Source organism: Sceloporus occidentalis, unplaced genomic scaffold (genome assembly GCF_023333645.1).
Source record: "Sceloporus occidentalis isolate IW3139 unplaced genomic scaffold, rSceOcc1.0.p SCAF_3, whole genome shotgun sequence".
Lineage (NCBI taxonomy): Eukaryota > Metazoa > Chordata > Lepidosauria > Squamata > Phrynosomatidae > Sceloporus > Sceloporus occidentalis.
The window spans coordinates 209,037,463-209,109,551 of NW_028316983.1; the positions used below are offsets into that span (position 1 = coordinate 209,037,463).

The 72,089-nt window shown below is 40.9% G+C and overlaps 1 protein-coding gene across 1 annotated transcript; it reads left to right on the forward strand.

The window, feature by feature from the left end:
* Positions 1-13,594: 13,594 nt before the first annotated feature.
* CRISPLD1 (cysteine rich secretory protein LCCL domain containing 1) lies at positions 13,595-55,905 on the forward strand. The gene is made up of 15 exons (XM_089517487.1): positions 13,595-13,636; positions 16,307-16,628; positions 32,736-32,854; positions 32,970-33,102; positions 34,112-34,227; positions 36,690-36,790; positions 38,669-38,824; positions 38,918-38,978; positions 39,099-39,165; positions 40,033-40,163; positions 42,178-42,221; positions 42,319-42,391; positions 43,343-43,418; positions 50,500-50,630; positions 52,190-55,905. Exons 2-15 carry the CDS (start codon positions 16,371-16,373, stop codon positions 52,239-52,241), a joined length of 1,518 nt encoding a protein of 505 aa, XP_089373613.1. The 5' UTR covers positions 13,595-13,636; positions 16,307-16,370; the 3' UTR covers positions 52,242-55,905.
* The last annotated feature ends 16,184 nt before the right edge of the window (positions 55,906-72,089 follow it).

A 72,089-nucleotide genomic window follows, 5' to 3' on the forward strand; every position in this document is an offset into this window, starting at 1 on the left:
TAGATACAATGAATGGTGTGCATTGCTATGTCACTGCGCCTAAGCCCCATTATAATGATGGCACTTAGTCTGGACCCCCCTTCCCAAAATCCTGGCTATGTCCCTGGTGCCATTCTATCAAGAATAGTGATGAGGGTCTCCAGGGTTGTGAGTGAGGGTGGCCCTTGTGTGAGCAGTATGAGGATGACCTACAGGACAAATTTACAATCCACATGCTCCCTAGAGAAGTGTTGAGAAGTTTAATAATACTAATAATACTAATAATAATAAATTTTATTTCTACCCCGCCCTTCCATAGGTATGATCAGGGCGGCTTACAAAATTATTAAGACATTCCAATACAAGATAAAAATACAATATAACAGTTAAAAACATTAGTACAAAAACGGGAACAGGAAGACAATAAAATATACATGTCAGGGGCAAGGAGAAGAGAGAAGGGGTTTACAACGGTCCGGGGTCGAAAGAGAAAAGGAGAGCAGGAAAATAAACAGACAGTCTAAGGTGGGAAGGCCAGCCAGAATAGATATGTTTTCAGCTGTGTCTTAAAGACAGCTAATGAGGCGGCGGAGCGAAGCTCTGCAGGGAGCTTATTCCAGAGAGAAGGGGCAGCAGTAGTAAAAGCCCTCTGTGAGGTCCGCATCAAGTTGGACCTAGGGACCTCCAACAATTTGGTCCCGGAAGTTCTGAGCGTGCAAGGCGGATTATGTGGGGAGAGGCGGTCCTCCAAGTACCCTGTGCCCAAGCCATTTAGGACTTTATAGGTCAAAACCAACACCTTGTATTGAGCTCAGAAGCAAATAGGCAGCCAATGAAGATCTTTTAAAATAGGTGTTATATGGTCCGACCTGGAATTACCAGCGACCAGGCTGGCTGCCATGTTCTGCACCAATTGCAGCTTCCGGGTTTGGTACAAGGGTTGCCCCATGTAGAGCGCATTGCAGAAGTCTAATCGAGAGGTTACCAAAGCATGTACAACAGATTCATGGTCCTTTCGGTCCAGGTAGGGACCCAGCTGGCGTATCAGCCGTAGCTGATAACAAGCACTCCTGACCGTCGCATCCACCTGAGAAGTTAGGTGGAGCGACGAATCAAGGAGTACTCCCAAGCTGCGCACCGAGTCCTTCAGGGGGAGCGTGACCCCATTCAGGACCGGGTGACAGATCTCACCACCTGAAACCGGGGAACCTATCACCAGTACTTCCGTTTTCCCTGGATTCACACTGAGTTTGTTCTCCCTCATCCAGCCCATTACCGACGCCAAGCAGGCATCTAGAGGAGAGATGCCATCCTTAGTTACTGCATCAATCGGAGACATAGAGAAAATTATCTGGGTGTCATCAGCGTACTGATAACACCGCGCCCCATGTCTCCGGATTATCTCTCCCAGCGGCTTCATGTAAATGTTGAATAGCATAGGGGACAAAATCGCTCCCTGAGGGACACCAGATGTCAGGGCCCTCCTATCGGAGCGACAGTCCCCCAGCTCCACCATCTGGGATCTACCTGAGAGGTAGGAACGGAACCACTGCAAAGCAGTGCCCCCAATTCCCAACTCCCTCAGGCGTCCCAGAAGAATACCGTGGTCGATGGTATCGAAGGCCGCTGAGATGTCCAGAAGCACTAACAGGGACATGCTCCCCCTGTCCATGCCCAGACGGAGGTCATCAACTAAGGCGACCATGGCAGTCTCAACTCCATAGCCCGCCCGGACGCCGGTTTGAAATGGGTCCAGAAAATCGGTGTCATCCAAGATCGACTGAAGCTGGAAGGCGACTGCTCTCTCGATCACCTTCCCCAAAAAAGGCAGCAGCGAGATGGGTCTATAGTTATTATGAAGCAGGGGGTCTAAGGAGGGCTTCTTTAGCAGGGGTTTAACCACTGCTAATTTTAATTTAGCTGGAAACTGACCCTCACTTAGAGATGTGTTGATTATGCGGTGTAACATAAGTTGTACCACATATCCCCCCTGAGCTTCCAGCCATGAGGGACAGGGATCAAGAGAGCAAGTCGTCCTCCTAACACTTCGGAGGATCTTGTCCACTTCATCGGTACTAACAAACTCAAAGTGATCCAGTATAACAGGGACCACGGACGCTTCGGACACCTCTCCTGTATGATCTGCATAAGTACTGGCGTCGAGATCAGCCCTTATCCGAGAGATTTTATCCGCAAAGAAGTTGTTAAAATCGTTGCAGCAGGCTTTAGATGACTCCAAAATAGGGCTCAGGGTGGGAGGAAGCCGAGTTAGCTCCCTCACAACCCTGAACAGCTCTGCCGGACGCAACTCTGCGGACGCAATACGTGCAGCATAGAAAGAATTCTTTGCTGCACGTATTGCCACTCCATAGGCTCTTAAATGAGAGCGAAGGAGTGTCCTGTCAGACAAGCGCTGATGTCTTCGCCATTTGTGCTCTAGTCGTTGCGCGACCCGCTTCCTTTCCCTGAGATCTTCCGTATACCAGGGTTGTTTATTGGAAGCAGGCCGGAAAGGACGCTTGGGAGCGATACTGTGTATAGCCCTAGAGAGATTAGTATCCCAGATGTCAGTTAGGGCATCAACAGAGTCGCCGTCAGAACCAGTCGTATATCCCTCTAGGGCTTCTTGGAACCTTATGGGTTCCATCAGCCTTCGAGGGTGGACCATCCTAATAGGTCCGCCACCCCCAGGGGGGTTAATGGTAGAAGCCTTGATTCTAGCCTCAACCAGGAAATGATCCGTCCATGACAAGGGAGAGACACTAGAGATCTCAACCCACGGAACCTCCATATCCGTACTAAAGATCACATCAAGAGTATTACCAGCACAATGTGTTGGCCCTGAAACTAATTGAGACAGGCCCATGGCTGTCATGGTAGTCATGAACTCCCGAGCTGCACCTGTTGGAATATCACTGGCCTCGAAAGGGATGTTGAGGTCCCCCAGGACAAGAAGCCTAGGGGACTCCAACACAAGCTCCGAGACCAGCTGTGTCAGCTCGGCCAGGGAGTCTGTTAGCGCACGGGGTGGCCGGTAGACCAACAGAATCCCTAGACTGTCTCTAGCCTTCAGGGACAGGTAAATACATTCGATGTGATCTGTTTTCCGGACTGGGATCCTGGTTAAGGAGAGGGTGTTTTTATGGACCAAGGCAATACCACCCCCCCGCCCACCTAACCTGATCTGGTCCTTAACTGAGTACCCGGCTGGAAGGGCCTGGGCCCACACTGCCTCGCTCTCAGGCCCCAGCCAGGTCTCAGTGATGCACGCCAGGTCACAGTTTTTATCCTGCAAAACGTCATACACAATGTGGGTCTTATTTTTTATAGACCTGGCGTTGCATAGGAGCAGAAACAGGGTTTGTGGTACGACTGGGCTGACCCTCAGGCCTCTTTGGTTAGGAAAGTGGAAGGAAGGAGAGATAGGTATCACACATCGATCTCTCCTTCCATTTATACACCTATCCACATTCCTACCGCCATACCTCCCCATGCCCCGCACAATCTCAATTGGGGCTCCCATCACATATGCATCCGCCACCATAGCTGGCCACCCATATCCCATTCCCACGCCCAACTCTAATAATAACAAAAAAAAACCGTAACAGCAAGGGAAGACAGCAAAAGATGTCATTCCTAAAAATACAGACTAATCCAGAAAAATTACCCCAATTACAGAAACCCCAGCTCAAGCCGTATAGCAATCTGGTGAGCTGATAGAATTCCTGTTCCTCCTATGGAAGGAACGCCAGTAGTTCGCCAAAAAAAAAATAAAAAATCCCTAGGCGAATACGTAGGCGTGCTCAGCTGGTCTGTGGCTGGCATCCTCAGTCGGGGGCCGGCGGGCCGGCTTTTAAAGAGGGAGCTGCTCCCACCGGCTTGCTCCTCCCATCCCTTGAACGCCGCTGAAGCGGCGAAAGTCCTCCCGGCGCGGGGGCACGCTCAGCTGGTCTGTGGCTGGCGTCCTCAGTCGGGGGCCGGCGGGCCGGCTTTTAAAGAGGGAGCCGCTCCCACCGGCTCGCTCCTCCCCTCCCTTGAACGCCGCCGAGGAGGCGAAAGTCCTCCCGGCGCGGGGGCGCGCTCAGCTGGTGTGAAGTCGAAGGCTTTCATGGCTGGCATCCATAGTTTTTTGTGGGTTTGTTGGGCTATGCAGCCATTTTCTACAAGAGTTTATTCCTGACATTTCGCCAGCATCTGTGGCTGGCATCTTTAATAATACTATTGGTGTTAGTAACGAAGGACTGCTTTACGTATGTCTAGGCTGATCCGCAGCATCAGTTTACTGCACAGTGTGACTTTATTCTTGTTTCCAGTTCAGCTATTGTATTTATTTTTAGTGCAGTTCATCCATATGATGTAAGTTGCTGTATGTGGTCTGATTAATTGTTCTTCTATGGAACCGCAGAGCAGTGATGTTTATGTGTTCTTCCTATTTACCACACAAAATCCCACAGGAATCATGCGTGAAAATGTGACAGCAGTGTGGTCTCTCCTAACCATGTAATTATGCTTGTACATAATTACAGAAAATTGTACTAGTGCCCCACAATGCTATGCTTCATGTTATTCTCTGAGGTCACCACTGCCACCAGTGGTATAAAAACCTATGCCAGCTGACAGTAATTTAGGAAAGAACAAAATTCTGATTGTAAAGACCAATCTTGAAGAAGTAGTTGTGCATTGTGAGGCCATTCTGAACAGACCGCCTCTTTCAGCACTGGATTGGAGCCACAGCAACTATATGCTACAGCCCTAATCTGGCCTTTCCACAGCGTAAAAAGGAGCTGAAAAAAGTGGCTCCTTTGTGCACTGTGGAAAGGACACCATTGCCGCCAGCACCATGGCTTTTCTGTGCTCCTTTGGCACTGTGTCATCTGGATGCAGCACCAGAGGAGCACCGTGATGTTGCTTGCTGTGTGGTGGACTGCGCGGTGCCATGCCAGCATGGGGGCGGAGTCGGGGCATGTGTTGTGTAGACACCTCACCCCTACTCTGCCCTGATGCTGGCCTTTATGGCTGGTCTGTCAAGGCCCTCAGTCATCTTCCACAGAAGGTAGAATGTTTGTTACATATGATATAGGATGTTAAGATTATATGCTGGATGATAGCTATATTTACTTGCTAGTAAAAATGGGTCCTTGGGCAGATAGACAGAAATATCCCTGGAAATGAAGATGATCAAATTGAGGCGTTCATACTTTGGCAACATCATGAGAAAGCATGATTCACTGGAAAAGACAATAATGCTAGGAAAGGTATAAGGAAGTAGAAATAGAGGAAGACCACATGCCAGATGGATAGACTCAACTAGGGAGGTCAGGGGCATGAAATTACAGCAACTGAATAGAGCAGTGGAAGACAGACGGTCTCAGAGATGTCTCATATACAGGGTTGCGATGAGTCAGGGATGACTTGAGGGCAGTTAACAACAACAAATTAAGGTGACATTGTCGAAATGAGACTCACTCAACCTCAAAGAAAGGCAATGGCAAACCTCCTCGGAACAAATCTTGCCAGGGAAACACCAGGATAGGTTTGCATTAGAGTTGCCATATGTCAGAATCAGAAATGGCCTGAAGACACAGAACAACAATGTGGTGAATTTAGGTGTGGATCTCAGGATTAAAGCCCGGGGTACTGCTGCCTAGTATTGCTACCTGCACTGGCATGGGAAGGGTTATACAGCACTCCTTAGTATCCTTCTTTGTTCATATATTATATATTTGAACATATATTATAGCCAGGAAGTAGTACATAGTTACAAATGATTATTTTATTATTTTTACATAAAAATCAATTGCCCTTTTCTTCAAAATAAATAAAAATAATAAATAAATTGGCACTTAATCCTTGTAAATGTGTGCATTACAGCTCCATTTCTATTCTATTAGTTATTATAGTTACTAGGATTTAAGTAAATTTAAAAGGTGAAATTGTACACTGAGAATATTTTTTCTTGTTTCCAGTATGTTCTGTATTCATTTTTTTTAATATTATGTTTGGATTGATGTAACCTGCTAGAAATTTGGAAGCAGTTGTAAAGCATAGCGTGGTGGTGGAAGGATATTATATAAATGTGTTTTTCACTACTGAAGTGATACACTCAGCCTTCTGAATTATCCCTTTCCCTTAATATCAAGGTTGAAAATTACCCAATTACACTGCTGCTCCCTGGTGACTATTGTTTCTTACCATTTGACAAAGGAATATGGCTCTTGGTAGACCTTGAAGTTACAGTTAATATCATTACCTTTGACTGGTTTCTTTCTTTTTTCTCTTCTTCTTCTTTGTAATATATATTACAAAGTTGCAACATCATTTATTTTTTGGTGTCTGTCTTTGTAATTATTTTTGTGACTTTTTAATGTGACATCTGAGAACATTTTTTCAGGTTCTATGCTTTTCTTTTAATAATCATACAGGATTTTTAAAATTAAACAAACTGAATAAAAAAGAAGTGAGCAATGTAAATGACTACTATTTTTTCTGCAACATTGATGGAAATGAATTATTGTAAGGATTAAAATAAACTGAAAAATATCTTCATTTTAAACAGTAATTTTTCGAGCATGGCATGGCTACTCCCCCCAAATATTATGTATACAGTTAAAAGGTGGAAGTTTGGTAGTAATAGTGGTAAAATCACTGCTTCTTTGCATGTAACCAGGGCATGTGCCTGGTTTTTAAGTAGATATTTTAAGGTTTTAAGTACATATTTCAAATTAACTATTTTGCTACCTCTGTAACTTGAGTGGTGGCACCTTGCAGAAGGAGGCAGACAAGTGGACCATAGTTAGGGTTGGCAGTTTGGGACAATCCCAGGCTCCAAGGTTTATGAACCAAGACTTAGGGACAGCCCAGGGTACTGTCATTAAGCATTATCTGCTCTAAAGGCACTAGATCCTGTCTGATCACTGAAACTAAATAGGGTCAGCCATGGTGAGTACTTGGATGGGCTATATTTCAGAGGAAATTAAGACAGAAACTTTAGCTAAAGTGGCTATTCTCAGATCCAGATAATATGAGAGGATTATTCCTTTTCACTCACTCAGGAAGATAGGATGAGGATTCAGGCTAGAGGGTCCATTTCTAGTGGATACAAAGCAATGTGGTGAGCCATGGAGCCTAGTAACAGAAGAGAAGGAGGAAGCTAAATACATAGACCTCCTGAAACTAAGACCTTGCTTAATTTCTGGACTTTCTGAAACTAAGACCTTCCTTAGTTTGCAGTGACAATCAATTAAGTGTTTTTTTTAAATTGTAGCAAGCTGCTGCTGTACCAACAGAGTTGGAGATCTTCATACAGACTTTTACCCTTGCTTATAGCCAAAGCCCCCCAAAAACAGAAGAATTTGCACCTTTCTTTCTTGCCTGGAGATGAATACTGGAGATTTAGGGCCAGGCCCTAACATCTGGCAAGTCTAACAATATACTGTCCATGCTCCTTTAAACAATTTGATTTATTACAAACTATTTAGAATTTATTATCACAGTCAGGGAGGGAGGGAGAAAGGCATGTAGGAACATTAAAAACTTGTTAACCCATTTGAAATTAAAGTCAAACCTACATTTGGGGCATTACCATTTAACCCCAGACTTCCCAGAAACACAAACTTGAGTTGGTGACTCTGACTGGCAACAGTTGTTAATATAGGGCTCCTCCAGACTTAGCTTTGGCAAGTATTATAGGTTTATAGACCTGGAACAATTACTGAGGAAAGTGCCAAGGTTGGATTAATGCTGAATAATAATAATAATAATAATAATAATAATAATAATAATTCTACAATAATTCACCGTAGACAATGAATGAGACAGTTGAAATGGAGTTCCCTATTTTGGTCAAATATTAACCAGAACAGGCACTGCAGTCAAGAAATCAGAAGAAGACTAGGACTGGGAAGGGCAGCTATGAAAGCAATGGACAGGATCATAAAGTGTAAAGACATAACTCTGAACACTAAAGTGAGGATAGTCCAAGTCATTGTTTTCCTCATCACAATGTATAGCTTCAAGAACTGGACAGTGAAAAAAAGCAGCTAAAAAGAGAATTAACCCATTTGAGATGTGGTGCTGGAAAAGAATACTAAGGATATCATGGACAGTCAATAAGACCAACAAATAGGTGCTAGAACAGATCAAGACCAAAATACCACTAGAAGCCAAAATTGTTAATTTGAGGCTGTCATACCTTTCTCTGCCCCCCATCTTTTAAAAGTGCTACATACTTACTCTTTCTATCAAATATGTACTAAAGTATATGTACTTTAAATATTTTTAGAGTCATAGTGCTATACAGTGCTATATATCATGTTAGCACTAAGACTACAATTTTTTAAAAAAAAAAATTAAATAAAGATTATAATTAACAATAACATGTGAGAGAACATGGATATTGGAGGAAGAGAATGAGGGGAGATATGTTGATGGCAGAATAATAATAATAATAATAATAATAATAAATTATATATTTATAGCCCGCCCAATCACGAAGAATCTGGGCGAGTTACAGCAGTAAGAAAAATACATTGCAATAACAATAGAATAAAAATAACATAGCAATTTACAATAATAATAAATAGCAAGAAGAATGCATAGCAAATAACAACAATAATAGTAATAAAACTGTGTAACAATTAACATATCAGATCAATACAACTTAAAATTAATCCTTAGAATACATAGCAAATAACAATAACAAAAATAACAACAAATCATAATAGCAATAAATAACAAAAACTGACAATGTCTAACTCTCCTGGCAGCAGGAATACAATACAGTGCAAAATGCAAGATGACAATAACAACAAAAGACTGGTCCCTTATACTCTCTCAAGCATTAACTAATAATAACTATAATAATAATAACATTCCTCTCATGCTAGAGCAGTCTTCTGGAGGGCTGGGGAGCCGGCGTTAAGTTGCTGGCTAGGTGTATCTTATGCCTCAGTTGCTGGACACACCATTGCTCAGGGGAGAGAAAAACAAAACAAACCAGGGAGTGCCTGTACTGGATGGGGTTATGCCCCCCTGATATCTCAGGCCTGCAACTTGGGTGTTCTCAATTCTGAGCCTGGATACCCAGGTTTCAGCAGTGGCCAGGAGTGCATTTGCAAAGTTAAAACCAGTGCACCAGCTGCATCCATTCCTTAAGACATCAGATCAGGCTATGGTGACACATGCCATGGGTACATCCAGTTTAGTTTACCATAACACACTCTACATGGGGCTGCGTTTGAAAAGTGTTTAGAAACTTCAGTGGGTCCAGAATGCTGTGACCAGAATGCTGATTGGGGGCAGTTATAGGGAGCATATAACCCCCTTGTTAAAATAGCTTCACTGGCTACTGATCAGTTTCCAGGTACAATGAAGTGCTGGCCACGACCTATAAAGCCCTACATAGCTTAGATTCAGACTATCTGAAAGACTCTATAATCCCATATGAACTTCTAACGATCCTAAGATCTACAGGAGAAGGCTTTCTCTTGGTTCTGCTATGTTCATAGGCTCACTTAGTGAGAACACAAGAGAAATATTTCTTGGTGGCCGCTCCCACCCTCTGGAATGCCCCTCCCTGCTTTCCTTTAACTGGAAGGCAGAGACGTTTTTATCCAAGCAGGCTTTTAATGTATAATAATACAAAGGAGGCTTTGTATTTTTTTGTATTTTAATTCTGTTTTTGTAATGGTACACTTTTTAAAGTTAGCTGATTTTAATTGTCTTTTACATTTTTATTATAAACTTTTAAAATGGCTTTATTTGTGAGCTACTTAGGTCTTTCTGGGAGAAGAAACAGTATAGAAAATTAATTGATTGATTAATTAATTAATTAATTAATTAATTAATATAGACTGTAGTAGCAAAACAACCAGCAGCATATCAGGGACAAACCCCCAATATATGTAGGGGACTGGATATGAGGATGGAAACAACCATTAATAAAATATGAAATCCTGGAAAAGAATGCCCAAATTTCACAGAGCTAAGCAGTCAGCTGGTGCCAATAACTGGCTGCAAAAGAGCTAAGTTTGCTATGGACACATCATCCTACTTATTACACTCCTCTGGTTCATATGATAAGTGATGCTAAATATTTCATCAACTGTTATCTTTGTAATTGGATTGAACTGGAACTTTCTGCTTTGAGACACATGAGTGTTCTTTAAATATTAAGGAAAAGATGTGGCCAGATTTCAGTGAGACCATTTTTAATGTGATCTGTGAATTTTAATGTGATCCAAGCATTAGACTAATCTTAAAAAAAAAAAAAAAAAAGGAACCAAAATAAAATATCAGTGACCTCTTATTTGTCACACTAACAGCCTCAACAGACCAGCAATAAAGGCTGGCACTGGGGTGGAGTGGAGGCGGACACATGCCCCAACTTCGCCTCCATGCCAGCATGACACCATGTGTCCCACTGCATGACGGGTGGCATCACGGCACTCCTCAGGTGCTGCATCCAGATGATGAAGTGCCAAAGGAGCACTGAAAAGCTATGGTGCCAGTGGCTTTGGTGCCTTTTCCATGACACAAAAAGGAACTGCTTTTTGTGGCTTCTTCTTGCACCATGGAAAGGCCAGATCGGTTGCCCAAAATTCTTTTCTTCTGACCTTCTCAATAATCTAACTCACAAATGCATAGTAGATTTTTTAAAATCCATTTTCTATATATGCAATTCACTTTTATTTCTATTGCCTGCATGGAGACTCGCTCTAGTTTTGGCAAAACCCATATTTGTCAAGGTTGCAAAGATGTTATGTCCCTACAAATCAAGTAAATGCCTTTAGAACACAGTCATAAAGTTTAAGTGCTTATTTACTTTGTGATTTTTAAAACCCAAAGTGAAACTCTAAGCATGTTAAGATCTATCATTTCCATTATATTTGCCTGATTATAAAAGTTGTAATAAAATTTTATAAGATTCAGAGTCAGTATGAAGGGACCTAAGGAGAGTGAAGCTGTATCAGATTGGAATAAAGCAAAATACATTATCTCCTTTAGGAGCTCCGAAATTTGTATCACTCAAAATAAACATATCTGAAATTTATACACAGAACACTATTGGCTATATATAAACAGCGAGCATTGTTATGACCATATTACCTTAGTCATTGCAGTACTTAGGTACATATGATTTACAAAAGTAGTGCTGAGTTCTTCAAGATAATAAATGGGGCTGCCCGCCTTGGCGGGCCGGCCCGGTTGCTGTGCGGGGGAGCCCTGCGGCACGCTGCCTGGTTCTTCTGGCTTGGGCAGCCCCATCAACCTCGGCGCGGGGCGGCTCGAGCCGTGATTGGCATCAGAACCAACCCTACGTTTCTGGTTGTTGTTCTGTTTTGCTGTGTTAATAAAGTTGTGGCCTTTTACTTCCAATTGCTGTGTATGGTATTTCTTCCGTGGCGGCTTTCCTCTTAGGCAAAATTAATTTCCCCAAGAGAAATGTTACATTGTGCTGCTGGTACTTCTCTTGTACAGCTGTATTGTGCCATAAATGTGTTTTGCCAGGAGTAGGGATTTTTGGATTTTTACACACTCCTTGTATATCAGGGTGACCTTTCATGGGACATTAACTGATCCAGACATGGTTAAGGCTTGGAAGTAACAAGTTACACATAACATAGCTACTGGTAACAAGCTGCTTTTCTTGCTAATAAGATTGCAACAAAAGTTTCATTTCAAAAGGAATGTAATGAGTAGGGACATTTCTAATGTTTTAGAAATATTTTAGAAACATTTTGACAGGATTTTTGCCCAGGCTTGAAGTCATTGTCATTTCAATACAGTATTAAGGTTTTGTTTTTTAAATATAACAACATAAAGGTGTAAATACAATAAGTTACTTTTTAACCTGTATAAGGAATCACAGCAAAGGACTACTTTCCAAACACTGTAACAAGTAATGAAACCAAGTTATTTTTTAAAATCTAATTTCCTAAGCTCTACACCAATGTGAGGTAAGTGATATAAACATATTTCAAATGTTATATGTTTCACCTGGAGGCCGTTCTGTGGTTCTATGGTTATAATTTACTCTTTGTACTTCATCAGCCATGATCCAGCCAGCACTGGCCATGTTGAGTGGAGTGTTATGGGAAGCGTATTCAAAAAGATAACATTTGAAGGGCTCACAATAATGGTTTCAGAAATGACTGTACACTTTTTAAAAGGGGGTGAAAATCATAGAATCAATGCAGTTGGATGGTGACTCTGACCACTCCTAGCCAGCATAGTCAATGGAGTTTATCACACGGGAGGAATTTCTCTTAATTTCGAATGAAAAGAAAGTGGGGCCAGAACGCATTCACATGAATTCGCTAGTTCAGCAAATTTACGTGAATTTGAATTGCGTTCGGACTGACTTCCCATTGCCCGAAATTGTCTGTGGTAGTCTATCATGCAATAACATTAAACCCCATGATTGCATTCGGATTGCCATCGGATTATACTTCCAATTTCCTTTGTCTGATAAACTCAAATGGTGAGCCATGCTAGGCACTGCAGTCCAATAACAATGAGAGGGCTGCATAATTCTCACCCTTCTTTTAAAGCAAAAGAAATATATATATTTATTTTTTCCCTTCGGGAGCAGGAATGTTTGTTAGCGCAGGGGAGTAGAGTTCACAGCTCCAACCCAACCATGAGGCAAAGTGAGACAGCTTGCTTCAGAGACCAGATTTTGTATACTCTGAAAGAGCAGCAATTTAAATATTTACTTATTTAATTTACTGTCCTTGCCTTTTTTTTACTGCCTAGAAGGGGAAGAAGTACGTGTGGAATTTTATGTCTTGTGTACCAGAATACTTCAGTCTGTAGAGGGATCTTGTAGTATCTTTGAGATTAACTGAAAGAGAAAAAATTGGTAGCATGAGCTTCCATAGACTTGAGCCTACTTCCTCAGATGCATTTGGTGGCTCTCTAACTGCCGTGGCTTCCTGCTCTGGGACTCTGGGAATGGTCCTTGGTTGTGGCACCAGAGCATTTGCTGTGAGGACGAAGTGAACAGACAGGACCTGGTTTCCATTACAGCCTCTTTCTGTCCAGGTGGCATTCCCAAAGGTCTTCCATTTTGAGCCTCACTACTTGGAGGATTTGTATTTCTAGGAATGTTTTATAAAACTTTTTATTGGGTCACATCTTCCCCTTTTTTCTTCTTCTTTGCAGTGCCTTGTGCTCCTTTGCCTTGAGGACAGGGGGACCAGGCAGCCTGTCCTCCATTTCAACCTCCTTCTGGCCAGGAGGAATGCCAAAAAGGTCCTCCATTTCAAGCAGGGCTAAGCAGGATGAACTTATCCTTCTCTTCCTCTGCTTGGCAGGGGCTGCCCCAACCTTGAGCTCTGGGAGAAAAAAGGCGGGATGCTGCTGGGGACGGAGGGCTGGGCACGTCATGGTGGGTGGGTAAGTGGCTGGGGATAAAGGGGCTTCCACAGCACTGGAGGGAGAAAGAGAAGCCCTGCTCCTCCTCAGCCCAGCAGCTGGCTGCCTGCTCTCGGAGGCGGAGGGGAGCAGAGGGAGACTGAGAGGCAGCCCCTGGGACCCCCCCCCCCCGGTCGCCCCCAGCAGCGCGGGAGAACTTGGCTGCTTCTCCTCCAACTTCGGTGGGAGCTGAGGGGGGTCCTCCTCCTCCTCCTCCTCCTCTTTGCCAAGGAGGCCCCAGGTAAGGAGAGCTCCCCTCCAAGGGGAACAAACACGTCCTCCTTTTTATACCCCCTCTTCCCCCCCCCCCTTCCAGGACTTTTCTGCCCGACATTTCTACCTCCTTCTGTCCAGGAGGGATTTCCAAAAAGTCCTCCCTTTTCAGCATCACTGAGAAGCATGGGGAGTTCCTATTCCTAGGAGGGGTTTGAGCTTTTGTTGCTTCATGTCCTCCTTTCCCTCCCCCGCCCCAGGACCTGACCTACACTTCTACCTACATTTCACCCTGTCCTCCATTTTGAGCAGGACAGCCTGGGTTTTTTTAATAGTTAGGTGAGTGGTTTTAGCTCTTCTTGGGCCATGGCCAGGGGGACCAGACGTCCTCCTTTTTCTCCCTCTCTCTCCCAGGACCTGCCCTGCATTTCTGCCTATGGACTGAAGTCTACAAAGGGTCCTGCTGGCCATTTCTTTCTTTCATTTAGTCTCCAAGGTGCTCCAAGACCTCTACGTATATTTCAACATGACCTCCATTTTGAGCAGGACTAAGAAGCATGATTTTTATAGTTAAATGAGTGGTTTTAGCTTTCCTCGGGTCATGGTGACCAGATGGCCGCCTCCTTTACATTTCTGCCCTACTTCTTTCTGTCCAGGAGGAATTTCCAACACGTCCTCCATTATGAGCATCACTGAGAAGCATGCATTCATATTCATATGAATGGCTTTTAGCTTTTCTTGGGTCATGGTCGGGTTGTCTAGATGTCCTTCTTTCCCCCCAGGACCTGCCCTACATTTCTACTTACATTTGAACATGTCCTCCATTTTGAGCAAGACTAAGAAACATGATTTTTATAGTTACATGAGTGGTTTTTAGCTTTTCTTGTGTTGTGGCCCAAGTCCTACATTTCAGCCTTCTGTCCAGGAAGAATTTCCAAAAGGTCCTCCTTTTTGAGAAAGAGTAAGAAGTAGGTGTTTATATATCATGTCTCCCATTTTTTCTTGAATGTCCTACATTTTGCAGGGCCTTGTGCTCCTTTGCTGTGAGGACAGAGTGACCATACAGCTTCCTTTTCTAGGACCTGTCGTACATTTCAGCCTTCTGTCCAGGAGGAATTTCAAAAGGTCCTCCATTTTGAACAGGACTAAATAGCATGAAAATATATATTTTATATGGTGTATGTTTACTTTTTATTTGATCTTGACCTCCATTTTTTCTTGAATGACCATCATTTTGTGGTGCCTTGTTCTCTTTTTAAGGTTAGGGCCTCTGGTCACCCTGCTACCCTTCCCACCAAGTGGAGCCAAAGGCTCAGAGCCCAGAGGTTCTCCTTCCCTAGTCCCAGTTTAGCATCTTTCTGTGGAAGAAAAAAGTGCTTCCCAAATTAGGATGTGGGACATGTGACCCTTCTGACCCTCATTCTCTGAGGAAGCTGACCAGGAAGGCAGAGAAGTCACTGCACCTTTCTGGGTGGGATGGGGTGGGGTGGAAGCACAGTTCACAAACAGGTGAACTTTTTAAAGCATTAAAATAATGTATCTTGCTCTGGACCAATCTGCTTAATTTGCTTAATATAAGGGAAAACATTTTATATATACATATACAGTGGACCCCTGGTATCCGCTGGGGTTTGGTTCCAGAACCCCCTTGGATGACATCTGTGGATGCTCAAGACCCATTAAATACAATGGATTAGTGAAATGATGTTTTACCTAAGATGGCAAAATGAAGGTTACATAAATAAATAAATAATTATTATTATTATTATATTGACTATTTTCAAAGATACAGCCATGTTAGTAGAATCAGTATGTAAAGAGATCTTGTAGCACCTTTTGAGACTAAATGAAAGAAAGAAGTTGGCAGCATGAGCTTTTGTAGACTTCACTCTGCTTCCTCAGATGCTTTGCAAAAATCTATGAAAGATTAAAGTCTATGAAACATTAAAAAAAATGAACCTTGAATTGTATTATGCACACAATGCAAAATACTGTCAACATATATTGCAATATATTTCTCAGAAGAAAGACTTCTGAGTGGCTATTCAGCCACTTACAGAATTACTCAGTATATTTGTATCTCATTGATTTCAGTGGAAGAGTTGAGCATGTGCTTAAGTTATCTGCCACTTAAAATCAGTGAGATGTAAAGCACAGTTGGATGCATGTTTATTGTGATGTTAAACCCTACTGTGCTTAACAGAGCTTACACCACAGTAAATGTGATGAAGATTACAGCCTTAAAGTATTTACATTTGGCTAGATTTTGATTCTCAACAAATTTCCCAGATTTATTCCTTGCTTTAGATTCATCATGCATCTTGCAATTGCAAAGGCATTTTTAGAAGAGCTCCATTGCAAGAGGCCAGAATTAATCAGTCATTCAGTGTGATCGCCTGATTTTAAGTACCTTCACAGGGAAAATGAAGTTCTTTCATACAGGCTCTCAAATGTGCATTCACATAGTTTTGTAGAGCACACTTTTACAGTCTTCAGTTCATGAGGAGGAAGATAAGTTATCATTCATACCCACAGTGTAAATGTTGAGTGTTTGCATTAGCTGGCTCTTAGTCAGTCTCCCTAGATCCCAGACTGTAATACTGCTCTTTCAAGTACAGTTTGACTTTTGTTATTTAATAAATCAATTCATATCAGTAACTCAACCTCAAAACCACTTCACCCTTTTTTGCTGTTGCAGCCAACAGACCTGGAAGAAGTCTTTGTCTTGGAGTTAACTGAGTGGAGTTTTGAGACCATTCATCATGAAGAGCATAGCAGAAGGAGGGTTCAGAGTAACTGCTTTCTTATTCATAGTTCAAGCAGTTTCTGCTATGGTACTTCCCAATGTAACAGACTTTGAGGAGCTGCTGGAAAAATACATGGATGAAGATGGTGAATGGTGGGTTGCCAAGCAAAGAGGAAAAAGAGCTATCACTGACAGTGACATGCAGAGTATCTTGGATCTTCATAATAAATTACGGGGTCAGGTTTATCCACAAGCTTCCAATATGGAATATATGGTAAGAATGTTTTGTATCTAGTCTCTGGAAGGGAAGACTAATAATGGTGTAATATTTCAGTCATTGAATAACATAGAAATATTCTCTGCTTTATATCTGTATGTTTACACTTGCCTTCTCATAAAGGCATAGGACCCACAAAGCTGCACATAATTTAATGTGAGTTCAGTACTGATTCTGGAACATTGAAACATTTTCTCAGTTGTTAATAATATTATAGTGATTTTTAAGATCTACTCAAAATGATATTAAACAAGAAAAAATGGATATACGATATGTATTTTGGGTGTGATACAACCAAAAGATAAACACTTTAAAGTCTTACTGAGTGGGAAAGACTTTAACATGTGTTTCTGTCATTAAAGTTTAAGTATCTTAAAACTGTTTATTTCTGACTGAGCCAGTGCACTGCTTTGTATGGTTCTATGTTAGTCAGTTCCTACAAATTATTTTAAGACATTTGTAATTCATATACGGTATTCTGTTTGTAGCATCTGCAAATATTTTACTTTTCAGAATGTCCATCCACTTGGAAGTAAGTAGTACTGTGTTCAAGGGGACTTGCATATATTGGATTGCAGCCCTAGGCTACTGTTGCCTAGTGATGGACACATTTCCCCAACTTGCTTCATAATGAGTTCAGTTTTTCTGAGAAAGCTTAAAATGTAAGCATGACAGAGCTTGCCCTAAGCCATTTCTGCCAGTCCACTGCCAAGAAAACATATTCTGCAAAAGGTAGCTGGGAAAGCATGAAATGGAAATAGGAGAGTGATCTTGTGGATGATTCCATTATGAACTTCTGCTGGTGGAACACTGGAATCAAGCAGAAATGAGATGGGACATTCCCCCCTCCCCTTTACACTTTAGACCCTCTCTCTGAACTTCAAAAACCTGTTCCACAAGACTATGGAACCTAGTAGGCAGCTGTGGAGGCAGGGAAGTTCTTATATTTAAGATTGAGCACCCCTAAGTATGTTGAAAAGCATTATTTTCTACCAGAAATCTTGGGAACTTTAATTTGTTATTCCTTGCAGGCCAATTCATGAAATTGAAAACCTTAAAAAAAAAAAAAAAGCAAATCACATGCACCCAGCAGGCAATCTTGCTTTTGAGCATGCTCAGAAATGCCCAAACCTTAAGCATGTCTGCAAGTTGTCTTCCTTTCTACCAGTTTTTCCTCTTTGCCACTTTGTTGGAGCTGAGGACTGATGTTGTCAACAAATGCATTATGAACTCTTTACTTGGTAAGACTTTGGGTGCAGTTCATTATGGGACATGAATTTCTCAGCTTCTGTAGCATACATTCTAAAGCCCCCATTTCAAAAATGTGTTGTCATAATTGTTTCCTTCCCCAATCCCCCCCCCCCCAATTTTTTTCTGGAAATGGTTAAGGTAAATACGTGAAGCATTCTGTCACTATATATTTCAACCTCCCTCGTAAGTGTTAAAGTGAGGCAGCATCACAGAGCTGGTATATCCATTATATTCAATGATATGTGAACCAGTGTAATATGGTAAAATTTCATGCTGCTGCAAATAATTTTTGAAATGTAACAATCACATACTATAGATTCATTCAGCCTCGTCTTCCTTCAGATTCAGTTAGCATTCAAAAGGTCAGAGAGGATGCAGTTGTATTTTGGACAATGTAGGAAATATATTCTAATGCTGAATGTAGAGTGACCTTGTAGCACTTTTGAGACTAACTAAAAGAAAGAAGTTGGCAGCACAAGCTTTAATACACTTCAGTCTACTTCTTCAGCTGCTTTTGGTAATGCTGACACTGGAAGTGAAAACATATCTGATCCTTGTGCTTGCTGTCATCTAAATATTTCCAGCAGTGGTGTGGATACATGTAGACTACATTTTGTTTTGTGGTAATTGCACTGTTTATAAGTGTGCCCTTGGGCCTAGATCAAAGTGCTAGTTTTAGCTTTGTAATTCTAAGATACCACAAAGTAACTCAAGAGAAGATGCTTTCTTGATTAGTCTTCTTCCTTATTCTTCTTCTGGACCCCTGCTCCCTGCATTTTTCCAGTTTTCCAGTTTCCCCCAGGTCTTCATATCTCTAGGCAGTTGTAACTCCAGAAGGAAAAACAAACTGTAGATGGTTTCAATGTACTGACATTCCTTGGGACTGATCCATAAAACTGTTCAACTTGAAATGTCATGTTCTGAATAAGACATATCTTTATTGTTATAATAGGTCTTAGGATACACTAATCATAAATGTTGGAGGATCTAGCATATCTATGCCTGTGGACATGAAATTCTCCAGTGCCAAGCTAAGGTTTTGTTTGAAGTATCTTGGACATGGTTAGCTTTTGTAAGAGTCATATGCTACCATATGAGGAGAAACTGTTTTTTTCTAGCATGGGCATGCATGGCGTTGTCTATCTTCAGTGCCCAGGTAGGATTCTTTTGGTTCTCAGGCAATCATCTTTCTTATCATCTGTTCCCTGAATCACTTTTAATTGGTCAAGTAAGGGACTGATCCTATGCCTACATACCATATACTTATGACTGACCTTGGTCTCGTCCCATGACAGCAATAATTTCAGCAACAGCTTCTTCCATAAGTTATCATGCTGTTTGTAAAAAGGTAGGTACATAGACCTGATAAAGGTACTGAAGCAGAGTAAAGAAGAAGTAGGCAGAATCAGTGACTTCTTAATTACATGGAAATTGGAAATTTTGTCTAATATTATCTAATATTTCATATCTCAGGAACCAAAATTTTTAATACAGTTCCTAAATTGCATCAGTCTGTATTATGCTACTCTGTATACAGATTTAGAAGGTAATACATCGTATTTTCCGGCGTATAAGACGACCGGGCATATAAGACGACCCTCAACTTTTAAAATAAAAATCTGGGGTTTAGCCTATACTCACTGTATAAGGCTACCCTCCTCCTAAGTAGCGCGGCAGCTAGCCGTGCACGTGCACGCCGGCTTCAAGGGGCCTCCAAAGGCCCCTTAGAAGCTGGCGCGAGGCTGCCGGCTCCCCAGGCCTCCAGAGGCCTGAGAGGCCGGCGGCCCCAAGAGCGCGCGCACCCACCCGACCGCGGGGCTGCTGGGCTCAACCCGGCGTACAAGACCCAATTTTATCGGGTCAAAATGTCGTCTTGTACGCCGGAAAATACGGTACATGTTAGTACATACAGGTTTTGTGGTGAATGATTTCACATAGCCTTTCCTTTTTGTCTGTTTCTAAAATCATTATTGCATTTTTGTAGCTGAGCTGCAGATTGTTCTGTTCCTTGAATAAATTGATAAATTGGACAAGTTTCCATAATTGCATCAAAGTGGGAAGCATACTAAATTGAAGAAGGCAGAAAATGTTTGGATAATGACCATTTTCTCCAGTGAGCATAGTGCTTTTTTAGGTGATTGGAATGCTGATTTGTTCATTTCCTAGATCTCAGAAGTGCCCCAAGTCATGCTGATCAACGCTTTTCTAAACTTAATAGCAGGAAGAATGGAAAATAGCAATTGTTCTGAAATATTGTGTCTCATCTGTTAGATAATTCCTGGTATGCTTTTGTTGGTTGTTGTTGTCCTCATCAGTGAGGAGTCTGACACCTGGGAGTACTTTCACTCAAGCAGGTACAGTTACTCTAATGTTTGGTTGAAATTTCAATCATGAAACCAAAGGCAGAGATGCCATGTCTTATTATTTGTGAACAGGCACATCTTGAGTGAGGTCCTGCTTCACCTTAAATACATACTTCAAGAGCCAGCATTTTCTCCCTTTTCCAGGCTCCCTTTTCCTTGACTAAGGAGTCCAGGGTTTGGGGTGGCTTAGTTGCCCAGCTGAGTTCCTTCTGAGACAACACATAGGGATTACATACATCAGTGTTCCCAGAAGGAAAATGATACTCGCATTGGTTTCCACTGATTTTTGCTTTTTTTGGGCTACAGTAGTAGATACAAGTAGTATCCTTCTTTCATTAGGGGCATTGGGATGCCAAAGCCAAGGTTTTGTTCCCATCTCCTATAGCTGTAGTAAGCATAGAGGAGCAAATGAAAGGAAACTGCTCTGCACAGAAAAAAATGTTCAGAATAGAGCCAGTGAAATAAGTTGATCTGTCACTGATTTCAGTAGTTCAGCTCTATGCATATTTAAACCTGCACTCAGCCCACTATCAGGTGGAGTGTACAGCACAATGAGGTTTTGGAGTTTTCTTTGCTTGTAGATATAAACTTGACTTTGAGGAAATGAAACTGAGCCTGTCCAACTTGCAACTTTCCAGGGGAATGGGTGGAGCTTGAAGATGTTATAATGCAGTTGCATTACAGCATTGAACTTTTGAACTTTTCTCTCTAAGATTAATATTCCTCGCATGTGTTTTCTAATTTGCAGCAAATTGTCATACTTTCTGGGTCAGGGATGGAGGTGGGGGAATAGAACAAGTAGATTAATTGCAACTCCTACAAGACTCTCCTTTTATTGAAGTGGCACTTCAAAAATGAAGTGAAGTTGTGTTTGTTCCCAGTTCTGTTTAATATAAATGCTTTCTTAATGCAACTAGGAATTCCCTGGCTCCTGGTTGTGTGCTGCTGAGCAGGCTATTTTGAAGGCAGCCACTGTAACTTGAGGGTAGCAATAATGCTGGATAATTTTAAAAGTTCAATAGTAGCCATGTTATCTTCAGAGAGAAAGAAGAGAAGCCACTGAAAAATAAAACTGCTACGTATTTCTTTTTGAAAGGAATGGTATACAGAATAAAAGCCTCCCAAATTTGTACATTTTGATTGTATGCAATTGTGCTTTTTAAAATATAAGATGCTCCACCATGGCATCACTCTTTTGTTGTGCTGGGATTATATACTTCTTTAAGGCAAGAAGATATGTAGCAAAGCCCACACTTGATAGAATTTGGCTAAGAAGCCAGGCACAATGTACCAAACCTCTACTAGGCAGCAGCAGTGCATGTGTGCAGGGGTGATACTGGCAGAGGATCTGTCCAAGACAATGGTGGTGGCATTTTAACCAACTCCTGTTAATATTGTGCAGAAGAAGGCACAGGTAAACCTCTTCAGAATGTCTTTTACCATGAAAACCATATGATGAGACAATCCAAAATGAAACAAAAAATAGTATCAGATGATGAGACTCCTAAGTCAAAAGGTATTCAACCAGCTACTGCAGGAGAACAGAGGACAATTACAATTAACTCTGTGTCTAATGATCTTATTGGAGAGGCAGGATAGAAATAAATTTTATCATTATTATTATTAATGTTGCAACTCGATTCAAGGCAAAAGGACATTAAGCTGTTGCTATGGTTAGATGTGAAAGGAAACTCCAATATAATAGTGACATGGATCCTGAGAAACATGAATCAGAGAGTTTTTTGTGGGTTTTTCAGGCTATGTAGCCATGTTCTAGAAGTGTTTCTTCCTGACATTTCACCAGCATCTGTGGCTGGCATCTTCAGAGAATGCTTGCCTGGAAAAAGTGTGTGTGTGTATGTATATATATATCTGGCCTTTGCAGGGCATGATAGATGCAGTGCTGTGGCTTTACGGCGCTCCTTCAGCACTGTGTGATGCAGACACAGCACCAGAAGAGCACTGTGATGCCACATGCCATGTGGAGCGGCGCACAGCATCATTGGCATTAGTAGGGAGGAAAGATGTAGCAAAAGAAATCGGGATATAATACAGAGTTTGATATAATAGAATCAAGATGATTTAATGGAAAGCCAGTATATAAGCAATATAACCACAATCCAAGCTTATGTTATAACTACAAAGTTATAAACAACAACAACATAAACAGCATGGTTTAGTAGTTTAACTGTTGGGCTAGGACTCTTAAGAAATCATGATTCAAGTCCCTGCTTATCCATGGAAACCCACTGTGTGGCTTTGGTCAAGACATATTCATTCAGCCTAAGAGGAAGGCAACGACAAACCTATGAATAACGTTTGTCAAGAAAACCCTATGATAGGGTCTTCATAAATCGGACCCAACCTGAAGGCACATAACAAAAAAATAAATAAAATACTTGTTTATTTCTTCTGAATAAATTCGGATTGGAGTCTTTGCTGTGTTCATAAGGGACACAGCATAGAACATGCTGTATCCCATCATGAAGTTCTATTCAGTGTTTAAGAAAAGATCTTTAAGCTGTGCATACATTAGTGCATGTTTAATCCTGTTTATGTAGTAGTGTTAGTAATATCAAACAAGCTTCATTTATATACCGCTTCATACTGCCTAAGCAGTTTCTAAGCGGTTTACAACTGTAAGCTAATATGCCCCAATTTTCCTGGAATGTGAAGTTTCTTATACCTTGGCAGCCATGTGTAGTAGTTTATGTGAGCATTCAGTACATAGTGCTGTTCCACTGACAAGAGGAGAGGGATTAATTTTACTTTGCTAGCTAATCTTTGTGCTTACTTGGGTGCTGGAAAATATCTTCCTTCACCATTTATGGTAAGTGTTCAGCCAGCTGACGACCATCCAGCCAGACCTGGAAAGGAATGCTGGGAGGGGGGTTGGCCTATCCCACCTACCCTTCCATCCACTCCTGCTGCCTTGCTTCACCACTCACCTGTCTGCCCGCCCACTGGCCAGCCAAACCTGGAAAGGATGGGTGGAGGGCTGGCCAGGAAAGCAAGGCAATGGGATGAGAGGGAAAGGAGGGTGAGGCTTGTAATTCAGGCTTCTCTGTAGCCATTACTCTCTTGGCTGAGGGAGCCGAAACATCAGAAAAGAAGAGGTAGGTGTTGGCAGCTGCTGTGATCTGCTGTTGTCGCCTGGCATCTGGCCGGGTGGGAGAGCCAGGCAATAACAGCAGGAAGGGGAAGAGTTTGTTGTGCCACTGCTGTCACCAATAGCAGCATCTCCCTTTCTTGACTGGCCAACAGCCCTACCAGACCAAGTGGCAGCACTGCATCTCCCCCCCCCCCCCATGGCTGAAGTGGACAAAGGGCCTGTCTAGGTGTCACCCTCTGTGGTCTGCACAACCCCATGCCCCTTAGTGTTACCTCTGCCCCAGAGAAGTGTGGGATGGAGAGAGGTGACTGACAAAAGGCATAGGAGAGATAAAGATCTAGAAAATGTGGTGGTGTGAAACCTGCTGTGGGGCCAGCAATGAGTAGGAGGCAATGGAAAGATACATTGGAGATCACAGGAACTGAAAGAAAATGGATGAGCAATGCTCTAAATACAAGAGATGGATGAGCCAAGGAAAATATTAAAGAAGAAATGAGTAAGCAGAGAGGAAGGCTAGGAAACACAGCTGCCATTGGAAATCACAAAGTAGTGCTAAAGTAACTTGAGAGTAAGCAGGGGCACTGAGCCTGGTGTCTACAAGCTCATTCAGGTATGCCTCATATTGTATATATCTATATGTTTATATTGTTTGAAAGACATAAAGAAAGTTTACAGATACTAAGAGGAACTGGAGAAGACATAAGATAAGAGCCTGATGTAAGAATGAAGAATGCAGTCCTAAATCCATTTATCTTGGAACGAGCTTAATAAAAATTAATGGGAGTAGACACACAAAGGATTGCAATATGCCTTCCACTTACTGAAAAAAACGTGGCTTTTCATATTTTTCTGCCCTGCTTTCTTTTCTTCATATCCACTTTGCTAGTGGTTTTCAAGCACATGTAATGAACACAATTCCCATTTTTTAGAGTAAAGAGTATTATAGCCTGTGGGATGTTTTAAGTGGTTGGTTTTCATAAGTGGAACACTTAACCAAGAACTTAGCTAGAGTTTTCAAAGTGAAAATGCTTCCTCTCTGGCTTTCCACTTTCCTGCTCTACTTCAAAGCTTGGCGGAAGTGCTCCAGATTCCATGCCTGCAGCTAGGAGCTATTGACATGGTATCAAAGGGCTGGTGCAATGTCAACTTGTCCTCTTACTCTTATCTGGGACTTTTCATCAATAGATTCTGCCTGGTGAAACTGGCCGAGAGTGAGTATGCAAATCCAGCTTCTCTTGGCACAGCATTTGGATTTTTAAAGTTTAGAATATATGAGCATCCATGATTATAATGCAGAGATAGTTTAGTGTGTGAAATTTACTCTGGTGAGGAACAATATTTGTACAGTGAAAAGCAAATATTATTCTGCTTTCTACTGTTTCACAAACAAGCTGAAACTTCTAGGTATGTTCATTGATATTTGGGTCATTTAATGTTTTCCATGAAAATCTGTCTTGTATTATTATATGTGGCTACACAGACATAGGTTTAATTAGTTTCAATGGGAATTGGTCCCAGATAGGTTGGTACCGAGGTTTAGCTAATCTGTGTGTGTATGCTTATTTTTTAAAGTTAATATTATCTGTGCTAAATCTGCTGCACTATAGCAAAAATTTGGTTTATACTTTTTTTAATAAGGACAATAAGGACTTTTTAACAAAGTGATTGCAACCTCGCATGTCTACAGGTCTATACCTAAGCTTGGAAAAAATAGTTTTGGGATCTTGGCTGCCACTATCCCTCCAAAAATAATTTTCCCAAGCTCTGTTCTATGTGCATCTTCACTAGCAATGGCCTACCTATTCCTTTCTTGGTGACACAAAACAGATTTATACATTTTATAGTTTTAAATTATATTAGTGATATTTATTAAATTGGAAGTATACTTTTGTGCACAGATTCTTGGTCTTGGTCTGGATATTACATACTCTCCTATGGTATATTTTACCCAGTTTTTACAAGCAAGTTTTTCTTTACGCATTGTAATTGCATACATAGTGGGTGCTATTAAAATATAAATAAGTACCATACTGTACTGTGTTATTTACTTTACCAGCCTATTCCTTATATTTAGAATGAATATAGCATTGAGGCTTTACATCATGCCACAGTAAATGTTTACTTTTTTGTGCCAATAGTATGCATTACTATCTTTACGAAGTCTGAATCTCTGCTTTTTTAATTTAATGTTACAAATTTTAACAGCTAGTGTTGATAGATTTCTCTTTTTTTCTGTAAGCCACTATATAAGGATTCTGATTCTTTGTGTGAAATGTATTGGATGCAGATTAAAAATTCTTTGTACCAGCAGCCTCACATGAAAATTAATGCAGGCTTGAGACTGTCATGTTTTTTTTCTCCTGTATGATTTTTAACATGTAAAATAGTTGATCCCTTGTTGTCTCATTCACCTTCTGGACAATGAAATGGTCTGCAACACAAGTAAGGAATTGGTTGAACATTATATTCCTGGCAAAGTTTGACTTTCAACAAAAACCAGGATAGTTGAAATCTCTCATTATTATTACATACCTCTTTTCTGGATTTTTGGTCACTTGTTCCAGGAAGTCACCATCCAAGTCCTGGCATGGGGGTCTGTAGTGGACCTCCATAATGGCGTCCTTGTTGTTTCTGGCTCCCTTAATTTTTACCCAGATGATTTCAACCTGGCTTCCAGGATTTAAGTCATGGATCTCTTCACAGGTGTAAACACCCTAGTCATATATTGTTGTTATGCCTCTTTTTCTGTTTGGTTTATTTCTCTGAAAAAGTCATACCCCTCTATTATTACAAATCTAATCATGGGACTCATCAGTGACACCTATTATATCATATATCCTTTGCTGTGTTAAGAGTTCAAGTTCATCTTGTTCATTTCCCACTAAAATGTTTATTTTAATGTAAAAATATCTCAGACCATCAGAATCCCCCTTGATGACTATTAAAGGGTGGGTTTTTTTCAGGCTGTAGTTCCTAGCAATTGATGAAATCCTGTCCTCAAGAATACTGTCTTCCACCCCGCTATAACTCAGATTAAAACCCCCCAATCATGTTTGTGAGCCTTGTAGCAAAAATATTTCTGCCAATTGCTGTGAAGTTCAACACATCCTCTGCTAGAATGCCATCTTCATGAAATCAAAGATCATGGTCCAAGATGCCAAATTGTTCTTGGTGGCACCAGTTATGGAGCCAGTTGTTCATGTCCATTATTCTCTCCCTTCCTGGGCTGTGTCCTTCAACTGGGAGGAGAAATGAAATGAAAGGACAACCTGTGCATTAAGGTCTTTCAGCTTCCTCTCCAGTCCTTCATAATTCCTTATGAAGGCTATGCCTTTCAATGTCATTGGTCCCTATATAGACCAAAAGGAGGGGATAAGAATCAGTGGGCTTGATGAGTCTTGTCAGTCTCTCTGTCAAATCATGGATTTTTATCATAGGGAGACAGCACATCCTGTCAGGTCTGCAAATGACTGCTTCTGTTCCGCTCAGCAGGGAGTCCCTATCACCACCACATATCTCCCCTGAGGGACCATTACCTATGCTGAATCTTTCATGGTCACCTACTAGTTAGATTCTTGCTCTAGATGCTGTTTCTTGCCATCAATGATAAGGGAAAGAGATTACAAACTTAATTTCCTTTTTTATTGGAATTAGTTAACTTTTGGAACATTAATTATGGACTAATGTACAAAACAATCCAGTAGAGAAGGGAAAGAAAGAACTGATGACAACCAAAGTTCCAGTTTCTATCTCCTGGTAAGGCAGAAAGAAGAAGGAAGAGTTCTTTTTTTTTTTTTTTTTTTTTTTTTTTTTTTGGCTTTTTACACACACACATCCCCGACATACAACTTTTTGTTGCTCTGAATGGATATAATTCAATTTGGAATGCATAGAATATGCTTTCATATACAGTGGACCCTTGTTATATGCTGGGGTTTGGTTCCAAGATCCCCCGTGTATAACAAAATCTGTGTATGCTCAAGTCCCATTAAATGTAATGGTATAGCAAAATGGTGTCCCTTATAAAAAATGGAATATCAAGGTAACTTTATACTTTTTTGGAACATTTTCAAACCTTGTATGCTTGAATCCGTGTATAAAAAATCCGTGTATAAGAAGGGCCGACTGTATTCAGGGGCAGCAAAGTTTCCAGCGCCCAATCTAGGGGATGTGTCCAATTAAAAAAAAGAGAAAGATTTGGATCCTGTGGAAAAGTAACGCCTCCTTTTTTGACCTCTCCACCAAAAGATTAGAGGCAGGCTAGTTAGATATTCCTGGGACTGGAGGATGTTTTGCAGGGTAGATTTTCTTCTCTGTTCACAGTAATTAATTTTACTGCCACAGCCATGCTTTCAGGATCTTATTTGGTTCTATATACTTGTTTCAGTTACTAGTTTTTTTTTGCTTGTCTGACTGTATTGTTGCTTGGAAAAATTATTGACTAATTGACTTGATACCAACTGCAGATCCGTACACTTTTGCTTAAGAGTAAGGCTTATTGAGACTCCTCAAATAATTGTAATAAATCCTCCTGATAAACTGAATAAATCATGCTGTTAAAGTAATAAGCTTTATTTCTGAGTAGATATATGTAGGATTGTGCTATAGTTCCAAATGTTAATCAAAATTCAATTTTGAAATAACAGTTAAAACAAATTGATATTTTGTAAGGGAAACATTTAAAAGAAAGTCCCCCCCCCCCCCAAAAAAAAATCATGTTGTAATGAATTTCATGATTGATTGTCAGTGAACAAAAATTAACCTGATGAATTCTCTGTGAATTGGTAGCTACTAGGACCAGGAATTGTGTAAGTAAAAGTAAGTAAGTAAATAAAATTTTATTTGTATACCGCCTTTCTAAGACCAAGGCGGTTTCCAACATTCCACATAACAATAACAATATGACAATATGTCAATATAAACAGTGTAGCATCAAATCGTGAATGTTAGGCTACACTCTTAATAGTAATAATAATAATAATAATAATAATAATATTTTATTTATATGCCACCTTTCCAAAAGATCAAGGCAGTTTACAAAATTGCAAAAGCAAATCCATAAAATGTCGTAAAATACAATACAGTAATACAACAATAAAAACCAATAGACACATAAAATACAATACAGTGGACCCTTGTTATACGCTGGGGTTTAGTTCCAAGATCCCCCGTGTATAACAAAATCCATGTATGCTCAAGTCCCATTAAATATAATGACATAGCAAAATGGTGTCCCTTATAAAAAATGGGAAATCAAGGTAAATTTATACTTTTTTGGAACATTTTCAAACCGTGTATGCTTGAATCCGTGTATAAAAAATCCGTGTATAAGAAGGGCCGACTGTACAATACAATACAAATAATTCCCCCCCTTTACATATATAACAAAATATCAAAATAAATCATAAAATATAAAATAAATCATTAAAACCATTACTTAAACAATCAAAATAGAAGGAAGCGGAGATGTTAGATATTGACCTGAAGGATAGGTGCCCCAATATCCTTGGAGGCTCAGAGTACCTTTGGTCAGTTATGGCCAGACTCAAATACCTTTAGGAGATTATCTCGTCTGCAGCCCAGACCCCAGCTGCACTTATCCATTGCCTTTTCAAAAACAGCAGGCTCCCGTTTTTGAAAAGCCACTGGATAAGCATGGCTGGTGTCCGGGCTGCAGATGGGTTGCACTCACCCAGCTGCAGCTGAGGGCGATAACACCTGCTTTTAAATTTAAATATAACTTTATCCCATTGACGATAAGTCACTTTAAAATAAATTTGATATTCTCCAAAGTGGCTCAGAGTGCTTTTGACTAGTTTTGATCAGCTCACCAGCTATGACATTTATTGAATATGTGACAACAGTAATTTATACAGTGATAACTAGACTGTTGCACTGTGTTCTGTGCAGAGCTAACCTCAAGAGTCCTATGGAAGCACATACCATAAAAGATTAGTTAAGAATGTTAGGTGTTGCAACAATTTTTTTTTTTTATTATTATTATTATTTTTGCTTTAGGACCTTCCATGTCAATCCTTTGGGAATTTTCAGGTGACTTATTGCTAGCTGGCTAATGAAGATGTAGGTGTAATTAGAGTTTTGGAGGTCGTGATGAGTGAACTGACATTATAGTAATGTGGAATCTGACAGGCAATTTTTCAATCCAGCATTATAAACTGAAAATGATTTTTTTAATGTTACATCCATTTGAAACAGCCCTTTTCTATCACCACGTGTAACAATGTTATGTGTCATAACATACTCTAAAAACACAACATTTTTACAAACATAGGTGTTTGTAAAAATTGGGCATTTTTTACATCCTTTAATAATTTAAAACTGGCAAAGATTCATAACCGCTCTGATAGCCTTTAGGGCTGAAGGGTGGGGTATAAATACCATAATAAATAAATAAATAAATAAATAAATAAATAACATCTGAGCATGTGCAAAGATGGCAGAGTTTGTCTGCTTAGTCAACCAAGTATACACTGTACAAGCACAGAGAACAGAATAACTTAGTGTGCTCAAACTTTTTACACTTGGAACCCCGTTTATATCTACCTACCTGAGTGCACCTCCACTCAGTGTGCTATATGAATAAAATATTTTGGTTATTTTCATTCACACATTCATGTATATTCATATTTAAACATTTTATAAGGAAATAACATCATTCAAATTAGAACAGTTTTACTGAATACAACACACATGTAAATTTTTCACACACAAACGTTTAGGAAGAGAAGGAGGAGGGATCAAGGCTTCAAAGTGTTGCACATCTCTTGAGTGAATCTTGCACCCCACCTGGTGGTCCCATCCCACTGTTTGAAAACCACTGGAATAAATGATAATAAATCTCTTAGATGTAATTGTGGAAATAATTGCCATAATCTCACGGATGTGTATATACAGAGTGATGCATGTACATTAATGGACTAGAATTGACATACGGACTATTGTTGTTGATGTTTATTACAATTATTTATATCCCACCTTTCTCTTGATATAGGAACTCAAGGTGGTTAACAATGCAAAGTAAAACTATTACAAAAGCATTAAAATGTAGAGATAAAGTTTAAAAACAATTTAAAAAGTTAAAAATATTACACTTTAAAAAATAAACTGCATTAAAAAACTCTGTTACAAAGCTTAAAATCTGAATTACACAGCATTTAAAAGCTCAACCCTCATTAGTTTGAAAAAGGCTGATAGGACAAGAATGTTTTTACCAGCTACCAAGAGGACAGCAGGGGTGGGGTCATCCTGGCCTCTCTAGGGGGGGAGTTCTAGAGCAGAGCCTGGGAGTAGCCACTGGGAAGGCCCAATCCCTTGTTCCCATCGAATAAGCCTTAGAAGGTGGTGGGACAAAGGCAAGGACCTCTCCAGATGATTTCAGTGTTCTAATGGGCTCGTAGAGGAGGCTATGGTCCTGCAAATAACCTGGACCTAAGCGACATTGGTCTTTATTGGTCAAAACCATCACTCTGAATTGTGCCTGGATATGGACCAGCAGCCAATGGAGCTGTTGCAACAAAAGAGTTGTATGCTCCCTCTAGCCAGCTGCAGTTAACAACCTGGCTGCTGCTCTTTGAACCAGGTGAAGTTTCTGAGCACTTTTCAAAGGCATCCCCATGTCTACAGTAATCCATATGGCGATGTAACCAAGGCATACCCACCATGGCCAGATCTGATTTTTTCAGGAATGGCACAGCAGGTGCACCAGTTTTAACTGTGCAAAAATGCTCCTGGTTACTGCTGAAACCTGGGCTTCCAGGATCAGAGCTGAATCCAGGAGGACCCTCAAACTGTGAACCTGAGTTTCCAGGAGCGTAACCCCATCCAAGACAGGCTGAATCCCTATCGCTGGGTATCATCAGCAAACTTGTGGCACCTTACTCTAAAACTCCAGACAACCTCCCCCATTCATGTAAATAGCATAGAAGACAATGCTCAACCTTGAGTGACCCCACAGGATTTTGGCCAAGGAGTCAACCCCCAGTACCACCCTCTGAGAGTGTCCCTTTAAGAAGGAACACAACTACTGTAAAACATTACCTTCAAGCCCCATCCCAGAGAGGCAACTCTGGTCTGGATATGGTCCTTGGTATTGAAAACTACTGAGCCTACAGGAACACACTCCCTCTTTCCAGTTCCTGCACAAGTCATCCAAGGTGACCAAAGCTGTTTTTGTCTTATAACCTGGCCCGAAACTAGAATGGCATGGATCTAGATAATCCATTAAATGGCTGGATGAGGAAAAACAAACTCAAGCTGAATCCAGAGAAAACAGAAGTACTTGCCATAGGTTCCTTAGGTCCGGGGAGGGAAATTTGTCCACCACTCCTTGATGGGATCACACTTCCCTTGAAGGATGAAGTTTGCAGTTTGGGAGTACTTCTGTATCCATCTTTACATTTGTCATCTCAAGTGGATGCGACGGCCAGAAGTGCGTGCTTGGTACCAACTTCCTGAAGTTTCGCCAGCATCTGTGGCTGGCATCTTCCTCTGAAGATGCCAGCCACAGATGCTGGTGAAACGTCAGAAAGAAACTCTTCTAGAACATGGCCACATAGCCCGAAAAAGCCACAAAAAACTATGGATGCCAGCCATGAAAGCCTTCGACTTCATCTTATATTAACAATTTAGATGTTTAATTGCCGGAATAGCTATCATGGCTCTGTTAAAACTAAGGATCTTTGGGAATCCAAAACTACAGGAAAAAATATTTGAAGGACAGTCTAGGGTTTTTCATTCTTGTGTGTCACTTGTGCCTTTGTTTAAATGAAAGAGTGTTCCATACCGTAGTATGAGTCCTACTTCATTAGGGGAAAAATAGGATCAAGGAGTTTTACAACTATAAAAGGGATGCTATGTGCATAGATTCCCCAAGAACAGGCTAGGAAGTGAAGAGTCCCATAGCTGGAAAAAAGACAGGATATAAATAAAGATGACTGCTGCTGCTGCTGATGGTGATGGTGATGATGATGCATGGGCACACCTCACTGAGAAGGCACACTGGGTTTTCTTTTGCAATATCAGTCTTATCTAAGTTTGGGGAGGAATGTTCCTGCTTCTAGTGTGTTCCCATTTCCCACAATATTTTTCTGGGAGTGCCATATTTTGACATTCCTGCTGTTTGTGATCCTGGATGGTATATATGGATTGACAGATTGTCCTGAAGCTGTCCTGAAGCAAACATCAGACTTAATTGCCACCTCCCCACTCAGACAGTATGAGAGAGGAACAGCAATTTTTCAAAAAATGTCAAAATGATTTCTGTTTTACACAAGAAAATAAGAGCCTTTCATAAGCTTAAAATATATTAGAACAGGAATAAATGTTTGATTGATTGTTTTTTGACTTCTCCCATTCCAGACATGGGATGTAGAGTTGGAAAGATCAGCACAATCCTGGGCGGAGACATGTCTTTGGGAACATGGTCCTGCAAGTCTTCTTCCCTCCATCGGACAGAACTTGGGAGCACATTGGGGAAGGTATATAGAAAATAATTTGAAAATATAATTGTTTAAAACACATGTAATTTGTCTTTATTGAAAATCAGAGCAGTTACTGACATGATTTTGGAATTCTTTTCACTTTTATTTGTAGATATAGACCACTAACATTTCATGTCCAAGCGTGGTATGATGAAGTGAGAGATTTTAGCTATCCTTATCCTCAAGAATGCAACCCTTACTGCCCCTATAGATGTTCTGGTCCTGTATGCACTCATTATACGCAGGTGGGTATGCACTTTTTAATAATTACTTTATGTGAATTAGTGTATTAGTTTGATACATATATTTTACAAAGATAGAAATGTGGTAACAACAACAATAACAGTATCATAATCATCATCACCCCTTCTTTTTCACCTTTCCTCCTTTTGGGGAGGAAAGCAGCTTACAAGAAATGAACAAACACAGTTAAAAATTCACAAAATACAAAACTTAAAAAGAGATTGAACAATATAAAGAAACCCATGCTGGATCACATGGGCCATAATACTCCAGGAGAAGCCTGGAATATATTGGCCCCAAAGCTGCCCTGGCTTCCCTCCATTACCTTGGCCCCTCCGTTGTGGCACTGGGTGGCTGCTTGTATGTACATCCTCCTGTTCTGGGCACCATGTCCACTGGCATGAGTTGCTCACTCTGAGATAACAGGGTGCCCAGTGTTGATCTCATGCTCTGGTTTCACTTTGGTAACTTTGCCACATTCTGCTGGAGTGCAGGAGAGCTGTGGTGGTGGCGAAAACGTTGGTCTTTTTTCTGCCCTAAAAAGGAGGAGAATTTTGCTGCTTCTTTTTGGGCCAGAAAAATGCCAGATTGGGGCCACGGTGTGCAGTTACCTCAGCCTTGTTCTGGCCCTCAAAGGGGCAGCATCAATCTGCCCCTTTTGGTCCATCTGTACCAGCCTTTAATTTGGATCCAAAACAAATTTTATGCATGTTCTTTTCTTCTTCTATTAGTGAATCTGTCTGATTATCTATATCAGTGGAATCCCATTAGAATCCACTTGTGATAGTCCCAGATGTGCTATCTACTGTATCAATTTCCCTGAAACAGTTACTGTTTTAGTTATATTACCTTTATATTATGCTGGCTCTCTACGGGTGCTGTTTCATTTGAACATTTTTTACATAAAGCAAGATTAGTTGTCACAACTTTTTTGTGCTTGTGTTTATTGTATTCACTTGTATTATTTGAATCAGATATTTAACTCCTGTCCCCAATCTTTTTGTCTTCTAGGTGGTATGGGCAACAAGTAGCAGAATAGGTTGTGCTGTTAACTTGTGCCATAACATGAATGTCTGGGGACAGATATGGCCAAAAGCAATTTACCTGGTGTGCAATTATTCACCCAAGTAAGTATGTATACAGCAGCTAAATGGATACACTATATGGAGCATTTCTGCTCTAGTTCTGTTTGAAGTAGAGAAAGTCCAAGGGTTTAGTACTTCACAGATATTAGAAAAGTTACATTTTAAGTTTACAGTTCTAGAATCCCCCCACCAACATGGCCACTGGGAGTTATACTAAAAATGTAGTTTATCCAACATAAGGGGATCACTGTCTGTCTGTTATCTACTCCAAATTCTCCCTTGTCCCAAGCTACTTCAGTATATGAAGGTCTGAATGTGAGTTTTTGAATGGTAAGCATCCCCTCTCCTTGCCATCACTTTACTCCAGATTTTTCCTCTATAAACTAGTTCTCAATCTTTTTTTCTAAAAGCACTGGTATCTATAACATGAAGACCTCTGTGATTAATCACTGCCCAAGTACTGGGTTTCATGGAAATATTTTGCCTGCTAAATGGGAAGTGGTCACAAAGAACCTGCTCCCATAACAGTACCTGAATGATTTATGGATATTCATATTTACATAAGATCAGTCATTCCCACACTTGGGTTTGATAATGTTATTGAACTGGCCTGGTGGTGCAGTGGTTAAATGCCTGTACTGCAGCCACTCACTCAAAACCACAAAGTTGCGAGTTCAATACCAGCAAAAGGGCTCAAGCTTGACTCAGGCTTGCATCCTTCTGAGGTCACTAAGATGAGTATCCAGATTGTAGGGTGCAATTAGCTTACAGTTGTAAACTGCTTAGACACTGCTAGTTTGGTATGAAGCAGTATATAAATGAAGCTGTGTTTTCTGTTTTTTTTTTTGGGCGGGGGGTTAGGTCTGCTGGGAGTTGTACTGCATTATCAGCTGGGAACTCAAATTTGGGAACCACTGTTTTAGAGAGTACAGTATAAGGCAATAAAAGTTTTAGAGAATGTTGAAGAAAAGGCATTGTTTCTAGTAGAACTTTGGCACAGTGCAACACTAATACAGTCTGAATTTTGAGGGTTCCAACCTAAATGTCTTTTAGTCCAAAATCACAACATTCCAAGCATTCCTCACAATCTGCCAGCTCTATTTTTGACGGTAATCTGCTCATTTTGAAACAGATTATTAGAGGAGATCTGATTGGCAGCAGTTCAACTGAATTATGGAGATCTTACGTGGTGTTAAATAAGGTTGCACTCAGCTGCATAAGTGCTTGGCTTTGGAACAGCTTTGGCAGAACAATCTTATATTTGTGTTGTGGTGGTAGGGAGAACATACTGGTTACATCAGTAGAATGCACACCATATTCTATAACCATGCAGGCCAAGAAGACAGAGGCAAATCTCACCACCCAAAGGTTCCTAAATTTGGGTTAAAAATGAAATGTGCTCCCAGAATCTATAAGAACACTGCCAGAATCCATTACTCAGACTGTACCTGTAGGAAACAGTGGTAGAAAGAGAGCAATGGGAGACAAAGAGCAACAGGAAACACCTGAAATCCAGGATCCTTGTAATTGGACACACAAGTATTTATGAGAAGCTTAGAGAGAAGTAGAAGAGAAGAAAGAGCAGGGTTTCATTCAGTATTTTTGGTCCAGCCTTCCCATTGTAGAGGATGGGGAGACTTATATGTGAGTATAAATTCCCCTTGGACTTTGCAATGCAAGTGTATGTGTTTGGTGACGGTTTGTTCTGTTTCTTGTATCCAAGTTGTGATCCTGCACATAAAGAGAGGCAACAGTTACAAGAGAGTGCCTCACCTTTGCTTACCCGAGTAGGAAATTGTGCTTTCCTTATTCTATTTCCCCAGCCTCAGTAACAAAACTCTCTTGGAGAGTTCTGCCAGTGCTCTGTCATAGGAATAGCATTCTGTTTTCGTTCTTTGACTTCCTTCAAATCCTATAACGGGAGAGATTGGCTTAAAACCCTGTTCCTTAGGAACAGATGTGGATGTTGTTAACTATTCATTATGCTCTTCTGTTTACAAAGTGTACTTACTGTGCATGTAAGTCTTTAAATGCAACCCTTTGCTAATTTATCAATTGCTCATGGCCTAGGTTGCAACCTACAATTCCTGCCACTGTTCTTAAAGGAGAAATACTAGTGCTCCCAAAAACAGTCCACATAAAATGTACAGACACAGTGGATGGCAAAGCATTTTCTTTGGGCACTAGTGTAGTATAGTGGATTGAGCATTGGACTATGAATCTGGGGAGCAGGGTTCAAATCCCTGCTTGGCCATGGAAATCACTGGGTAACCTTCGGTAAGTGATATTCTCTCAGGCTTAGAGGATGGCAATGACAAATCCCCTCTGAAGAAAATTTCCAAGAATGCAACATGACCTTAGGGTTGCCATAAATCAGAAACAACTTGAAGGCACGGAACAACAACTAGATGTGTACTGATTAGGCCAGTTGTGACCCATTTCAGTTGTGTAAATCAGAATAGATGTTGTGAACCTATTTCACAAAATAGCATGTTTCTTCCTAGGGGTAATTGGTGGGGACATGCACCATATAAGCATGGCCGCCCATGTTCTGCATGTCCACCTAGTTTTGGAGGAGGCTGTAGAGAAAACCTTTGTTATAAAGGTATGTATTTTTAGTGCTATTGTGAATAATGTTTTTAAATACAATATTAAATAATTGTAGCAATCATCTCTACTTTTGCACTTTTTGCACTTTCGTTGGGAGTCTGACATTAAGGGGAATCCTTTGACTTAATGTGGGATAGTATGTATTGAGCAAAGGCTTCTGCATATTTTTCAGCTGTGCAAGGAGGCTTCATTGAGAAGAAGGGCCTAACTAACAGAAGCTGTTATAATGTGTTAGGTCATCTTTTTGTCTCACATGTCTCACTCCAATAGGCTGTGTTCTCTGGGTCAGAGTTCTTCTACTAATAGAAATGGAAATAACCCTGAAACAAAAGGTGACTGAGAACTTTATCGCATTGGCTCCTTCCGTTCCGTTTTGAGCACGGAACGGAAGGAGCAGGGACGAGTGCGGAACGAGTGGGGGACGGATTTTACCGCACGCACCCGTCCCTCATTCGTTCCGTTCCCCCTCTCTTCCGTTCTTAATCTGTTCCAGAGGGGGAAATTTTTGAGAACTGTTCTAAACAGTTCTCAAAAAGCGTGCCCTTTGGAACGGAATGGGCAGGGAAGAGAGGGGGAACGGAACGAGTGAGGGACGGGTGTGTGCGGTAAAATCCGTCTCCCACTCGTTTCCGTTTTCTGCCAGGCCGGGCCGAGAACCCGGTGCGATAAAGTTCTGAGACTTGAAACACACAGGCCAAAAAGAGCCAGTTCTGGCCACTTTGGGTATGTGACACGCAGATGACACATACTCCTGGAGTGGCCAGAGCCTCTGTGAAGCCATACAGAGGCTGCAAGACCCACCCCAAAAAGAAGCAGTAACAATCTCTCCTGCCAGTGGCCAGTTTGGGACCTCAATTGGGGCCCAGTTGTGACTGGAGCAGTCAGAGGCTGCTCCTAACTGCTCGTCTGCTTCAGCCCTTGGTTTCACTTATCACATCCGCACTTAAAAATGTCAAAAAAGTTTGTTTACATATGCATAGTTACACCGCAAATCACAGGTAGCCAGCCACTGTGATTCTTCTTTCTGAATACAGTCATTATTCCCAGATTGCATGCCTCAAAAGAATTTAATAATCTCCCATTGTTTAAACAGATGTGTATGTTGGCTTTTGGGGGTGGGGTTTAAATTCACAATGGTTGGTATTACCGTTATTACAAGGCATCTAGTATTAACTTTTTAAAGCAGGGCTAGGCAAAGTGTATCCCTCTGGATTTTGTTGGACTACAATTCCCAGTGACCCTAGCTAGCAAAGAGGAATGATGGGAGTTGCAGTCCAACAGTATCTGGCTACACATTGTCTACCTGTGTTTTGTGTTGTAACTATGCATGTCTTTTTGGAAGAATGTCTTCGGCTGCACCAGCACTGGAGAAATAATCCAGTTTGACACCACTTTAACTGTCATGGTTCAATGCTGTAGAATTCTGAAAATTATAATTTGTTTTTGACACCACAGCTCTTTGACAGAGAAGGCTAAATTGCTTCCAAAATACAGTTCCCAGAATTCCATAGCATTGATCCATAGCAGTTAAAATGGTATCAAAATGGATTATTTCTGCAGTATGGATGCAGCCTTACTGATCTCAATCAGACATTGATTGAGGTAAATGGGTATAGGATTGTGACCTTAAAGTACCATTGATTTCAGTGGGATAGGTTTGTACAAAATAGAATCTAGAAGTGCTTAAGACCTCAGTGCTATAAACTCCTGAGAGAAAACTCTAGAGAAATGTGTCTGGGGTTGCTTTGTAAGTTTCCCCTTCATTAGTGATTAGTAAAGACACATCTGAAATTTTCACCACTTACACTTTTAAGTTATTCAGTGTGGCCTGCTACAGCAGAATAGTATTTCTTTCTTTCATTTGCTTTGACAGAGGGTTCAGAAAGAGTTTATTCTCCAGAGATGGAAACCAATGAGATTGAACGACAGCAGCCACATGTTCAGGAGACATCACAAAATCGATTAAGGTCTCATTCGTCTTCCTCTGATGACAGTGAAAGAAATGATGTCATCAGCAAACAACAAATGTGTAAGGAAATTCTATTTTTAACAGGCTTAACATTTTAATTGGATCTCAAAACACACAGAAACACTGCAATAATCTTGACTGCTTTCCCCTCAGCTCAAATTGTTTCATGTGAAGTGCGACTGAGGGACCAATGCAAAGGAACAACTTGTAATAGGTAGGATGAATGTGACAGTTTATCAATAACCCATGAAACTAACTACATCTTTTTTTGTTAAGAAAGCCCATTTTCCTATCATCCTTTTCAAAGCTTTTTCTGTTTTGATTTTCTTTTTAGGTATGAATGTCCTGCTGGCTGTTTGGACAGTAATGCCAAAGTTGTGGGAAGTGTTCATTATGACATGGTAAAGATATAATTCAGTATAAACCTAATTGATTTCATTTTTAAGCTAGGATAGTCAACTCATATATATTATAGTTGACAAAACATTATATGGAGAAAATATGCTTAAACATAAGATAAAAAGAAAAAATTCTGAAGAGAGAAATATCTGGCAATAAGAATGTGATTAATCAGAATCTGAGCTCGCTTAGCTTTTCTGATTTCTGTCTTGAAACTAATTCTAATTTGTATTCATATCAGATTGAGTCCTCTCACTTTCATAGAGAATCTCATATTTTCTAAATGCACTATAGAACCAGATTTTTTAAAAGTTAATGCACTTTCCCCCAATAGATTAAACATGATTCTATGGATTTTTCATACGTATTCACGTTTTTCAACATATTGTGCTAAACTGTGCATTGATTGAACACATATTTAAGATAGAAAGATCAGACTGAATACTCATAAATGTACAGATTTTCAGTCACCAATTGCATTGAGGTGAGTGTTCAGTTAAGAGGAGCTGCAAAGTGGATAAGCTGTGGTCAAAAATAGATGGGAACAAATTTCTATCCAATCTCTTATCTTGAAAAAAATATCTGACTTAACAAAATGGGCCCATTCAGGATTGTAGACCTGAGTTTAGACCTCACGTGGAATATAATTCACAAACATAGTCAGAGTAATATGTATTTCTGACAGTATCACCTAGCTCCCCTCTGTCAGACTGAAATTAATGGTGGCTAAGTTATAGTTACATTCCAGGACAGTAGATTTAACAGTCAGTATTTTCTTTAAAAAACCAAATTTCCTACTTTTTAGAAATATAATGGAGAAATATTTTTAAAAGGTATTGATTTCTGTGTTTTTTCTTTTTCTTTCATAGCAATCAAGCATTTGCCGAGCTGCAATACATTATGGAATCCTTGACAATGATGGTGGCTGGGTTGATGTTACCAGACAAGGAAGAAAACACTATTTTATTAAGTCCTATAGAAATGGAGTACAGTCAATTGGGTGAGTACAAAGATGGCCATTGTATCGGGATACTAGAGTACCAGGTTTATAACATTTCAGACTATTTTAGTAACACAAAGTAAATAACTGTAAAATAAATTAGTCAAAATCCATTAAAATGTTATGGTAAATATTGATTGCAGGCTAATGACTAAAGGCCTGTGTAGTCTGATTGAGGATACCATAAAACAAACTACAACATGGGTTATTGGAAAGTAAATGCCTCAAATGTATTGGTAACAGCTGCATAGTTTGGCTTGGCATAAAGCAAAGATTCAGAGTCTGATACTGAATGACCCCAAACATTCACCTTTTGCAGGATTCCTAATCCAGAACAGGAATCAGCCAATGAGAAAGCCACTCAGACACACAACTATTGTGTGGTTTTCTGCCATCCAATGATGAGGGAGGTTCACCTATGGTGAGCTTTGCCTCTAAGCCTCCTCCCCTGAAGTCCCCTAACAGGTCACCTTGAACTGATAGATACTTGGCTATCAGGCCCAACTGTTGTGGCACCTGGATCCTGCACCATGCCATAGTGCCTCAAAGTTGTGACAGAGGAATAAACACACTGATAACCTATGAGCATGCATTAACAAGGAAAGAAATCCATTGAATGTCCATGACAACCCTCAGCAAGCTAGGAACAGAGGGTGGAATGGATACTGAAACCAGGGTGCCTGGCTGAGCAGAGAGCTCCTTTTTATATACTGCTCAGGTAGACCTGAGGGAAAACTGCTTCCCTCAAGTTGGGTGCCTAAGCAGCACCTCTCCTGCACACTGATTGGTTGCTCCCTCCTGGCTATATGAAAAATGCAAACGATCCTGGGAAGGGGAAGCTGGACCACGTGGAGAAGATGGCAGCTCCCTGCTGTCCTCACTGCAGCCATAGCCATCAAAATCCCCCCGTCCCCCAGGTAAGTGTGGGGGGGGGGCTCCTTTATGTATTTTGTTTTGAATGATAATATAATAGCTATGAAACTTGGGTTTCATTCAAGAGATTACACTAGAATCATGTCAGTCTTTCCAAGATCCACATAGCTCCCTTTTCATTTACCTTCTGTATGTTTACATTTGGTGGTATTCTCAAAGTAGAGTCCCCTCTACTTTCAGCTCTCAGCAAAATGACCTCTGGGTCTCTCCTTGTCATTTCACCTTCCTTTTCTTTTTTCCCCTAGGATCTTTCCCTTTCCATCCACAGCCGTGAACTCTTTCTGTTCCATTTTCTTATTTCTTTACTTCCCTCTTTATAAAATGCACATTCTCTTTCTCTTTCTTCTCCTTCGCTTCTGATATTTTCTTCTTCTTTTTTCTGCTTCCCAACATAACAAACATTACATGACCCTGTGGGTGGGAGAAGACAGGGAAGATTAGCCAGTGCTGGATGAGCCCTCTTGATCAGCTGTCCACTGTCTCCCTCCAACTGGCACATGGCTGTGGCTGTGCAGGTGGAAAGGGGCAGTGGAGCCAAGAGGAAGATCACCCATCATGTGCCATGATAGCGAGCAACAGGCAAGCCTCCTCACTTGGCAAGCCTCCTCACTCCCCTGTCCCTCCTATCCACATAGGCACTACCTTGCCATGCAGGTGGGAGAAAGTCGGGAGCATAAGCAACCAAAGCTCTTATAGTACTGGCTCTGATAGCTAGCAGCAGACATACTTTGCTGGCCTTTCCCTTCGCTCCAGCTGCCATCTGCCATTTGTGATATAAGAATGAAATGTTGAAATCTTGGATATTCCATATGCCTATGATTTGAAAATCGGTTTTGAAAAGCAAAGACAAAAGCACAAAAGAGTCAATATGAACAGTAGCTTAGAAATTTATTTACAGCTGTTCCTGTTGTCATTTCTTGTTTTAAATAACTGTTCATATCACAATACCACTTTGAATTATGTTATTATTTTACTGTTTTATGGCCTTATTGTACATCACCATCATCATGATATGCCATTATTGTGTTGCTTGTGGAAAGCAAAACAACAACAATTAATACTAATGTTATTTGTATTGCAGCAAGTACCAGTCTGCTAATTCCTTCACAGTCTCTAAAGTAACAGGTGCGCATTTATTTATATGATATAATTCTACTAGTTTATTTGTTTGTCATTTAATTACGTATTTTTGTGTAATTTTTATTTTTGTTTTAAATTGCAGTACAAGCAATCACTTGTGAAACAACTGTTGAACAATTATGTCCATTTTACAAGCCAGCCACACATTGCCCAAGGTAAACAAGCCAATTAATAATATAATAAAAATACAAATATAAGCAATAGTCACATTATACTGTCTGCATACAATCCCCACCATTACATAATAATAAAATGCAATAACAGTTACAATAGTTAAACCATTAGAACAATTTAAACAAAGAAAATGAAATAGGACAGCTAAGGGCGGACATGGCTATGCTTCTTTATCATTCTCCTCTCACCCAGTCACCACCCAGATGAAGTATCTTCCCTCTGAGTCCCACGTAAAATAAGGGAGAAAGCAGCCTCCCGACTGTTCTGCCACCACTATCTCTGGCCCAGGTGGAATAATGGCTCAACATCCTTGGAACTAGCAGCCAGATGTTAAAGGCTCCTCTGTGCCCTTTCAGCTGTTCTGGAGAGTTGTCGACCAGCAAGGCAGCCGTTAAAGGCTCATCTGCATCCACTCAGCTGTGCTGGAGACTTGTTGACCAGCAAGGCAGCCTTTAAATGCACCTCTGCACCCACTCAGCTGTGCTGGAGAGTTGTAGACCAGCAAGGCAGCTTTTAAAGGCTCCTCTGCCTATTGTGTCCTCATCTCAGTGAAAAAGGAGCCTACAGACATTTCCCCCATCAAGGGATGTAGCCAAGGGGGGGGGGGGTTTCTTGGGGTCCGGACACCCTCCTTCCATTAGAAAAACGAATGGTGTGTGCTGCTGCGCCGCCGCACCCAAGCCCCATTATAATGGTGGCCCTTAGTCTGGACCCCCCCCCCCTTCCTAAAATCCTGGCTACGTCCCTGCCCCATCCATCCTCACCCTCAAAATCTGCTGTGGTAGCTTCAGCGATTGTCTTGTAAAGATTTGGCAGAGGTGAAGAGGCAGGGAGAGGAAAAAGTGATGTGATATTTTACTTTTAATCCTTTTTATTTCGTGGATTTATTTTTATATCTGAAAATGTTTTTGTTTTCTTTCCTATGATTTAAGGGTCTATTGTCCTCACAACTGCATGCAGGCAAATCCACACTATGCACGAGTAATTGGAACACGAATTTATTCTGATGTAAGTAAGAGTACACATCATTATTATTATTGCTATTATTATTATTATTATTATTATTATTATTATTTTCTTATATCCCACTTTTCTCCCAATACAGGGACTCAAGGTGGTGAGTACTGAGAGTATTCCTGGCCCCAGTAACAGCACTCAGTGATTCTGAGCAAGTTTAGAAAACATACAATACAACAACATCATTATGGTATGTTGAATATCATATTATGGTGAAATGGGGAGAGAGCACAAGATGTAGATTTCATTTTCACCAGAGCCTCACTGGCTATAACGTTTTGCTTTAGATAGGTGGATGTGGGTAGGCATCTCATTTTTTTGCTGAAGAATTAATGTTGAATGCTTTTGGTAAGCTTATATTTCTTAATAAATCGCCCTATTTTGAGTTTCCATCTTTAAAGATAGCCCCATTTTGCTGGAGCTCCATAAGGGAGCAGGACAAAACTTTGTAGCTACAATGAGGCTCTGGTGAAAATGGAATCTACATCTTGGGCTCTCTCTCCATTCCACCATAATATAATATTCACCATATCATAATGATGTTGTACTGTAAGTCTTCTAACCTTGCTCGAAATCATTGAGCGCTGTTACTGGGGCCAAGAATACTCTCAATATGGCCTGCGTTTATACAAGGTGAACATTAAATATAAGTGGGTATACTTGAATAGGGAGAAAAGCCTGCCTGTGGATATCACTTTCATTAGCATTTTCTTTGCATGTGTAATATCTGCTTTTGAGCTAAATATCAGTGTCTAATATTTTCCACCCCTACATAACCAACATATATGTGGTCAGGCTGGGTGATTGCTGAAGCAAATTCTTGGGAAAGTTACTTTGTGCCCATTTTCCATGTCTGCTTCCCTCTATTTTTCTGTTGCTTAATTTTTCCTTGAAGAAATGATGTATGGAAGTTGGCAACTTGTAGGGAATTCTAGGACTTTAATAGCAGTTCTTCATAGGAAAGAAACCCTGTCAAGGACTACAGTGCACCTTTCCATGCATTCTCAAACTGACCCAATGTTAAGGATGTCAGTCTTTACTTATTTTGTTTATGGGTGCAAGAAACAAATATATGAAAGGCTATGTGCTGAAATAAACCTTTATACATTCTTCATAATCTTCTCACATTTTAGGACCTTCGGAATATTTCATAAAACTTCTTTCTGTACAACTTTGCTCTTTCTGCAAAATTCAAAAGAACAAAAAACAATGTCATCTGCATTGCTTTTTGGACTACCTTTCCCCCCTTCAAAACAAGTTCCAGAAATTGAAAAATCTCCTGGCAATTGCATTCTCTTGAAAGTTGTCTTGATGTATTGTACAAGGATGACATCCCTGATAAAAGTATGTTTTTTGCCATTGAGACATATGGATATATCAAATGAATAGTTTAAGTAAACCAGAATTCCTGTTATCAGAATTCAAACAGAATGTTCACTTGCACAAATTCCTCCACCATCTGTAACATATCAGCATTCTCTGCATGGTCATAGATATGGGTGGATCTAGGGTGCTTTTTAAAATTGTGTTTGACTGATATATAAATGTACATATTAATAAAGTACTGCAAAATTCAATTTTTTGTGATTGCACATATGGATATATCTGGATACTTTATGGTAGTGTTTTACCAAAATAGCATGTGCATCAGTAGCACCACCTGGCCAGCTGAAGCAACAGAAGCCTGCAGAAAATTGGCTGTTCTGTTGTTCTAGAATTTATCTTAGAAGTTATACTTCAAATGGATTGAAAGCATGGAACCAGACAAAGGGGCAAAGCAGCTTGGCAGCTTGGAGCAGCCTCTGGCTGCTCCAGCCCTGATTGTCCCAGGACCACGGAGACCAAATGTTTTGGTACTGAAGCTGGCCACTGTTGCAGTCCTAAATGGGCTGCTGGAAAGGAGTGGCTTTTTGCTGTTCCTTTTCTGGCTGGTTTCGGGATGCCTTGGGCGGCCTGAGAGTAGCTTTCAGCTGCATTGGAGGCATGTGTCATCTGCATGCCATGCCCCTGAAATGGCCGAAAGCTGCACTTTTTGGTCCATCTGTTTTGGGCCAGAGAGACGCAGCAAAATAGTAAAGGAAGAGGGGAAGGAAGCTGTGGTAGTTTCCTAGATCTCCCTCAAGCCTGCCTCTGAACAATTAAATGCAACTCTAACAGTACTGAGGCCTTTTTGATGTTTGTTTTTTTCCCCTCACAGCACATATTTACACAAAGATCTATGTGGATAATACTATCAATATCAATACATGATAAAAGTTTTTCAATATGTTTTTAGGTAAGAGTCAGTAAACAGAGAAAATACAGGCACCAGGTATTTTTGGTTCCCAGGAACCAGCAATAGGCTGCACCAGACAGGTGAAAACTAAGGAGTGCTTGAACAGTTTGTGACGATAAACTGATTTCTTGAAATATTCTAATATGATACCTGGCCTAGATCAATTTGCCTGATAAATCTGAGTAGTGACAATAATGGAGGTACAGGTATCTACAGATTAGAAAAATATTTCTTGTTATTTACACATACAGATCTATATAGTCAGTTGATACAGTATGTTATGAATTTCAGGATAGGCTCTGCTTGTTACCTGCTTAGGAAACCTGGTAGGCAAACAAGTCATATAGTAGTTTCTCAGCCTGATAGTTTATAAAGCCATTCAAGGTTTTCAAGTGACTATATATTTTGTCATATTTAAATTTTATTACTCATTTTTAAGTTCATGCACTTCATTTTGCTGTTTACCTTTTGTATCCCCTCCCCCATTTTAATTATCCAGTAAAGTATTAAAGAGTCTGTTTCCCTTTTTTGTATTACTTAATGAAGAATGAAATTATAAAATACAGAATACTATCCTGATAAGGTCTTCAGACAGACAGATCTACATATACAGATGATACAGATAAAACAGAATTGAACAGAATCCAGTAGGGTATTTCCAATGACATAACAATTCCCTTCTCTACTATGCATTGTGTAGTGCTAATGTGATATTGGATTTAGACATTTGTTTATTGCATAGTTTGTTTTGATGTTTGAAAAAGCTGTGGTTCTAAGCCATCTCAAACACTTTGAGGTCACAAGAATGTGGCATGGAAACCAGTCAAATAAGCTAGACGTGTTTCTTGCCAACTTCTTTTTTCTACAGCTCATTTTTTTGGTTCTTGTCATCACTTGTTTGTTAATGAATAACTGTAGAAATATTGGCTTCTTAAGAAATTTGAGCAGTGCCTTTTTACAATGTGTGTGCCTGTGGCTGAAGTAGTCTACTACTGTATGGGCTGACACCAGCTGTACTGTTACATGCCGGCAGAAGATCATGTTACAGTTTAGATTATATGTTTCTAAGTATATGAAAGCTGGTTGGTGATCTTGTGGTACAGGACAAGAAAAATAAAATAAATAATAATAATAAAAGTTTTATTTTTATACCGCCCTTCTTCAATCAGGGCGGTGTACAACAAGATCCACAATACAATATACATCCAAACACATACAAGATATTAAAAACCATATCACAATAAGAGCTGACATATTAAAAATATTACAGCCTCATGCCAGTCTAATACTGGCAGAGGGAAGGGGGGAGGAGAGTACATATTCAGGGAGAAATATTCAGGGGTAAGCTTGTTTGAATAAATAAGTTTTCAACCCCTTCTTAAATTGGGGTAGGGAGGTGGCTGCGCGGAGCTCCATTGGCAGCGAGTTCCAGAGGCTGGGGGCCGAGACCATAAAGGCCCTCCTGGAAGTAGAAGCTAATCTAGCCTCCGGAACTCTTAGAAGTTGCTGCCCCGATGATCTGAGGGTGCGGGGCGGATTATATGGGGAGAGGCGGTCCGTCAGATACCTTGGGCCCAAGCCATTTAGGGCTTTATAGGTAACGACCAACACCTTGTATTGCGCCCGGAAGCGAATAGGCAGCCAGTGCAGGTCTTTGAGCACTGGGGTTATATGACTGGCCCTAGACGTATTAGTGACCAGTCGAGCTGCCATATTCTGCACTAATTGCAGCTTCCGGATATGATACAAGGGTTGCCCCATGTAGAGCGCATTGCAGAAGTCCAAGCGAGAGGTTACCAGAGCGTGTACAACAGTTCCAAGGTCCCTCCGGCCCAGATAAGGACGCAGCTGGCGTATCTGCCGAAGCTGATAACAGGTGCTCCTGACTGTCGCATCCACTTGAGATGTAAGGTGGAGCGACGAGTCAATGATTAAGAACAACACGTGATGTGAATACTAATGGAAACAAATATTATCTGTAGAGAGGAATGCTTAAAAGAGCCTTTAAAATGTGTGTAACATGCCTTTGCAGGCTAATAGTATGCTGTAGTAGATATTTGACATTTTGCTGAGTAGCAAAAGAAGGAAAATGATTAAGCAGCTTGGTATTCAGATTCTTTGACCTGTTAAATACTGGTACATGCCAAAGCACAGCCATGAAGCAAGGTGTTTTAATACTGCATGAAATGTTTGGCTTGCTTTGAAAATATATAAGGCTATTTTACATATACCATATCTCAGTAACCTTATCAGCTCAAAGTTGTGTGTCAGACTTTAAGAAGAAATTGTTCCTTTACGAGTGATGCCATTTATTTTTTTGCAGTAAGCAGTGTTTATATGCAGCTTATAAATGATGCAGCATCTTTCAGGGTCAACAAAGTATGCATACTTGGGCTTTATTTGTTTGTGCATTGCATTTATTTATAGATATAAATATATTTATTATAAGTGCATTATCCCTTCCCCCAATTAATGTGAATAACCCCAACTCAAGATATATAAGATACAACATGCTTTTTATGGTGGTCTCACTACAGATTACAACTTGGACAACATCAGTAGGGTTTTTTTGTCCTCACTTTACTATATCACAGTGGTAGTGAATCTATGGCACGCGTGCCAGAGGTGGCACTCAGGGCCTTCTCTGTGGGCAAATGTGCTGTCACCCTAGCACAGAGTGTGCCAGAGTTTGTTACTAGAAAGCCAGAGGGACGTGGCACTTCGCAATAAATAAGTGGGATCTGGATTGCAGTTTGGGCACTTGGTCTGTAAAAGGTTCACCATCACTGCTATAAAATAAAGGCCTGTTCTACACAAGCCTTTGCCATGCCCCCAATACATCCTAGGGGTTGGCCGAGGATGCAGCGTCCAATCAGGCCTCACCCCTAGGACGTACTGGGTACGTCAATATGGCGGCACCCTATACAGATGGGCGCCGCCATTTTGACGTTGTGGACACTTAGCGTCCGCACATCGTGGCACGGTTATGATGCTGCAAGTGCGCCATTGGCGCCTTGCAACGTCATAACCGCGCCACAAAAAGAACCTGCATTTTGCGGGTTCTTTTTGCTGCACCAGGAAATCGCACGGTTTGTCCGCTGTGGTTCCCTGGCACAGCAAACATGGGCGCCGGCAGAGCGCCCTTTTTGGGTGCTCTGTAAAGCGCCAAAGATAGAAAGAGCTCAAAATAAAATTAGTTTCTAAAAGGAAAAATGCACTCGAGATTAAACACTTATGTTTTTTCCAAATTGACTTGAAATAATTAGAAGTTCATTAAAAACGGAAACATTTATTTGCTATTTTAGAGTGCGTATTAATGGTTTGTGGGCTGAATATGAAGGTGGTGCTCATGATATTGAAGAAAAATGGAACACCCGTCTCATTAAACATATTTAAATTATGTTGAAATTCCACTATTTATATCTAAAATGTCCCCTGAATTTCACTGGAATCCCAAGTTTGTCTCTGTTTAGCAAAAGTTAATCACTTTTCAATCCCTTATGGATTACAAAGCAAGAGATCAAAACTTACATAACCTTGTATCAGTTACAACATTCATATTGAGAAATTGCTATTTAAAGGAGGAAAAAAAAGTTGAATTTTATTTGCTCTTGTGTGCCTTCATGTTATTTCAGACTTATGATAACCCTAACTTGAATGTTGGCAAAATTTGTTCAGAGGAAGTTTGCCTTAGCCTTTCTCTGAGGCTGAGACAGTGTGACTTTCCTAAGGTCACTCAGTGGGTTTCCATGATTGAGTAGGGCTTTAAAATCTGGTTTTCAGAACGATAGTCCAGTGCTGAAAGCACAACACCATGCTGGCTGTGTATATTTTGTACATCAAAATAATCTAAAATTCTAAAGGATTCTGACTACTGAGTTGGTACACACTGCCAGTGACATCACTAGGGTTGGTTACACCTGATATGGTAATTCATTGTATCACCCCCACCCTCCAGTTGACCTCTTCTCATACCACATGCAGAATACTTAGTAATGTTTTTTTGTATTCATAAATCATAATTCCCATATATCAATGAATGTAATGGCAATAGTTGTGACATAAACAGCTAGCAAAATTAAAATTATACCTTTAAATTACAGTATCATATACACAGCCTGAAATTTATTTACATGTACATAATTTTATAATGAAATGTCATTTTTAAGAACATTAAAAAATATATTTTTAAATCTTTTAAAAAATTAAATTAAAAAAACCACTGAGGTTTCTTCTTTCTCCTCCCACTGTGCCTCGCTCCACTCACGCCATCTATTTGGATTTTTAAAGGGACACAGGTGAACACCATAGCCTGCTTCTGCCAAAATGCAGATTTTTTTTGGGGGGGGGGGAGCATTGGGGTTATTCCCCCACTTTGGGTGTCAAGTAGTGTGGCTTGAACCCACTGCACCCCCTGCACACTGCTAGATTATCTTGATTCCTCCAGCAAGCAGGAATGGTTAAAAAGACTGAGGATGCCCCATAGGTGGCTGCTTGATCATGATGCTGCGTGAATAAGGAACCCTGGTTTGTCCCTCTCCTGACAAGGCAGAATCATAAGCAAAATTCAAAATTATGGCTTATATCTGGGGAAAGACAAACTGTACTTCCTCGTTCATGTGTTCATTATAACCAAACATAGGTGGAAGTGCCATAATTTGTTTAGCTATTTGCATTGGCAGAGGACATCAAGCAAGTGTGAGCTGGCTTCTTGTAAGGCACCAGTGCAGCCAATAATTACAGAAATCAAGCCAATGCAGATCTTCAATTTTAAAAATTCTATTTTTAATTTTTCAGATATCTAGCATCTGTCGGACAGCTGTACATGCTGGGGTAATTCGCAATGAAGGGGGCTTTGTTGATATCATGCCAGTGGATAAAAGAAGAATGTACATTGCTTCATTTCAAAATGGCATTTTTTCAGAAAGGTATAAAGTACACGTTTAAAGAAATGTATTTACTATCTATCTGCATACACCTGTCATTCTTTGTATTCCTACATTTCATTTTGAAGTAATTCAGTCATTATGTCATGACAATTAAGCAGTCTGTTGCATAACAGTAGGTGTTGCCAGGAAGAGATGCCGTAGTATGAGAACTGACTGTCTCCTTTAACCTAAAATCATAACTCTAAGAGTTGCTTATGAATAAAAACAACTCTTTTGTTTATTGATTCTGTAACAGTGTAGTGGTAGCTAATGAGAGAATTTCATTAATTTTTATTACAGATTTCAAACTGAATTTCTCAGTTTGTCAGATAAACTAGATAAAGTAGGGATGTTCACAAACAGATTTGGTCTGGGTCCTGAGGCAACATTTTGGAAAGTAGCCTACTACAGCTAAGACTGATTTGAAGCAGACTGCTTTGAGCTGGATTTCAAATTTGATCTGAGAATCAAATTCAGATATTCATGCCTAGTGTTGAATATAACTTGAAATCCAATAATTGGCTGTAACTATTTTCCCTTTATCAGAATTGAATAAAATTTGCAGAAATAAAAGCTGCTTAGCAGGGGATTATGCCTGCCAAATTGTAGACAGATGGGTGCTGAGAGTTTTATGCTGTAATCTTTAAAATTTGTTTTTTTTTAATTGAACTACCTGTTAATTTTTAATTTCTGAGAAGAATTGGGAGATGTTTGCAACCTTAATGCCAAAACACACTGTAGAAATAATCTAATTTGAGACCACTTTAACTGCCCTGACTCAATGCTAGAGAATTCTGGAAAATGTAGTTTTGTGAGACATTTGGTCTTCTCTGTCAGAGGGCTCTGATGCCACACCAAACTATTCCCAGAATTCCCTAGCATTGAACTAGGGCAATTACAGCAGCCTCGAACTGGATGATTTCTGTAGTGTGTCTTGGCCCTTAGTTACCTCTTCCAAAGGAATTAAAGCTGCCATGTTACAGAGGAATAGGTGTATATATTTAAGAGGTATTTTAATCTTGATTTTGTAATTATCCAAAAAATGATACAATAATTTAACTGAGCAAAAAAATAGAAATTAAATAGTAGGGAAATAATAGTAGGGAAACTATAAAATAAACAAAAGCTTGGCGGTCAGTGAGTAATAATTTGTTTCTTCCCAAAATCTTCTGAGGCAAAAAGGGTTTTATCTGATATATTTGTAAAGATTTAACCAGATTAGAATAAGATATACCTTCCTAGACAAATAATTACAGAATCATCGCGCTACCACTGAAGATCATGTTCCACATAACTATGCATCTCATCTCATAGGGGAGCCAGAACATGGAAGCATTACCCTTTTGGATGACAAATCCAATGATACCTGGCCAACATAGGGGACTCATGGCATTGTCATAAAAAGTAACTTTTCTAAGGTCTGGAGAGAAAACAGAACAGGATATTCTAAGTATGTACTGTAAGTCAGTGCAAGATTAAAACAAGAGTGCATGGTAGTGTTGGAATTTTATAAAGTAACAGCATATATGAACAATATTCTATTTTATTTCCTTTTGCAGTTTACAGAATCCGCCAGGAAGTAAAGCATTCAGAGTATTTGCTGTGGTTTAAAGGCTACCATATAACTTATAAATACAATATCAAAAGACAGTGTTTGGAAGAAGAGAAATAAAATTCCATTTCATCTACTTCCTGGAGTTTGTATAAAGGTGTAATATTGCTGTACAGAAGATATTTACTATTTCCTGATTGAAAAAGTGTTTAACTTCATGTAAATCTTAATGGGAGGAGTAATCTATAAAATTAAACATGGGAAAACACATATAAGAAACTACAATAGTAAATAACATGTTTTGAATCCTGTGTTAAATATTGCTATATTTTCTTAGCATTTTTCTATGCAGTTCAAAGTTCACAAATGTTTCACAGTTTAAAAAATCTGAATATAGTATCATGATGATATTTTATATATGCCACTAATATTAAATATAAAGGTATTTGTATGCTAGATCATCAAGCCCCTATATATAGATTTTTCCTGTGGTTTAAATTTGGGAAACAAAACTGATGCCCTGAAGCAAGCAGTGGCAGATATTACTATAGAAATATCAGCATGGAAACCCCCCAAAATTGAGGTTTGCTAGTTTTATTGCTAAATAGCCAGGGTGGTGTAGTAGTTTGAGCATTGGACTAGGGCTTTGGAGAACAGGGTCCAAATTGTCATTCTGCCATGGATACCTTAAGCAAGCCACACACTCAGCCTCAGAAGAAGGCAAAGGCAAAAACAAACTCACACAACAACAAAATTTTACCCCTCTCCCTCCAAAATCTTTAAAGAAATGCTACTTAGAAGTGATCCTGAGACCCTGGCTACAGATGTTTTAAAATATGTTAATCTTATACTTAGTTATGTTTCTGTACATTTTAAAAAAATGAAAACATAATTAGCAGCTACTAACATGCTATGAAATAATTATCTGTATAAAGAAGTGCAAAATATGACTTAAAGCTGAGTTGTTTTATTTTAGAAACATGTCAAGCATTATTAGGACTGACATTCAAATAAAGCTTTAGCACTGAGTATAAACTAAATAATAGTTATTTTTGGCTGCAATATGTCACTTCCCACAAATAGTCCTACAAGCACGATGTTGCTTGTAGGGTTAACACCAGATAGTATCTATGCTGCCCTGTATAATATTGGAGAATGATGGAATTGCACTGTAAATTAATGTGTAACATAGAACCCAAATAATCTTAATTTCTTTATCTGTCATATATTCCTGCAGGGCAGGACATGATGCCAATTCCATTCTTTCATTTGATCTCATTTATGTTAAATATCCCTGTGCATTAAATCCTACCATATTGTGGTATAGCAGAAAAAATAGTATATTGTATAACTCTGTAAAACTGCTAAATATTTTTGTTTGTGTTCTGAGGGTTTTTTTGTATCTTTATAATTTGAATGTTATAATTTTTTTCAAACAGCCATTGATATGGAAATTCTTTATACATGCATCACAGTATTAGTTTGTTGTGCTACATGTACTACCTCATGTAGTTAGGCAAATATTGTTAGCTTTTTAGGTAAATCTTTTTATCTTTTTTTTTGAATAAAACTCAACTAAATGACAAAAAAGGGTCTTTTTCTCAATCCTGCAGTAATACAGATCTTGGAAATGCTACTTTTTTTGGACTATAGTTCTCAGAATCCCCAGAAGCTATTCTGGGAGTTCTTGGATTCTGGGAGCTATGGGCCAAAACAGTAACCTTTCCATATTCTGTAGAAATATGTTTGACATATCAAATTCATATGCTTGGCATATCATACACACTCCCTCCCTCCTTACATCTGATACAAATACTGAAGAGTGGTCATAATTCAGTAGTAGAGAATGCATTTTGCATGCATGAAGTCCCTAGTTTATTCTCTTCTGAAATATCTAAATCAGACACCAGAGCTAAGAAATACCTGAAACTGAGCTCTGTAATGATTCTGCTTGGTTAGGGGATTCAGTGTTACTGACTCAATTTAAGGGAGCACTTCATATATATCTTAGTACCTAACAGGCCATCCAGTTCTGGCAGATAAGGCTGGTAATGGAACACAGGTTTTCACTCCTTTTCATAATCCCACCAATTTTCTTCTGTCCCTAAACACAGAAATCAATAAGCCATTTCCTATACAGAGCAAAGGTTAGAGTTCGGCCACACACCTGACTCTGCCTCTGTTCTCCTTGGTCTTCAATCTGTCTGTAGATTTTTTCTCTTGGATGTAATTTATCAAGACACATTTCAGAGGTGCTGCAAGTTCAATGGCAGCAGGGCCAGAAATAAAAATAGAGCCATACTACTTTTTCCTCTCTTTCTGGAACTCCTCTCTCTTCTTGCTCTTTATTTCCTTTTCTAAATTTCCCTCTCGTTCCCTCTACATCTATTGGGCTGCTGGGGAGGCAGCATTCACTCTTGCCAGAAATCTCAGGTATGAACTGATAAATTGCACAGGTTTCTGCTATTAGGCTGAGGGTCACATGTTGCCCTAGTGCTGAAGATTGCTGACCCCTGGCCTAGGCTATGGGAAATCCTTCCCCAGCTCCAGAATTCTGCTTAGTATGGGAATGGAAGGGGAGAGAGAGAGACTGCCCTGTGTTGCCCCTTCCTCCTGGCATCTCATTGTGAATGGGATACAGGTTCAGCATCAGTATCATGCAGAGCCCAGGTCTAATTCCTTGCCATGGGCACCCTTTAAACAATGGCGGGGTACAGACCGCCACTTTGCAGCGGTCTGCCGCCGCCGCCAGTAGGTCCGCGGGGGAGCCGGAGCCTTCAGACGGCCCGACTCCCGCGCGGACCGAAAAAGAAGCTCCAAAATGGAGCTTCTTTTACCGTCGCGTTTGCAACGTAGCGAGGCGCCAGGGGCGCGCTCGCTACGTCACAAGCGGCGCGACGCGTACGGATGCTCAGCGTCCAATACGCAAAGATGGCGGCGCCCATGTGGAAGGGGCGCCGCCATCTTGTACGTATAGGATACGTATTAGGGTTAGGGGGGTGCGGAAGCACCGCCCCTTCCTAACCCTAGTACGTATTCTATACGTACTAAATGGCGGTATGTATCCCGCCATTGACTCCCTGCCCCAGCTCAGTTCTAGCAGGATCTAGGAGCTGTCTCCTACTGTTGAGACCTATGTTACAGCTGCACAACACTGTTGTGTGTAAGCCTGTTCAGTGCACTTTACCAAGAGCCCTCTGAAACCTGAAAGCATCTATCAGGGAACATGAAATATATTTCCCCAGGATTCCCATGGCTGTGCTGGACAGAGTAAGAGAAATGAAAATTCTCTTCCCATCCCATTGGTTTCTGCCAGTGGGGACAGGAAAGTCCCCTCCACCAGCTCTTGCCTTATCCCTCCCCAGAGAATTGGATGAATGGTGGTCATTTATATACATAGAGAAAGGTAAAAGAATGAGCCTGGTGACACACTGAAGTATATAGTCAATGGGATTCCTACTATTCCAGCTTCTTAGAATCAAGTTTCTTTTCTTTGCACAGACTTCCCTCTGCCTGGTAGAGTGTGATAGAATGATAAAAAGTGCCACAAGTATAGAATGATATTGACAATTACTTTTACAAACTGATACAAGACAATTAAGGAAGAGCAAGGGTTTGACCTCTGGTTTACCCAATTCCATTTTAACCTGCTGTTCAAGTCCACTGCTTCTTTATTCTTGAATGTTAACTGAAAATGATCAGTTTCACTAAATAAAACTTGCTTTGGAGACTATGAAGCCTTTGTTCATTATTTGTTAAAATCCATCTGTTTCTCATTTTATTTGTATTTATTTTGGAACCACTTGCCTTCTGAATAAGCAATTCTATTATTGTTTCAGAGCAGCTCCAAAATCTTTTGGGCAGCAGGCAGCATTAAGCACAGAAACAGAGAAATGATTTTTGTGGTGTTTTTTTTTTAAAAAAAAACAAAAAACAAAAAAAACAAAAAGCTTAGTTTCCAGTTCTGGATTAAATCCACTTGCGCGCACAAAGGATTCTATTGTATGGACCAATTTAATACTTGCTGCACTGGGGGTGATATGCCTATCCTGGCACAGCTATAACTGATCCAAGAGCTAAAGAAATGGTTTAGTGGAATACTCTGATCCTCTCTCATTAATCTAGCATGAATTATGGGCTAAATTGGATGTATGTGTGTGTGTTTTAATGGACAAGTGATTTTAAAATAGATTTGGTCTAAAGGCATCTTATTAGGCCTTTCACAACTGAGCTCAAGGTTAAAGCATGATAATTCTCTTAAAGCATGTGAGACTTTTTGCTCACTTAACCTAGTGGCATCATTTATCCAAAGACCTGAGTAGAAATTCTTCTATCACCTGCCTCTGGTCCTGAGGGAAGCACAGGGATCAGGAATTGAATTCAGGACCTTCTGTGTGCAAATATGTGCTACTGCAAGAAGCTACAGCAAAAGTGGTAAAAGAAACATTACTCTAAATTGATTTAAGAGGGCACGCTGGGTATTTAGGATTAAGAAATGGTAATCAGTCCTATTAAATCAATTATGGATAACACTTCTTATTCAGTCCATTTGGTAATTTCAAACAGTCAGACTAATAAGCAGGCATTTTCCAGAGTCTGACGGTATTTTCATTAAACATAGAAAGAATCCTTAATAGACAAACACAGCATTTTTTAATGATGCAACAAGCAAAGTGCTAACGCCTATGAAGCCTTAGACTTTCTCGGTTCAATTTAATATAATATTGTTATCACAGGCTTGACCCTGCACAGGCCTGATTCATTAGAGAAAGGGAAATACTAAGAGAAAGGGAAATACTAAGAAACTACATAGATCCATATGCCATTTAGTCAGCTTCAAAGAACAGTTCTTTGCAATTCAAGGGATTAATTTTTTTTTGCAATTAATCATGTATACTGGAAGCTGTCCACCACACTATCAGCTAATGCAGGTTAGTGCATGAACTTCAATGCCTATCTCTTTTTCATTTCTCTTAGTAATGCATCTGATCCTTTACTAGAGTTGCCAGGACACAATGCTACAGTGACAGAAGGTATGGCACATGCCATACTCTGACAAGTACTAGATTTATTTGGAATATTTTCTTATTTCTTTTCCCCCCCTCAGTTCCTTATTTCAACACATTCCTCTCCCCTCCTTCCTTCTGGAGCTTCCTGTCTTTTAGATTTACTAAATCCCATGACTTCTTGCTACATATGGGATGTAGCTTATACGGATGGTCTTAATTTCAGCCAAATTGGCTATGTCCCTAATAGAAAGTGAAAACATTTTAGAATTATCTTCCAATATTTTCTGTGATGTCAAACCAGTTCAAGCAATGTGGTCACCTCTCCCCAGCTCAAGTTAGCTAGTGGTTGTAGTAGGCCTTTTGCTGCTAGTCCAAGGAGAAGCAAAAGGTTTATCTGGAAACAAAGCAGGAACTACATGCAGAAAAAAGGGAGGTCAGCATGCTTAAATACCTTGGCCTGTTGTCATTTGGTCTTGGTATCCAATTGCCTTTTCTTGGATCAGTGACGTTAACTGACTTCTTGTTGATGGGGCCACATAAGAATTTTGTAGCTTTCTGACCTAAATTGACTATTGGCTGGAACATTGTTTTTCTCATCTCTCACAGATCCTTGAGGATGAGGTTTGATAGGGTGCTTCTGGTATGGTAAAATGGTAGGTAATACATATGGTTTCTGAGATAGGTTTGCCTTCTGAATTTTCTTTTGATGAGTTTCCTTAGACATTTTCACATCCTCTGACATATCTCAGGCTAGGACACCTGTGGTTAAACAATATCAGTCTGTTGTCAAGATGGTCAAAGTTATTAATAAATGAGAATAGGCAAGGTAAGAGATGTGCAACAGTTCCCTTTTACTTGGGTCCACAGGAAAGGGCAAAATTTCACCCTTTTCTCCTTTTCTCTTAATTGAATGGGAAATACTTTTGCACTTTGAACAGTTTGCAGAAAATGATGAGTGGGAAAATGGAAGGACCAAGAGAAACTGGGACATTTTTAAAGCAGCTGGGAAAAGTGGGACAATAGAAGGTTAACTGGAACTGTCCCTGCCAAATGGGAACAGTTTGAGGGTATGCATTTTTAGATCAAGACCACTTTCCTCATAGCTACTTGTCTCAGGCCTATTATAGCTACTGATGTTGGAGATAAAACTCACTTGGGATGCATTTGACATCACCTACACAAAGCTATAATGCCTATATGAAGATGAAGCAGGCAGACCCTCCTCAAGATTAAATGTGAAGATGGTAAAGCTATAAGCTTCTGAGCAAATCCCAATGGCGTGATTAATAGGCTTTTGTTCTGGCTAGATTGCTGATTTGGCCTGCCTCCCTTGGTCACACACACATGCAGAGTTGATGCTATGATGTGCATACTTTTTTGTAGAATGCTATGCCTATTGAACTATAAATGGTATTCTCAAGTTAATGAAGGAGAATGATATATTGCATAAACAGTGTAGTGTTCATCTAAGGAAAATGAGCCTAGTAATTTCTCATATTGATATTAGTGTGATTACTGTCCTTCTATTTGTTTTGGAAAACCATCTCTTTCATGCCACTAGTGAACAACTGAGATATTCAGAGCCAGCCATGAGAAAGAAGGAGTGATGAGAAAAGATTGAGGAGTAGAGAACTGAGTTGTGTGATAATGAAACATATAAAAGAAATATAGAGGACAAATTTGACATACTGAGTTAGGTACAAGAATAAATCTAATATTATATAATGTAGAGGTGAGACCTCTTAAGTGAACACATTTTAATTGAGGAATTGCAACCTGCTAAAACAGAACAAATGTTCCAGAACTTATGTCTGTGGTATCTGAGTACTCTGGGAGTTGTTTTCTCCAAGGATAATTTTTCTAGTCTCTGCCATCTGCCATAATCAAAATGTGCCATCACTTGGGTTGGTTCCTTATCTTAAATGGGTAGCTGCCATAGTCCATGAGGGGGAAAAAAGAAGAAGAGGAGAGCACATCAATAGTTTCATTTGTACAAATTATTAAATCAGCTGAGAATGTTTTACATAACAAAATATGGCTTCTCTGTACAAAGGCAAATCCAAATGAAAAAAGGAGTATGATCCCTCTAATGGAGGGTCATTATCATTGTTTGTCATGGATGCTCTTGCTCGAAAAAGCTTTCATTCTCTTGTGGGAGCAGTTGCATAATGTTTGGACACTGGCATAACCAAACACCTTGAGCCTAAGGATTAGTCTGAATTATTTCCTCTTTTCCTTCTATTGCTGAAGGCATTATGTCCTTTAAAAAAAGACATGCAAGCAATCTAATTTACATTCGATACTGGTTCTTTGGCAATCTCAGGGAAAATATCATCTAACTACACACTTTGTGTAAACAGCAAAAATAGCCTTCTTAATGTGAGTAGCAAAGGTAAATAAGTATCTTCCAACATAAGCAAACCAGTTTGCCAGCAAAGCCAGATAACTCCCTAATAAGGTTTCTTGAGGGAAAAAAGGTTTGCTGTTATAATAAACTGTATAAAAGCTGAAGTATTTTGCCGAATTTAAAAATAAGTCTGATGTTACAGTAAAAACAGTATGGGTTGTTAGAATTAAAATGCCTTATGCAAGCAAAAGAACATGAGGTGTCCTCACTTTACTCCTTATTGAAGTGCAAAATGTTAGCACATTAACAATATATCTAAAGCTACATTGAGATACATATCATAATACAATCTATTTTACAAATGAACTGCTTAGTTAAAATTTGAAATACATTCTGCTACAAAAGTATACTGCTAATGAAAACTGAGATGAAGATAAGAATTTAAGAAATGGCAAGAAAGATTAGACTGAAGGTCCACCAAAGTTAACCACTTGTCCTTTGCTTTTTGGATTCTGGAGTATACATCACATGAAGATGGACATTCTAATCTCAGCTATCATTCTAGATTTGTGTTCTGCCCCCTCTCTCACAGGAGATGGTCAGATGGGGAGAAATCAGGGAAGAAAACGGAATACACCCGGCAAAATCATGCGATCACACTATAGATTTTCAGATGATGTCATGCTAATTCAGAACTTAACCCATGAAGATCCAGGAATGCTCCAGCAACAAACCATTTCCTGGACTTCCCTGTGGGTGGTTTGTTTCTGGAGCATTTCTGGATCTTCATGGGTTAAGTCCTGGATAAGCGTGATGTGTCTGAAAATCTTCAGCATGATGGCACTACTTTGCTGGGAGTATGACTTTTACTGCCGGTTCCCCCTTCCCATTTGATAATCTCCATAAGCAGATGTTGTAGTCACTCAGCAAAATTGGCTTGCATTCCAGGAGAGTGAGGACAAACAGAAGTACTTCTTGACACATTCAGGGTGTTCAGTACCACGGTAATGTGCTCAGTCTGTTGCACAAGAAGAGCAACAATACCTGATTAGCATATCATGACAAAAAAAATCTTAAACCTCTTTCAGTCACCAGGAATATTCTCTTATAAACTACATAGATATAACAATCTTTCTCTCTCCCCCCCCACCCCGCAGTTTCCTATTGTTTCTTTCATAACTTCAGTTGGAGGAACAATAATCTTATTGTGTGCTATTGAAGATTATACAAGCTCTTATGTAAAGTAGTTATCATTCCAATATTTTGATCCCCAAAGGCTACAGAATTCCTTACCTAAGAAAGGTATTTTAGAGAAATATGAAACAGGTTCACATAAGATCAGGTTTGATGAAGGAGAAATAAATTATTAGTATTTTCCCAGCAATGTTACTACCTTTCCACAATGGAGAGATTGCGTGCTTCTGTGAGCCAAGAGTTGATGGTAATAGTGCTGCTGGTAAGGTCTCCCATATCAGGCAGTCTTTATTGAGAAGCCAGACTAAATGGGCCAAACAAAGATGCTCCTTCCCCTACAGCAGCTTTGTTGCACAGTTTAGGGATCAATAATCCACGTTTATGCTCCAACTATAGAGGCATAAGAAGAAATTGAAAGATTCTGTGCTTGAGTCCAGGAGGAAACTAATTACACATCAAAACAGAATTTGTTGTTAATAATAGCTAACTGGAATGCAAAAGTAGAAAGCAGTGCAGAATCAAAAACTGCAGGCAAACTTGGCCTTGGATCAAAAAATTGAAAGCAACAGATTGACTTTTGCAAGGCCAACAGTTTGTTCATCACAAATATGTTCTTTAAGCAATGAAAGAGGCATCTATATATGTGGACACCACCTGATTACTAATATAGAAATAATATAGATTACACATTTTTAAGTAGAAGAGGGAGAAGTTCCATTCTCTCTGCAAAAACAAGAAGACCAGGAGATTGTGGCACAGACCAATAACTGCTGTTATCAAAAATTAGAGTAAAACTATAGAAGAACATTAAACCAACCATTATGCTCAAATATAGCCTGAAGAACATTACCATATAATTTACAAATAATGTAAAAATAGATTTGAAATATTAAGCCTAATTGACCAGGACCCAGAAGAACTCTGGATTGAAGAGAGGCAAGATGATTATAAAAAAGAGTGCTTTGATTCTTTACCCTCACAGATCTTTACTTACTGAGAAAAGGCAGCACTTGGGCGGGTTACAAACCGCCACTTGGGACGTCCGCAGGACGTCCCATTTTAAAAAAGGGGCGTCTCTTCTAGACGACCCTGGCTCTAATACGGACTCTGTCCGTACAATATAGCATCAGCCGTTCCACACGCCCGGCGCCATCTTTACGTATCGGATGCTGTGCGTCCGAATGTGTCGCGGTGTCTGTGATGTCGTGAATGCGCCCCTGGCGCCTCACGACATCACAGAGGCACTGCTTAAAGAAGCTCCATTTTGGAGCTTCTTTTTCGGTCTGTGCGGGAGCCGTGCGGTGTGGCTGCTGCGGCTCCCGCACGGAGCAAACGGCGGCGGCAGCAGACCGCCTCAAAGCGGCGGTTTATAACCCGCCTTGGTTTTCTCATCAAATAATACACACTTTCCATGATTTGCATTTAAAATTACAGATTTTAAATTACCAATGATCTTACAGATAATGACTTGGTTTGTTTCACTGCTATCCCTTATGTACAAAATGCTTATTTGCCCTGGTGCAGGTTATCCAAGGAGGAATCTTGCATATCTTCCTGCTAACACTAGCCTTAGTGGATTAGTGCAATTTTTTCTGACCTGAAATTCACTTAATCAAAAACATATACTGAGTCAATTTTGAAGTTAAGATTCTGTTGTTCTGCGGGAAGGCTTTTAACCCTTCACAGATTTAATTGGGCTTGATGCTTTCTTTCTTTTTCTCATATTTTATTGATCCATTTTATTATTTCTATTTTGAATATCTTTTGAAGTACAGGTTCATTAGAACAAATAATAAATAAAGTTTCTGAATAAATATATAATAATAAAAACTTTATTTATATACCGCCCTTCGAAACATCAGGGCGGTTAACAACAATAACAACATACATCCACTATAGATTAAAAACAATGCAATTAAAACAATAAAAAAACTTGTGCCAAATCACAAACTACTAACAGAGGGGGGGGGGAGGAGAGGGGGCTCTCAGGGCAAAGAATCAGGGGTAAGCCTGCTTGAAGAAGAACGTTTTCAGCCCCTTCTTAAATTGGACCAGGGAGGTTGCTGAACGGAGCTCAATGGGCAGCGAGTTCCAGAGGGTAGGGGCCGAGGTGGAAAAGGTCCTTCTGGTGGTATTAACTAATCTAGCCTCCGGAACTCTTAACAAGTGCTGCCCGGTGGATCTGAGTGTGCGGGGCGGATTGTACGGAGAGAGGCGGTCCTTTAAGTACTCTGGGTCCAAGCCATTTAGGGGTTTATAGGTTATAACCAACACCTTGTATTGCGCCCGGAAGCGAATAGGCAGCCAATGTAGGTCTTTTAAGACCGGTGTTATATGACTGGTCCTAGGTATGTTAGTGACCAGTCTTGCTGCCATATTTTGCACTAATTGCAGCTTCCGGGTATGGTACAAGGGTTGCCCCATGTAGAGCGCATTGCAGAAATCCAACCAAGAGGTTACCAGAGCGTGTACCACTGTTTCTAGGTCCCCCCGGCTCAGGTAGGGACACAGCTGGCGTATCAGCCGAAGCTGATAGCAGGTGCTCCTGACCGTCGCATCCACCTGAGATGTAAGGTGGAGTGACGAGTCAAGGAGCACCCCCAGACTGTGTACAGAGTCCTTCACGGGAAGCATGATCCCATTCAGGACAGGTGGAACCACCGCCATCCCTGGGCCAGGAGAACCTATCACGAGTACTTCCGTTTTCTCTGGATTCAAGCTGAGTCTGTTTTCCCTCATCCAGCCCATTACCGACTCCAGACAGGCCACGAAAGGAGAGATGCCATCCCCGGTCACTGCATCAGTCGGAGACATAGAGAAAATTATTTGGGTGTCATCAGCGTACTGATAACCCCGCGCCCCATGTCTCCGGATGATCTCTCCCAGCGGTTTCATGTAAATGTTAAAAAGCATGGGAGACAGAATGGCTCCTTGAGGGACCCCCGATGTTAGAGGTCTCTTGTCGGAGCACACGTCTCCCAGCTGCACCATCTGGAACCTCCCAGAGAGGTAGGACCGGAACCACTGGAGCGCAGTTCCCCCGACTCCCACCTCTGCCAGGCGCTCCAGAAGGATACCATGGTCTATGGTATCAAAAGCTGCTGAGATGTGTAAGAGCACCAACAGGGACACGCTTTCCCTGTCAATGCCCAGACGGAGGTCATCGACCAAGGCGACCATGGCAGTCTCAACCCCGTAGCCCGCCCGAAAGCCGGTTTGAAATGGGTCTAGATAATCCGTTTCATCCAGGATCGATTGTAGCTGGATCGCAACCGCCCTCTCGATCACCTTACCCACAAATGGCAACAGTGATACAGGCCGATAATTATTATGCATCAGGGGGTCAAGGGAGGGCTTTTTTAATAAAGGTCTTACAGTGGCCAATTTTAGATTCGATGGAAATTGCCCCTCCCTGAGAGATGTATTGATGATCCGGTGTAACATTGAAGTTACCACCGGTCCCCCCTGAGCCGCCAGCCATGAGGGACAGGGATCGAGAGAGCAGGTCGTCTTCCTAACACTCCCAAGGATCCTGTCCACATCCTCGGTACTTACAGACTCAAAGTGATCCAGTTTAACCAAGTCTATGGAAGCTCTGGGCGCCTCTACTCTGGTTTCTGCTCTAATACTGGCATCCAGACCTTCGCTTATCCGAGAGATTTTATCAGCGAAGAAGTTGTTAAATCGGTCACAGCAGGCCTTAGTAGGTTCAAGGATCTGGTTCGGGGCAGGAAGGAGCTGAGTTAGCTCCCTCACAACCCTGAACAACTCTGCCGGACGTGACTCCACGGACGCGACACGTGCACCATAGAACGAGTTCTTAGCTGCACGTATCGCCTCTCCGTAGTCCTTCAAGAGATGGTCTAGGAGAGTCTGGTCGGATAAGCGCTGGTGTTTCCGCCAGCGGTGCTCTAGCTGTCGCAGAACCCACTTCCTTGCCCGGAGATCTTCCGTATACCAGGGCTTCCTTTTGGAAGCAGGTCTGAGAGGGCGCTTGGGAGCGATACTGTGTATAGCCCTGGAAAGATTGATATCCCAGATATATACCCCGTATACCCCTCTAGGGCTTCTTGGAACCTTTTGGGTTCCATCAGCCTTCGAGGGTGGACCATTTTTATAGGTCCGCCACCCCCCGGGGAGGATCTGGGTAGAAGCCTTGATTTTTGCCTCCACCAGGAAGTGATCCGTCCATGACAAGGGGGAAATATTCAATATTTCCGCCCACGGAATTTCCATGTCCGTACAAAAGACCAAATCGAGTGTATTACCCGCAGAATGCGTAGGCCCTGAGACCAGTTGTGACAGGCCCATGGCTGTCATGGTCTCCATGAATTCCCGAGCCGCACCGGATGGAACATAGTTGGCCGCGAGGGAGATGTTGAAGTCTCCCAGGACCAAAAGCCTGGGGGACTCCAGCATCAACTCCGAGACCAACTGTGTCAGCTCGTTAAGGGAGTCTGTTAGCGCACGGGGTGGCCGATAGACCAACAGAATCCCTAGACTGTCTCTGGCCTTCAGGGTCAGGTAAATACACTCAATATAGGAAGTTTGACGCACATGGTTCCTGGTTAGAGACAAGGTGTTCTTATGCACCAAGGCAACACCTCCCCGCCCACCTAACCTGGTCTGGTCCTTCACTGAGTACCCGGCAGGTAGGGCCTGAGCCCATACAGCTTCTCCCTTGGGCCCAAGCCAGGTCTCAGTAATGCAAGCCAGGTCACAGTTGTTATCCTCAAGCAGGTCATGTATTATATGGGTTTTGTTCTTAATAGACCTGGCATTGCACAGGAGCAGAGACAGGGTTTGTGGTACGGTTGGAGCGACCCTCAGGTCTCTTTGGTTAGGAGAGGGACAGGAAGGCGGGATAGATATTAAGCATCGATCTCGCCTTCCCCTGTAACGCTGGTCCACTCTCCTACCGCCATACCTCCCCTTGCCCCACACTACCTCAATAGGAGCCCCGTCCATGCAAAGAGAGTTACCCTCTACCTCCCCAGCCAAAACATTCCCCGAGTCCGTATCCCCCCTCCCCCTGTAGCACCATGGAAAGGGCAGAGAGAAGACACTTTAGTCATTCTCTGCCCTGTTCGGCACAGGAACAGCACCCCTGCCCTCAAACTGCCGCTGAAAATGCGCAACAGCGCAACTGCGGACATGCAGAGTCCAACTACCAGTCCGTGGGCGGCTCCCCCGGGACGGTGCGCAGATGCGCACCTCCAACACAGAAATTATTATATGACCCAGATATGTAGTTTAAAGGCAACAAAAGTGTCCAATGGGGAGTTATATGGACTCTTGTGCACTTGCTTATAAGTATGCATCTGAGAAAATAGGCTGCAGTCAAGGGCCCAGTACAGATGGAGCGAAAGCGCCATGCTTGGGCCAAAAATAGGGCTGGGGAGTGCGCAGCAACCACACCCTCTCCAGCCCTACTAGGTATGGACGGCGCCATCTAGGCATGGCACCCTCCATATGCAGCATGTGATGATGCTGTCACATGTGCGCCGCGTCCAAATGGACCGGCTCACGCTTGACATCGGAACTCCTTCTGGGAGGGCGCCTAGTTCCCGCGGCAATTGGATTGGTGCGGAAATGAAGCCAGGGAGAAAGGGACCGAGTGGCCTCTTCTCCTCTGGCTGTGCCTGTCAGGGTGTCCATGGGGCATGATGCCCCATGGACACCCCTTTCCAGGCCACGGGGAAGCAGCATTTTGCCGCTTCCCCATGGCCTGGAAAAGTGCCGGGTTGGAACCGCAGGGGCTGCCAGTGAGGCTACCCTGCCTCCAACCCGGCAGGAAAAGGAGCGGCTGCAGACCACCCCTTTTCTGCCATCTGTACCCTGCCAAAGAAAGCTTATGCTACCGGCTTCTTTCTTTCAGTAAGTCTCAAAGGTGTTGCAAGATCCCTTTGCATACTTAACAAAAATGAAGTTTGTGAAGTTTCAGCCTTCACAAGAACTAAGCATTTTCATCAGCCATAGTTTTGCTAGCAATGTTACATTTTGGAAAAACCTCATTTGTTTTGTACAAAGGTGAGGTCATTGCAGTTCAGCTTCCACACTGTTACAAACGATAATTTTGACAGGAATTAGTCCCCCACATTTGCCTGCTAAGGCAGCCTGTATTTATGAATTCATGAACTTTGGAGATGATCCAGCTTTATTTTCCAGTTGGTGACATGGTGCCTGGTCTCTGATCTGTACAGAGAAGGATCAAGAGGCAGGCATGCTGATTTGTTTACATTCCAATGAGGAGTAGAAAGCCCCAGACTTGAGACAGCACTAACTCTCTCTCAGCATGTTTTAATAAGGGTTTGTTTCATATTAACTCTGGTCATTGACCTTAGCGGTGGGAAATCAAAATGTAACTCAGTGCTCCAAGTGTCATTAAGGAAGCATTTTCTGTTTTAACCATTGATTTCCTACCTCATAGATTAAAGCAGACTGCCTTTCCTCTGCCTGATGCAGAGCTTGGAAAACCTAGGCTGCTGTTACATTATAGAATTAATGTCGTTTCACACCACTGTCATGACTCCATCCTATGAAATCCTGGGATTTCTCATTTGTTGTGGCATCAGAGCTCTCTGATGGAGAAGGCTAAATGACTCACAGAACTACAAATCCCAGAAATTCATAGCATTGGGCCATGGCATTTAAAGTGTAGATGAAGCTTTAGACTGACATTCTTGGTACATTGGGAGTCTAAATGAACCCCAAACCACTGCCCTTTCCAAAATCTGATGTGGTAATTTCCACAGACTGGCAGACTTAGGGGCTGAACAGACTGCCTGAAAAAAGCAGGTTGGGGCCATCCCAGAGCCAGTCGCTCTGGAGCCACAGCAACCACATACTGTGGGCCCCAATTTGCCCTGGAGTCAGCCCAAATAGAAGTGGAAAGGATTTGCCTTTTCTGGCTCCACCACAGCCCCAGGACAGCTTCAAGATGCTCTGGTGGCATGGAGTGTGCAAACACTGCTCTGCTGAAGTGTTTTGAAGCCACCTACCTCTGGGCAGCCAGGTAGCTTCTGGGCATTTTTGGAGCATGCAGCCTGTAAATGCCACACTCCTAAGATGCCCAGAAGTGGGCCTTAATGTGCCATCTGTTTCATCAACCCTCTCCCCAACATGAGTATGCACACCCACCTGCCATAGTTTTTTTTCTATCCCCCCCCCCCCCCCCCCGGGCTATATTTTTATATGAAACGTGACTGGTTGAGAGTTCACTGGCTCTTTACATTCCTTCAGACTGCTGCTCTTTCACCTGGTTTAGCTGGTAGACTGAAGAAGAATCACGTGAAAGCCATATGCTATTGACACAGAGGCTGATTTGGCAGAATAATAATAATAATTTTGGTTGCAGGTAGTCAGTAATAGCCAAGGTCTACAAACATTAAGTGACTATTTAGCTTTAAAGTTTCCATAATATAGTGTAGGTCTTTACAATTATGGCTGGAGAGGAAACTCCTTTTCACTTTGTTCCCAACTTTAGAATCCCAAACTCTACTTGAAGTTTGGAAAATAAATAGAATAATATGGAAAGTGAATTGAAAAGCTGGGAAAGGAAAAACAAAATGAAGAGTTTTCTTTAGAAATATCCTCAAAGTGCTCCAGTGCCACCAATGCCAGGACCCAACAACAGCAACAGTTCAATCTCAGAAGCAAATATAAATAATTCAGCACCTGTAATTAATTAATCACAGTTTTACCTGATGGAGAACTGCATGGGAAGCAAACTGCCATTTGTTACATACCTTTAGTCATCTACCTACTATCTACAAAGCCAGGGTAGGGCTGCAACATGGCACAGCAAGAGATACTCTCCATGACTCCCAAGCAGTTCTCAGGAGGTCCTGCAGGCTGATGTCATTACTGTGCATCTAGCAATAAGAACAGAGATGCCTGTTTCACCTTCACTGTCTCTCTAAGTTCCACTAGCCAGTAAATACAGATTTCCAGTGAACATTCTGGATAAAATAATAGACAGCTGTTATAGATTTGCCAGGTTCAATACAAGGCAGTCCTTCTTTTGCTTTAACATTTAACAAATCCTTTAATGACCCCATCCCATTTTGGGAAAAAGACAAGGTATACATTAAATAAACAAATATATAAATAAGCATGCTATGAGTGTTCCATCAGCTAATGGTGTAATTGGGAGGGGAGAGGAAGGAAATGTGCCATAGCTTCACCTGATGGAACTTTAGCATAAGGCTTCCTGATTAAAGATCTGCCAAGTCTTAAAGCAAAAGAAGGTCTGTCTTTTTATTAGAATCATAGGCGCATTACAGACCATCTGAAAACACGCGGTTCCTGGATGCAACAAAAAGAAGCTGCAAAAAGCGGCTTCTTTTTGCACCCCAGAAGTGGCACCGCAAGTGGCCAATGGCGCACTCGCGATGTCACTTCTGTTGTGGGACATGCGGACACTATGCGTCTGCGACGTCAAGATGGCAGCGCCTGTGTAGAACGAGCGCCGCCATTTTGTACATCCCCAGGATGTACTAGGGTTAGGGGCGTGCGTAAAGGACGCCCTTTCCTAACCCTAGTACGTCCTGGGGATGTACTTTACGCCCGTGCGGAACGGGCCACAGAATCATAAAATCATAGAATCATAGAGTTGGAAGAGACCACAAGGACCATCCAGTCCAACCCCATTCTGCCATGCAGGAAATCTCAATCAAAGTATACCTGACAGATGGCCATCCAGCCTCTGCTTGAAGACCTCTAAGGAAGGAGACTCCACTACACTCCGAGGGAGTATGTTCCACTGTTGAACAGCTCTTACTGTTATTGAAACTGGCAATCCTATAACAGCTGTCTACATTAATGAAACAATCACTGGAAGTGTGTACTGAATTTCATTATGCTCGATAAATCTAGTGATAGGCACCCAGAATGGGGGCAAGGGAACAATTTTGTCAGATCCAGCAGAATTCTAAGATGACAAGCTTTCTTTTTCTTTTTCTTCTTTTTATTAAAAAAAGGGCAAGCCACTAATTCCTACAGAAGCTCTGATATGAGGCAAAGTAATCAACCGGTATTGTGCTCAGTCATTATGTAAGTAACTAACCTACTCTCACCTTCCAGTTTTCTTAGCCAATGAATAGGATCATAGCAATAGATAGCCCACTCCCTTCCCTCTCTCTCTGGCAATGACAGCTGCTCCATAAAACAAAAGCAAGAATCAAGTTTACAGGATTCTAGTGTGGCCATGATTACCTAAATCACAATCCTGGATTTGTTTAAAAACAAAAAGTAGCATGAAAGACAGGATTTTAAACCACTGGTAGGCTATGGCTCTACTTTCTTTGTAAAGGACTGTTTACAGACATGCTACCTGAGGTCCTTTCAACTTGAAATGACCGGGGACTGAACCCAAGGCTATTGGCATGCAAAGCATGTGTTTTAAAGCCATAACTGCCCTATACAACTCCACAGAGAGGCAGCCATCCCTATTAAAATCTGTTTTGCTGCATACTGTGCCTTACTAATGCAAAGTGACCTACCTGATTGACATAAATAGAAGGGACATGTCACCACATGCTGCGTCACTGTGGCACATAGGAACAGATGTGCTGTTCAGAAAGCTGTGGTTAGAATATCTGTAATGTGTGATTAAAGCAATATTTGTTTTTCAAATGTAAAAAGATCTCCTGCCCACATAAAAATGTCAAGCTGGTTAAGAACTGTGCTGTTCAGTTGCAAGGCTTTGGACTTTCAGTAATACTGTCTCTATGGCATTGTATAGTTTTTAATCTGCACCAGGCTTTCCATGAGATATGAGAGAAGGAATTGGCTAAAATACTTCCAGTGTTTTGTACAATTTGGTCTGAATGTACAAATTTTCAAAGGAGATGAAAATTCCCTTGTAAATCAGTGAGAAATCTGTAGTTACATACAAATTTTAATTCAGGATGGGTGGATAGATAGATAGATAGATAGATAGATAGATAGATAGATAGATAGATAGATGAAACTTTTGGGTGAAAGAATTTGTTGTAGCTGTTTCAATATTATGGTGACCCTAAGGCAAAGCAATCATGAGATTTTCATGGTAAGGTTTGTTCAGAAGGAGTTTGCCATTGCCTTCCTCTAACAAGTCACACAGTAGGGTTCCATGGTTGAATGGGAAGTTGAGCCCTTATCTCTCAATATCCTAGTTCAATACTCAAACAACTACACTACACTGGTTCTTAGGTGAAGGAATACCATGGCATATACAATTCCAGCTGAGAACCTTGCAAGCCTGTTGTGAACCCCTGGATATATGAAGGACTTTATTTGTATCCAGAATTAAGGTGGAAGATTCTGAATACCGTTAGAAAGCAGGATAATTATGCTGGGAGTGCTTACTGCCCCAGGCATTCAGATATCTTTAAAAATACAGGTAAGAGATAGATTCCACAAGTACATAAAGTGAGATCTATCCATTTCAGAGCTCTAAGGCTTTGTCTTCTGTACCTCTTCTCTTATATCCAAAAAAGTCCCTGCCTGTTATCTTCAGCCTTCTAGCTCCCTCAAAATCCAGATTATGAAGCCTCTTGTTTCCTTCAAAGTTACCCTTTTTCCCCTGCTGCCCCATATGACTGGACCTGCTCCCAGGACATTTGGATGATGCCACATCTCTTCTTCAAATCCTTCACCAGGAGGAATTTCCCCCCTACAAATTTGTTATTAAGGAGCCCAATCTTACTGCCTAATGAATTCATGTTGCCATGTTAAGCAAAAGGTTGGATGTACACAATCTGGTAATGGGAAATAGAGATTGCCCTTGGTTAAATGGTGACAGTTTGAGAATATGATATGTCTGGGCTGAAATGAGAAGGAAATAGTTGGTTAGACCAAAGGTAGAATGTATACCTCTTAGTTAAGTTGGTAGGAATGACTTACTTCAATACCACTCCTAATTCACCTGATCTCATCTGATGTCAGAAGCTAAGCAGGATCAGGTCTCGTTAAATTTGGATTGTAGACCAAACTTCAGGGTTTTACCTAGGAAAGAATCCTGCCTGAAATTCTGGAAAGTCATAGATAAACAAATTTGATAATACTGAATTAAATGGACCAATGGTCTAGAATAATATAAAACCATTTCCTGTTTCCATAAATCCAAAAACAGTGTCAAGGTGAACAATATAATAAACCATTAATTCAAGAGGTCTGGAACAAAAATGCTTGTAGAATTTGTCTAAAAGACAATTAGAAAGGATAAAACTATATCCTAAGGGAGGGAGTTCCATAACCTAGAGGCTACCACAGAGATAATTAATCTCTTCTGCCTCCCAACCTAATTCCTCCAGATGAGCACTCTGACAGGAGTATTGTAGTGACTTGGGGGGGGGGGGTTTACACTTTGTGCC

What these genes read in the sequence shown, in the direction of transcription:
- CRISPLD1 (XM_089517487.1), top strand. Translation starts at nt 16,371, where the DNA reads ATGAAGAGCATAGCAGAAGGAGGGTTCAGAGTAACTGCTTTCTTATTC. An exon ending in CCAGCCACACATTGCCCAAG is followed by an intron (nt 42,392 to 43,342) that starts GTAAACAAGCCA and finishes CTATGATTTAAG; the next exon opens with GGTCTATTGTCCTCACAACT. An exon ending in GAACACGAATTTATTCTGAT is followed by an intron (nt 43,419 to 50,499) that starts GTAAGTAAGAGT and finishes TTAATTTTTCAG; the next exon opens with ATATCTAGCATCTGTCGGAC.